A 72,089-nucleotide genomic window follows, 5' to 3' on the forward strand; every position below is an offset into this window, starting at 1 on the left:
CTCCCCTGCAGCCCACCAGGCCCGGATTTCTCTTTGGAAGGTTCCTCAGAGCCCATTAACGAGGGCTTTAATCCAAGGGGATCTAGATGATCAAGAAAAATTAAGCTCCTAATAACAGCAAAATCGTAAGAAATTTGGACAAAATGACTCTCCGCATCACAGATTTTGTTTACTAGTGGGTAATTAATTCTCCACATATGCTGGGAACATCTGTCGCCGTGACCTGCCATCGGATCTGCGAAATGACTGCTGTGCGGATTCCCCGCAGGTCATTAGCAGCGCTCTGAAAGGAAACGCCTTCCTCCTGCCCCAGGCCAGTGCATCCTCTTTCCCTTTAGCCAAGACATTCTACTAGTAAGTTCCTTGGCGTAAGAGGCCCTTGCCACTGTCCCCTGTCACCAGAGGGCATTTCTGGCTGCCTCCTGTTCTCCCCTACCAGGTTCAAAGCCGAGGAAAGCAACCTGGTGGTAGAGAAAAGAAAAGGTGGGGTCTGACTGACTTGCTGGATGGAGTGAAAGACTTCTAGCACCACTGAACAGGATCTAGCAGAAGCCTGGATGTGTCTGATTTGTGACTTCCCAGTCTAATTGGTGAAAACTTGGCCTCAGACTTCTAGGGGATCATTGCCAAAAGACCTTGTCTTGATGGAAAGTAAAGATGGCATAGCACACATTCCCTGATTGGCATTGGGGCGATTCAAATAGAGAGGAGGGGAAGCTTTCGAAAAGGGAGAGCATTTGCCTTTCTCCCTGAGGTTCTGATTATAAGCCAGCTTTCCTCCTGGCAGCAGTAGGGACCACCAAGAATCTAGGAAGCAGACATGAAAAATTGCAGATGTAGAGGAACTTCTAAAGTAAAATGACGGAAGGAGCTCCGCTGACCACCAACTATGGGTTTCGAAATATGTGAAAATTGTATTATTATGTGCATAATATAGACATGCATGTTATATTATTATGTAAACATGTGTCTTGATACAGAGCTAGCACGTTGAGTTCATTGCCATGTGTCAGGAATTTGCCCTTTGCCTTGTATCTCCAACATCTTACTCCACTCAGTTGTAGAACACGTACTCAAAACCAATTGACAAACAGGTGAATGTCACAGCTGTTCCTCCTTGCAACCATGTAACATAGATGTAGACATAACTTCCATTTTTCTAGTAAGGAACTGAGGCTCGGATATCTAGTGTTTGAGCTTAGCTGTGTCTGCATACAGGCTTTTCTCAATTCTTGTGTCATCTGAATAACAACTATCTTCTGGGAAGGCTGGGTGATGTTCTCCCAGGAAAGAGAGAATTAGAACTTTCTTTTCACTATTGGGCTGTAGTGATTAAACCCTTCTAATGTATTTATTAAGCATTTAGAGCAGAGACAAGCACTGACTTGAAGAGGAAATGAGACCTCCTGGATTTCATTCCTAGTCCTGCCATCATTGTTGACAAGTACTTGGCCTCTTTGTGCCTTAGTTTTCTCCTCTGCAAAACAAGAATACTAAGTTTCTAGTTGATAGGATCACCACCACATCAACAATGCATGAAAAGCACCTAGCACAGTGTGTGGCACATAGTAAACACTCAATTAGTTATGCAAATGAGAGCTCTACTGTTTCCTGTGCTGTTTTTTAAAATTACACTAAACACATGTTATAGCTGGCATTTATCACCTGGATATGATTATAGCTCTTATCAGTAACTAGATCCCCTTCCTAGAATTGCACTTAGCACTTTATTATTACGAGAGTAGCTATTTCTCTGAATTTGTTTGGGACATGGTTTCTCTTTTGGAAAATGTACCCCATGGCACCAGGGGTTTGTTTATATACATTGGTGCTCCCTATCCTGAATGAATTATAAAGGTTTTATAAGGAACTGAGTATACACATGAATAAGTATTCATCAAATTCTAAAACTGGATCATGAAATTGTCCCCTCAAATAGTTTCTTAGACAGAAGTCTAGAAAAAGTCTTCCCAGTACTTGAGCCAACTTTTTCCCCCTTAGTCAGTTTTCAAACTAGTTTTTTGTTTGTTTATTTGTTTCTGAGAGATATTTTTTGAGCAGGAGCAAAACATAAAGTTTGTGGTATAATTTAGCCTTCTTGCATAGAAATTAGGAGAAATTTTGGACAGCAAAAGAGTCTTGAGCTTTGGAAACATTGAAAGATAAGACCTTTCTCTCATCTTAGAGCTGTGTATTCTTTGTATCTCACTTTTTTTGACAGTACTGGGGTTTGAGCTCAGGGCTTTGTGTTTCCTAGGCAGGCACTCTATGGCTTGAGCCACACCCCCAGTCCTTTATGTCACTTTTGATGGACAGGTCCATCTAAATTCCATGACTTTCCTTTTGTGCCACCCATAGTGACTCCTTGTTAATGAGATTAAGATAAATGGGGAATGATGGGCACAATGATATATTTGTAAGTATCAAGTTCAGAGAAAATGAGGATGTATTGGAGTCAATTCTACCACTTAAGAAAGTGAACATAGAGATTCTGGAAAAGTAAGAGCGGCAAGGATACCTTTCCAATGCAAAAATGAAAACTGTACAGCACATTACTATAGAATCCAAAGAAGCTGGGTGCCTGTAATCCCAGCACTCACGATGTTGAGGCAGGAGGATGGAGAGTACAAAGCCAGCCTGGGATACAAAGGGACAAACTTTCTCAAAAACACAAAGGGAAGGGGTGTTTGAAACAAATCCTATTGGCCTTTTCAGTCCCTCAATCTCTTTCTGAAGGATAGGCAATGGTTGCTGGCTAAGAGTTTCTAGTGAGTGTCACAATCAAGTGACCCTATTTGTGACAGAGTTTATAATTCCTCCACCTAGTATTTTATTTAATCTATAATGATTCTGGAGCCTGTAAACTGATATTGATTTTTTAATTGGTGTTTGGTGTTTCTTTTGAGCAATCTCTTTTTCACTTAAATTCCTTCCACTTATTTGAATTTTTCTAAATTCCACAACTGGGGGAAAGAGTACATAGATTTCTAACCTAATCCCAGCCATTGAGAAGTATACCACAATAGGGACTAAATTAAGATAAAATGAGATGGATAATACTAAGGAGTAGTTCCAGTGTTGTTCCATCACTGAAGTGGTACATGTAGGTTTAATTTTGGTGACCCTGAGATGTTCCATATAAGAGGTAATACTTGCGTCTTCAAGGATGAATAGGAGTTACCTGAGTTGCATCAGGTTTAGGAATATGGATTCTGGAGCTGCCTGGGTTCAAAATCTTGTCCTGACTCTCTCTTAGCTTTGAGACCATCAGCAAGTTTTTTAACTTTCCTGTTCCTCAGTTTCCTTACCTGTACAATATGTATATTCATAGCACCTATCTCATACTGTTACCAAAAGACCTCAAAGATTTATATCAGTAAAATACTTAGAAGTCTTACTAGTATGCTGTCTTATTAGAAAAGTGTTAGACAAATGGAGACAAAAAAAATATTTAAAGAGAACCAAGGAGTGAAAACCATGGTGTGTTCAAGAATCAACAAAAAGTTCTATGTGCGTGGCACGTGTTTGTTACTATCTGGTCCTCTCTGGAAGTGAATCATGAAAACCTAGATAAACTACTGTGCACTGAGATTTTCTTTGCTACCTGATTGTGGTTTACTCTCATACTGTGATTGAGTGTCCTTATCTATCTACTGCAGCCGTTGTTTCCTCTTCTGTTTTGTAGCTGTCACTGCATCTCAGGTGGACCCTCACAGGCAGCTCACTCACTTCTGCTGAATCTTGTGGGTATGTTTGTCACCAGTTTTTACTCTTGTCTGACATTCCTAATTGGAGAACACTGGGTCACCCATGTTTGTAGAGAGATAAGCAACAGCATGGGGGAAGGCAGGCTAGCTGCTCTTTGAACCTAACCTAGGGAACTCTATGTCTTCCAGCAACACAAATGGGGATCGGTCCTCTTTCTTTTACTCATGAACCTCTATTTACCACATGTAATGGCCAGTGCACATGTCTCTGTGTCCTCTGCCTCCTAGACTAACATCCCTGATTCTAAACCCTAAGGACAGTCTGTGGGGTAGCTTAGAATAGCAGGCTGAGGAATTTAAACTTAACTCAATGAACTATGAAAGTCTTTGTGCAAGAAAGTGATATGATACCTCAGCAGAATTTAAGATTAGAAAAATAGGATAAGAGACTAAGAAAAAAAAACTTAAAGGACAGGACAAGAACTGATCCAGCATGGAAGGCAGATAAGGAGGAATTTCAAGTATAAAAATGTGGTATCCAATACCAAGACTACTCTGTTCTCAGATGATGCCTGAGATGTTAAATTGTGTGATAAAATGATCTTTTATGACAGTCATTTCAACAGAGTTCTAGCAATGGAGGGAGGGCTGGGTGTTAGGTCAGGTGTTAGGACATGGAAGCAAGTGTGGCAGATCGCTCTGGAGAGCCTGGGAGTGAACGGAATGAGATGTGCAGTACTGCGTGGCAGCTTAGAGATTTCACTAGTTTAGGGAATGAACTTTCTACCACAGAGGAATACGCATATATATAGCCCGATATGGAGGTTTCAGCAGAAGAGAAGGAACAAGAAGAAAGGGTACAACTGAAGGGAAATGACAGGAGAAGCAAGGGCTAGTTTTAAATGTGCTGTGATAAAGCGCCTAAAACAAAAATGTGTTTTCATAACCAAAATGGTCCACTATTGAGAACAAAAGATGCTGTGTCAATTTATTCACTGAGAATAGCATTTTGACTCTCCTCGAATACATCTGTTAAACAAGATCAAGAGGATTAATATTTTTTAATAATCTAGCCATTCCTAGTATCTATTTTATGTAGTGTCTAAGTTAATACCTAATTCTTTGATGAGTGTACAGGCATACTTCAGACCATTGCCATAAACAAGTTGTACAATTTTTACTTTGGTTTCCCAGTGCACATAAAAGTTATGTTTGTACTACACCAGAGTCTGTTAAGTATGCAATAGCATTACATTTAAAAATAATGTCATACTTTAACTTAAAAATATTTTCTTGTCAAAAACATTTTTATTGTCAAAACATGCTAACAATCTCTGAGCCTTCATGGAGCCCTGCTGTTTTGCTGGCCAAGATGTTGGTTTAATGCTGGTGCCTGCTGACTCGATCAAGATGGCTGTTAGTGAAGTTTGGAATGGCTGTGGTTATTTCTTAAAATTGATTACTGTATCAACTGACTCTTCCTTTCATGAAGGACTTTTGATAGCTATTTGATAGCATGTAAGGCCCTTAGGACAGTACCTGATGCATGGCAAATATTCAAAACTCCTTCGGTTGTTGTGTATGTTTGAATATGATACAAGAATCATCAAAATTATTTTCTGCGTTGTTAACATCCATGTGAAATACATTGTTTAACCTTCACCTCACTCTGTATGAAGTAGCCCCATTTCATGGATAAGGAAATTGAGACTCAAAGATGTGAAATAACCTAATTGAGATTATAGAATTAAGGTGGTAAGGGTGAGTTCCCAAGCCTGATAACTTGAAAGCTTAGTCTTGTGATAAATCTCTTCTCTACCAGAGCCATGTCCACTGATTCATTTTATAACCCCCACCCCAGAAGTCTTCCAATAGCATAGGACTCTTGCACATAGTTTCTTGCTATTCAGACCATTTCAGTCTTTAAAACAATGGATGAATCAGCAGCATCACTGCGCCCCCACCCTGCCACCGTCTGCTACTTTTGCTTTCCACAGTTTCAGCTACCATTAGTCAATTGTGATCCAAAAATTAAATGGAAAAATTCTAGAAATAAACAACTCATAAGTTTAAAATTCCGTACTATGGTAACATGATGGCATCTCACACCATCCTGCTGTGTTCCAACCTGCATGTGAGTCACTCCCTCAGTCAGTGTGAGTGTATACACACTGTATGCACTACCTGCCCGTTAATCCCTTAGTAGCTCCCTCAGTTACCTTAATAGACTGTCAAGCTACAGCAATGATTGTGTTCAAGTGGCCCTTATTTTACTCAAAAAATGGCCCCAAATGCAAGAGTAGAGATGCTGGCAATTCACTTATGCCACAAAGAAGCCATGAAAGTGCTTCCTTTAAGTGAAAAAAATGAAAGTTCTCAACTTAATAAGGAAAGAAAGAAATCAGGTGCTGAGGTTTCTAAGATCCACAGTAAGAATGAAACATATTCATAGAGTTCAGTACTATCTGTGGACAAGAGGAGACTATTGTGTGTATATATAAATGTATGTGTCAACATACACACACACACAGAGTTGTGCTTCTCTGAACCTGACTAATATAATCCTTAAAGTGACCTATAAGGCCTGGCCATTTTAAACCCTGGCCTCCTTCTTCAACTCATCTCTCGTTTTCTATACCACTTATGCAGTTAGCTGCAAGTAACAGAACACTTGGTTAACAATAGCCTAGAAGGGGATAGGGCTTTTCTCCCCATATATAATAAATTTGAATCAGTTCTAAAAGAAGTCTAGGCTTGGAAATTCCACAGAACATCTCAGGGACCCAGGCAGTTCTCCTCTATCATCTTCATCTTGTATTTCTCACCTTATTATGGCAAAATGGCTACAATAATTTTGGTCATCAAATGGGGAGTGGTTTACAAAATAATAACCCAAAATGAAATGACAAAATGGCTCTCTCATTGCAAGTCTTTGTGAGGTCTTTGATTGCTTGTTTGTTTTTGTGTGTTTTGTTTGGTTTGGTTTTTGATTTGTTTTTGCTTAAGGGAATGGCTGCCTTTAGCAGGAAAATTCTCTCTATGTATCCTACCAGAATTGTGTTGCATGTTGCATGAAGGTCAAGTTTTTAACTTCTGGGGTCTCCAACACAGGCAGGCAAAGAAGAGGTAGAAAATTGTGACTGAGTCAGCCAACTGATGGTATTTTCCAAAGTTCCTCTCCCCTCTTTTAAACTGTTAACTCCTGTCTCATTCTCTAATCTCCATGTAAATATCACCTGCTCAAGGGAGCCCTTTCTCATCTGTCAAACCACATTGAGTCTGACTGTTAAAACTGTTCTCCTTCACAATAGTTACACACCAAAGTGTGTACTAGATCTTCTCTGGTAGATTGCCAGCTCTCCAGAAGGTTAGAGACCACATGTCTAATATTCTTAGCGTTAGCACAAAACCTAAAATGTATATTTGCTTCACAATCCTGGCAGGTCTGGTAATTACAGTAGGCTGTGAAACAAGGCCATTTGCTTTTTTTCCACTATATTGGTATTCTCAGAATTTCCTTTTAAGACTCAGAAAATAGGAATTTAGTGAGATTACCAACAGGGCTCTTTTTCTTATGACTGGAGTTTTCACTTTTGCAATGCTAAGAAAGCACCAGTACTGATTTCTAGCTTGTGAGAGAAAAAGAATCACTTGCATGCAGAACACTGCTCCCCCCCCCACACACACACACACCCCCACCACAGTCTCCAAGGCAACTCTCCTACCATATCCTTATAAGAATACCCTGGAGATCTGCTTGTAATCGGCTGTCATCATTTGCTGGACAGACTTCTTCACTACACTACACTTAAAATACACACAAGTATAGTTCACTAAAGAAGATTCCTATACTACAGTTATTCACCACTCATTCTTTTCGACTTCACAAGAAGGCTTCAGTCATTCCCTTGGCTTCTTGGATATTGCAATGGGATTGAGAATGGTTGTTAGAGCCCTGAAGAGGCTTTAAGGACAATCTGGTAAGCTAAAATCATAGCCAGTCTCCCTTATGCTCCCCACCTGGAGTCTATCTCATTAACTGGACTGCTTTGCTTACAAAGGAAATTTCAATAGGCCAGAGTTGTTCTTATTGTCAGGAAATTAGATTTATATTGATGAGGTTTTAATCATCTACTTAGTGAGATATAGCAGCTACTGTTTTCTGAATTGAAATACCTGACAGATATCTTCACTTGAAACTTTCCCATAGATCCAGATTCAGATGAATAGAATGTAATCCCCATGAGAGCAGGGACCTTGTGTTACTGATGTGTGCATGTGTGTATGTGTGTGATGCTGATATGTTTATCCTACCATACTGAGAGTCTTGAGCAGTTCTTGGCAGGTAGGAAGAACTCAATAAATATTTATGGAATAAATATTTATAGAGTTGTCAAGATGGTATTATGTTTATACCTGTCACTCTTATCCTATCTATATAATGATTCATAGTGATTGATTTTTAAAATGTAAACCAAACATGCATATTTGACATAAACCCCACTTGATAATTCAACTAACACACTGAGCTAACCAACTTCCAAGATCAAGCTTTACTAACTCTGTCAAGGATACAAGCAATCAAGAAAGGTAAATGAGGGAGGGAGAGGTTTGTGAAAACTCACGCAACTCCTCAGTTGCTTCCTTTCTGCACTAAATATGCATTTTCTGGCCCAGAAAAACAACTGAGGTCCCTAAGTGGCCTCATCTCACAGATATTTGTATAGCCCAAGCACACCTCAATTACTGATTTTATATATATACATACATATATATATATATACACATACATATACATATATACGTGTGTGTTTCTCTCTGACACTCTCTCTCTAGAGATAGAGAGAGAGAGAGAGAGAGAGAGGTGTCCTAAACCAGGGACATCCATGAAGGCATTCCATAGATAAGGACCTTATCCTTACAAATATTATTAGGGTGTGTGTCAGGAATCGCAGCTAGCATGTTTACAAGGAGATTATTGGAATCATTTGCCTGATTTCCCTGGGTGAGACTCCCCACCTCACCACAGTAATTCAGAAATCAATGGATAACAGTTCAGTTGTTGTAACTCACCCCTCAGTTATAAAATGAACCCACATACATGTACACACAAGCTGGATTCAAGTAGCTAATATTTTGTTAAAGAATTTTCACCTATGTTCATAGCCTGCAATGATCCTTCTTTCCAGTGTCTTGGTATGAAGTTAACATGAAACTCATAAATGAGTTAGCTTGCATTTCTACCTTTTCTGTAGTTTGAATGAGTTTGTATAGCATTGGTGTCAAATCCTCCTTAAAAGCTTGTGAGAGTTTACTAACAAAGTCATGAGGACATAGCATGTTCTTCAGAGTGAGTTTTTAAATTACAAATTTAATTTCTTTAGTTGACATAGGGATATTCAGGTTTTCAGGTTTTTTTTTTCTTAAGTTAGCTTTGATGATTTATGTCTTTCAAGATATTTTTCTGTTTCATTTACATTGTCAAATTTATTAGTCAGTTATTGATTTTTCTTGTCCTTAGAACATGTAATTGTATTCCTTCTTTTAGTTCATATTAGTGTTTTATCAGTCTAGCTAGAGGGTTATTGACTTTATTGATATTTGAAAGCTGACTTCTTGTTCTATTGCTTATCCCTGTCATTTGCTCATTTTCTATTTCATAGACATCCATTCTCATCTTTATTTTCCTTCTCTGTCCTTAATTTGAATTTAATTTATTACTCTTATCCCAGTTTCTTAGGCTGATTGATTTTAAGTTTTAAGTCTGTTTTATTTTAAGTCTGTTTGATTTTATTTGTCTGTTTTTTAGTTTGTTTATTTTCTAATATAAGTATGTTAAACTACAAATTTCTCTATTTATACCCAGTTATTCTCAATGAAGTGAAAAAAAAAAAGGAAAAAAGAAACCCTGGTTTACAACATCTGCAGTATAAATATTTCACTATGGTTAATTTCAAGTTACCAACGTGATGTCACTGAATGCAGAGTTAGGAAGGGATGCACCTGATTGGCTCTTGAGAGTTGTATGAAGCAATTCTAGCACACTACTGACTACATCCACAGCTTTTGGTAGTTATCTGTTCATTTTCATCTGGTTCAAAGTGTTTTTAATTTATCTTATGACTTTCCTTTGATCCATGGTTTTTACTTTCCAAATATTTGGGATTCTAATTATTTCACATCTTTCTACGATCTATTTTTAATCTAACCCTCTGTTTGGGCTAGATAACCTAGTCAATATATTTCATTCCTTTCAGGTTTACTGAAACTTTTTTTATTGAGACTGGTTAGAGTGCTCTATAATTACTAGTTAGATTTAGTTAGGATGCTATTATTCGTCTTCTATATATTCAGTAATATTCTATCACAAGAGTAAGCAAATGATTTTTATGTGGCCTGCAAGCATAGTATTTATATTTTTGAAGGGTTAAAAAAGAATATGTATCAGAGATTGAATGTGACCTGAAAAGTTTACTATTTGACCCATTAGTGGGGCAGTTTGAGACAGGGTCTTGCTAAGTAGCCCGGGCTGGTCCTGAATTCATGATCCTACTGTTACACCTTCCCACATGCTAGAGCTACAGGTATATGCTTGCACATTGGCCTAGATTGGCTTTTAAAGAAAGTATGTCAACTCTTGCTATATTTTCAGGGTGGAGGGGTGGGGGTATAACTTTTCTTGAGCTTAGCCATCAGAGTGGAGATAATGTCTGTACAAAACCAAATGTTTGTTACTGTAACTTCTGCATCACAGTTAAAATCTATTTTTAAAAAAACAGTCAACTGAATCCAAGCCCACTATTTCAGAATCAATAGCTTCTTTGAGGTCACAGTAACACTTAAATATGGTTAAAATTTTAACACGGAAATTTGGTTGGTTAGAGAGCTAACTTGCTCAAATAGAATTATAAAAGGTAAATTTGGGTTTTTCAGAGAGCTACAGTCCATTGGAATCACCAACACTGTGCAGCTGTTAGAGTGTTTTAAAGTCCTGAGATCATAAGGAATCCAGACAATTCTTCAGATGGTCTTCTGTTGTCCTTTCTTCTCAGTCAAAGGGTCATGGGTATGTGGGATGACACCACCGCCTGCATCTGCAGCCTGGACAAGAGAGTTCAATTCTTCATCTCCATGAATAGAGGGTTGTAAGTGACAAAAGGTAGTACACTTTACTTTCAGTTTTTTGATGCATTTCTTGATGTTTCAAGTACCTCTATGGTAAAGTTCTCCAGGATGGCTGCCCTGTACATAGTGGCAATTGCATCCACATGTCCATGGTTGATTGTCCTAAATGTCAGGTGTCAATGAATAAGCCCATAAGGAACTAGAAACTGGCTCTCTGAGTGTGAGAAATTGCCTTCATCTTGGCCTTTCTAGAGTCCTTCCCAACCTTACCACCAGCCATTTTGAAGTCAGCTGAAATTCAAATAAGCAAAGCAGAAAAAAGGCTGTTCAGATACACAGTAAGAACCCACTACCTACTCCTCTGTTACACCATGATTCAAACTGCCCTGCTATATCTTCTAATCAGTTACCAAGGCGGGGAGGTTTGATCCTAATACCTACAACTGTGTACTTGTCCTTCCCTTCAGTCTCTCTTTTCACTCATTCTTTCTTCTTCCCTCCTTCCCCCTTTCTCTTTTCTTTCCTTCCTTCTTTCTTTTTCTTTCTTTCTCTTTCTCTCCTTCCTTCTTTACTTCTTTCCTTCCACCCTTCCTTCCTCCCTACCTCCTTTCCTTTCTGCTTCATTCATTCATATATATATTCATGAATTCCATGAATTCTTACTAAGATACTACATTTTTATTTTAAAATGTTCTTTCACTAATCCTGACAATATTCTGTACTTGACATTTACTCTGTCTGATACTAATAAGGCCACTCCAGATATATGAACACTATTTCATTCTTTCACTTTTATCTTGTATTGGCTTTGTACTGAAAGTGGGTTTCTTATATACAGCATATAGTTGGATCTCACTTTTGTTTTTTAATGTCCCATTGAGAATGACTGCCTTTTAATTATAGCCTCTAGGTCATTCATATTTGTTATAATTTTAATAAAATTGTATTTAAGACTACAATTTGCTTTTTATTTGTCCCTATTTTTGTTTTTTATTTTCCTGAACTGGGGTTTGAACTCATACTTGCTAGGCTGGCACTCTAACACTTGAGCCACACCATCAGCCCTGTTTTGTATTGCATATTTTTAAGATAGGGTCTTGCGAACTATTTGCCAAGGCTGGCTTGAAGCCACCATCCTTCTGATCCCTGCCTCCAGAGTAGCTAGGATTACAGGCATGAGCCACTGCCACCTGGCAACCTGACTTCTTTTGAATTAAATAAGCATTGCATTTTATTCACCATTATTATCTCCTTAGCAGTACCTCTTTATTTTTAAGCGGTTACTATAGGGTTTGTAGTATGCATCTTTAATTGATCAGAGACTAACTTCAAGTACTACCATGCCACATATTATTTAAATGGAAGAATCTTATAATGATATATAATAGTAAACTTCAATTTCTCCCTTCTATCATTTATTATCATATGTCATACTTCTATATGTGCTATGAAGTCCACAATTTATTGTCATGACTATTATTTTAGATGACTATCTTTAAAAGAAATTTACAAATGAGAAATTTTATTTTCTAATTATCAACACATATGCCTTTTCTGGATATCTTCATTCTTTTGATTGATATAAGTTTCCATCTGTCGTAATTTTATTACTCCCGAAGAACTTGCCCTTTCACAATCAGCATTGAGCCAATCATGAAAGCGAGCACTAATGACCTTAACACCTCCCATTAAGTCCCACTTTCTAACCCTGTCACATTGAGGATGAAGTTTCCAACACATGCTTTTAGGGGGGAAACTTAAACCCATTGTAGTCTCCTAGTAGCTTTTCTTGCTTCCACCGTTCTTTTCTTACATATCAGCCAGATTAATCCTTTCAAAAATTAAGTCAGATCACATTCCTCAAAACCAAATAAAACCACACTCCTCACTTGTCTACAAGGCCTCATATGTGCTGGTTCTCTGTAATCTCTGACTTCAACTCCTACTTCTCTCCTCCTTTCTCTTTCTGTTCTAGCTATAATCGCTCCAATTCTGTTATTCCAACATGTAGCCCACATCCCCTCCCTTGTTAGTGTGTGCTTGCCTTTAATTCTCTTTGATCAAATATATGTTTGGTTAATGCCCTTACCTCCTTTAAGTATTTAAATATTTGTCCAAATGCCTCCTCAAAAAGCCTTCTTGACCATCATATTTAATCTCTGTCACCCTAACTTGATCTATATTCTGTACAACTTTATATCTGTATTGTATCTATGTTTTTATTTTCTGTATCCCTATGGTACATTAACTCCATGGGCCTGGCTTTCTAAATTAATTATTCATCTCACCTCTTGTGCCTGTTATTCTTTAACACTAAAAAAGATGGACTACCCCTTTTCCAGGCCTTAATGGTATTTTCTTTGTCTTTACATTTCCTACAAGCTCTGCTGTTAGTGAACTCTAGGATATTTACCAAATCATCAACTTTCTGGCATTTCTGCTTTAATTGTAAATAAAGGCAGCACAAATGAAATGCCTCAAACTATGTATCAATCCTTATGTTTTAGCTGCTCGGCATTCTCTCTTCTTGCCTCCCAAACACCACCTGCTACTTAACTTGTGGAAGCCCTCCTTCATTAAAAAAAATTTTATATATATATATATATATATATATATATATATATATATATATATATATCACATTGCTCACCTTTCCAACTTCCACTCTGCCACCATGTGTTAGTTTTTATTTTTTAAAATTATTTCTTAGAGTATGGCAATTTTATGATCACAATAAAATTAGGAAGAAGGTACAGATAGTTCCCATACGTCCCTTGCCCTAACCTCCCTATTTCTAAATATACTATGTACCAGGGTGAGTTATAGTTGGTGAACCTACAGTGATGTGTCATTCTCACCCCAAGTCTGCAATTTATATTAGGGACATTGGAATGTACACTTCTGCTACCATAATCCCCTTTTATTTACAGTTGTGCTTTTTACGGTCTCAGTAACAAATGGCCAATCACAGTCCAAAAATAAGACAAGACAGAGAGAGACCACATTCACATAACTTCAATTACAGTATATTGTTACAATTGTTTTATTTTACTATTATTCTGTTAATTTCTTACAGTTCTTATTTTATAAATTAACTTTAGCACAGGTTTGTATGCAGAGGAAAAAAAACATAGTACAAAGAAGGTTCTGTATTATCTGCAGTTTTAGGTCTTGTTATCACCCATGGTTAAAGGAGGAGAAATTGTATTGTATGTTCTATGAATTTGGACAAATACAGCAACATGTATCCACCATTATAGTGCCATACAAAGTATTTTCACTGCTATAAAAATCCTCTATGCTTTGTCTATTCATCCTTTTCTCCTTACCCCTCACCCCACAAACACTGGCAACCAGTCACATTTTTACTGTCTCCATAGTTTTGCCTTTTCCAATATGTTATGTAGCCAGAATTATTTAGCATGCAGCCTTTTCAGATTGATTTCTTTTACCTAGTAACATACAGTTCACTTCTGCCATGTCTTTTCTTGGCTTGATGTGACATTTCCTTTTAGCACTGAATAATAGTCCATTGTTGGAATATACCACAGTTTATTTATTTACCTACTTAAAAAAAAACATGTTGACTGATTCAAAATCTAAGCAATTAACATCCATGTGCAAGTTTTTGTGTTGAAAAAGTTTTCAAATACTTTGGGTAAATACCAAGGAATACAATTGTTGGATCCTATGGTAAGAGTATGTTTAGTTTTGTAAGAAACTGCCAAACTGTCTTCCGAAGTGGCTACTCACTCCTCGAATTGATGTGGGATCAGATACGTTTTCACTTTCTGGTTAGAGTTCATGGTCATGAATAAACAGGCATGATCAACCACAGCTACCTATAGTGTCTCATTAACTCTGAGAGATACCTTTCACATGTTAGAATCTCTGAAATCAAGAAGTCTCTTATGATAGCATCTTATTTAATGAAACCTAGTACTATTTGGAGGTGTTTATTATAGATTAGACACCATTCTAATTATTTTGTTTAATATTCCCATTAACCTATTAGTGGGATATCATTAATTCCATTTTGCAGGTGGAGAAGTTTATGCAGAGCACATTAACTAACATAACGCCCAAGAGGCCAAGGGATGACTGGCCTAACATGTGCAAGGTCCAGGGCTCAATCCCTTCATGGCAGACAATAAATAAATAACATATACAGACCTACACATCCAATGGGTGGCACAAATAAGATTTGAATCTTGAGGTCTGACTCCAGAACTTGTGTCCTTAACTAAATAAAACATGCACCTATTCATTGCTCCCAGGAAGGAACGGTGAAAAGATCGACTCATGACTGAAAAGAAACTGAACTCACAAGGTGAATTAAAGCTGACTATCTGGGCATAACTTCCTCCCCTTATTCTCATGCCTTCCTTCCAAAACTGCTAGAAGTGCTTTTTCATTAGAATATTGGGTTGATTTCCACAGTGTCAAGACTATGTGAAGTAGCAAAGGAGAGAGAAGCAGACATCTGAAGAATGTAGTTATGACCCATGTTTTTCTCCTTGAAGAAACTTGGCAATGTACCAATGCACACCTAGGATAAGCTACAACTCTCTGACTTCTACAGTTGTTTTTTCCTCCCATCATTTTGGTCCTGAATTCAATGGAAATTTTGTTTTTCATTTTGTGCAAAAATCAGAAGACAATTTTTTCATTCATCCTGCTTAATCTTCCAAACTGTGGTTAATGTGAGCACTAAAAACAACTCAAAGCCTCTACAGACGTAGTTCTCATGATAAATCACTTTTTAATCAGTCATAATTTTGCATTAAGTGCTGAATAAATGCCCTTTGTTTCATACTTAAACTGTCAGTGGCTAACATCAGGAGGGCAGACTAGTGCCCATCATTAGAGCAAAGAAAAATCAATACCATTTTTAATTAAAGTCAGGCACAGCCAAGCTTTGAGACAAGGAAATCCCCTTGTCAACTCATCTCCCCTTTAAACTCTTCCAGGAGTTCAGTTCAGAAGTTGAGAGACAGCCAAATGAAAGAACAGGGTGACACATGCTTAGGGGGTGGGAGGCAGGCAAACAAATGGAGATGACAGAAGAAGCATGGGCAAGTGAATGCTTTGTACTTGGCCTGTTTCTGAGAGACAATCTGAAGGTGTGATTACAGGTAGATACTGACTTATGCTGTTGAGATGGTCTTTTCATTTGCAGATTAACAGAGCATCAAAGGACAGTTAAACAGACATTCTTGTTACATATTTTATTATGGTTTAGAAGCTAACATATGGCATTTTTTTATAATTCCTTTCATATTAAATTTTTACAAACTGGAATTTTCTTACTTTGTGGAGAAATAGTCCAGAAAGCCAGAACTCATGGTCTTATGTAACCCAATGACAGAAGTGACACTTCATCACTTTTGCTTTGTTCTGTTCATAAGAAGTGAGTCACTAACCAATGATACTCAAGAAGTAGGGATTGTACAAGGGTGTGAGTACAGGAGGTGGAATCACCAAGGGCTTTTCTTCAAAGATGCTGACCAGGTAGTTTGATCCTGACATCAGGAATCTATAATCTATTTGGAGAGAGAATATAAATAAATTTGAAACAATATGAGAAACATTTAATTAAATCCCCAAATAAGACGTAGTCTCCGAGTCCTAGGGATATCAGAATGGAAAAAAATTGGAAGACTTCAACCAGGTGTGTTGGTGCACATCTGTAGTTCTAGCTACTCAGGAGGCAGAGATTGGGAGGATTGTGATTAAAGGCCTGGCCAGGCAAAAACATAAGGCCCTATCAGAAAGAATAACTAAAGCAAAAAAGGCTGGAGGTGTGCCTCAAGTGTTAGACTGCTTGACTAGCAAGCACATAGACTTAAGTTCCAACCCCAGTAACCACAACAACAACAAAAAAATGAAAGACATTAGGTAATGAAGGCACTTTGGTAAAGTACCAGGAGATCTGCAGGAGCCTCTCTCCAGTTTTCAGAGTTCTTATAGGTGGCATGTCCACCTTCTAGTTATTACTATTTTTTTCTTAAGATGAAAATTCCCACTAATATGCGTTTACTGGTCAGCACTTGTATCAGTTAGGGTCTCTGGTTCTAAGTGAGTTGTTTTGTTTTTATTTTTAAATCTACTTAAAATGGCATAAGGATCCAGTAGGGGTCAGTTCAGTTGTTCATGTAATTCAAATCTTCACAGACATGGTAAAGCTCAGATTTGGTATGATCAAGAGACCAGCTCTTGTGATTTGGGGAGCATTGCCCTCCTTGGTGTGCTGGTTTCATTTTCAGGATTTTCCCAGCCTAGGGTCAAGTATGTTGACATCGATCAGGACAACTCACATCCTCATTCACATCCAGGAATTCCCATAGGTCCATCCCCCACAAACTCAATATATTACTTTCACATTGGCCACTCATTTCTACCTAAATTCCAACACTTCTGTAAAACCAAACAGAAATGGCCCCTATTTTAAACTGAGGCATTCATATAGAACAGAAGCAGGATACACAAAATCTATTAGGAAATCAATAAATCAACAATGCACTATTCTGTTGCTGTTATTAAATCACTTTTTATAAGAGTGCCACACACTATCCCTTAGGCCCAGAATACAGATGTTCATTTCCCTCTGGTAATGTCAGAGACCCTCAGAAGCCTTAGGCCACTCTCCCTGTCCCAGACCAAGCAGGAAATGCAGGGCCCCTGTCTTTGTCTTTCTGGGGGGTCACTCTCTAATGCTACTTTCTGCATGGGTCAGGCAGGTGCAGCAGGCCCCCATGCACTGGTTCAGGGCAACACCCACTCAGATGGGATACAAGGAAGAGTTAAGTTAGGGTTCCGGATACCACAGGCCATTGCCCAACCCCTCTCTGTTGGAGATTTGCTTCTGTTCTGCCACCTCCCAGGGCAGCTGCCTTCCTGCCCTTTATTCTTGCTGCCTCTGCTGGCACCTAGGGCAGTCATCACCCTCTCCATAGGCTCTGCAACCCACGCAGGGCAATCCTGCAAAGGACACTTCTTCACCAGGTCAACAAGCTCTTGCAGGATCAACACACATTCTGTCCTGAGTTGCTCTTTAAGAACAGAAATTTCCTGTGGGAATGGGACTGTCCTTCCAGCATGGCCCACTAATTGCTGTTAGGAAGGCAAAGGTGTAGTCAAGAATGAAGGATGGCATTTCAGGAATGTAGAAATTACAGTTCAAGGGTTTAAGAGCAGTCATCCTGATTGGTGAATTTAACATGACCAAGAAATAAAATATTTTATATTTTCCTGTATAATCTGAATAATCTTGCCTTAAAGGTCATCCTCAATGGAGCACAGGGGCAACCACTGAGAGAATCACTGGAAACCAACATTCACGTGTAGCACCATGGATGTGATAAGGAGTACTGAATCAATGATATTAGGAATGGCAGAAGCAAAGATCTGCATTGCTTCACTACAGGCCGGTTCTGAAGAGCTGTGGAATTTTGAGTAATAAGAGCATTGTTACCTTTTTCTCAGGGTAGGAAACATGAAATTAGCTGGGAATGAGAATTTGACATTAAGATCACAAAGAGATGGCTTCTTGAACAGGCACCAATGAGACCTATACACTAAGAGAATTGCCATGTGCACTGATGGGACCACAGACAAACTCACAGTGCCTATTCCCCACCCATTTACTCTAGATCTTCATCAGTAAACCACAGCATCTCACAAGGTAATATAATTTTTTAAACAAATTGTGTATATAGACAGGAGCTCCCCAAAGGATTTGTCACAGGTCCTGAACACCCTACACATCAGATTACTAACTTTGGAATGACTAGTTAGATGTTATGAAAAAGGTATCTACCAATCAATTCACCAAAAGATTGATAGATAATTTCTGAAGATAAACCCAAACTAAATATATCGCAACTAGCCTAAAAGGTTGTAGTGCCCCGGCCAGTCATCAGAAATTATTGCATTTGTTGTTTATAAAAGTTAATTGCAACACAGATGTTGACATTCCTTCTTTATCTTACCTGTTTCTTTAAGCTTTGTACTGTGGTCTATTCCCTTTTGTATTACCCTGAGCAACTGTACAAAGTTGATTGTCAGTCTACAGGTTTTGATTTGTAGGTGAATGGATTGTGTGGAATTCCAGATAGAACTTTGTCCCAGGAGGTGATTGGATCAGCTACAATTATCATGGTAGGGTTGGGTGAAGGAATTGAGAATAAAGTGTTATATGTGTGAATGAGAGAAAGTAAGAGAGAAATGCAGGTGGCCACTGAATAGTATTGTATGCGATTTACTGGTTTGTGTGAATAGAATTTAATTAATAATTACCCAGTGAAATAAAACCTGTTTCTACATTAAAAAAAAAAAACTCTTAGTGGATTTCTTACAACCTTTCAACCTGAAATTATAGTACAAATAATACATTAGTAGTTTCAGATGATATCAATAATGATTCCCTAACTTTTTAAATCTTAAAATTAAATTAAGTTCAATTTGGCAGTTTGCTAATTTGATTTTCTGATGAGCATAAGGGAAGGGAGTTTATTATAAAGATCTCTGGATTATTTCCCCTTTGACTTGAAGGACAAGAGAACATGGCTTTGAGAACAGAGCCATGGTCTTTGTTTATTTTAGTGGGTTTTTCTCTTAGGATAGTATTTGATTTACAGAAAAATTGAGAAGACACTTACAGAGTGTTCTCATATACCCAAACATCTATTTTCCCCTACTATTAATATATTATATGCTTGCTACAAGTAATTAGCCAGTGTTCAGACTTCATTATTGGCTAAACTCCACATTTCACTCAGATTTCTTTGGTTTTTACCTACTGTCCTTTTTCTCTTCCTATCTAGGATACCACATTACATTTATTCATCATATCCATTATGCTTCTCTTGGTAATAACAGTTTCTCAGACTTCCCTCATTTTGCTAACCTTGACAGTTCTGTTGAGTACTGGTCAGGTATTTTGTAGGCTGTCCATCGATTAGAAGTTGTCTGTTTTTTTCTGGTGAATGGACTTGGGCTGTGGGTATTTTAGGAGTATGATCACAGAGGTAAAGTAGCATTTTCATCACATCAAAGACATGTACTATCACCATGACTTATCACCATCGATATTGACCTAGATCAGCTGACTGACGTAGGATTTGTCAGGATTCTTCATTGTGAAACTAGCTTTTTTTCCCCCCTTTTTTTCATGTAGTGCTCTTTGGAAGAATGTCACTATGCACAGCCTTCATTTAAGGAGTGGAGATTTTATGCTCATTTTTCTTGAGAACAGAATACCTGGATAAAATATTTGGACTTTTGTGCATAGTACTTGTCTTTTTCTCCAATTAATTAATTAATTAATATCAGTATGAACTCATGGATATTTATATATTTGTTTTGTATTTCAAGTGATAATCTAATACTACTTAATTTTGTTCAAATTGTTCTAGCTTTGGCCACCAGGAGCTCTTTTAGTTGGTTTCTGTGTGCCTCTCCCCATTTCTTCCTTGAGACAAGGTCTCACTATGTAGCCCAGGGTGGCCTCAAAATTGCAGCAATTCTCTTGCCTCAGTCTTCTGAGTGCTGGGATTATAGATGTGCACTACCACACCCAGCTGTTCTATGCCTGTTTCATCCACACACATTATCATGCAGTTTCTGTGGAGTTGTGAGTGCTTCCTTATTTTGTGGCACCTTCATTGTAACTCCTACAGTGTTCATCAGCTTTCTGTTGCTGTCATAAATACCTGAGATGAATAATTTATAAAAAGGAATGGTTTACTTTGGCTCACAGTTTCAGAGATTTCAGTCCATGGTTGCTTGGGGTTTTTTTTTGTTTTGTTTTTTATTTTTTTTTGCTTTGGATTCATGGCAGTACCATATATCATTGCAGAAGCATGAGACAGGGGAGACCTATTAACATCATGGTGGTTAGGAATCAAAGTGGAAGAGAACTGGAGTCCCTATATCCTCTCCAAGGGCAGAACCCTGACCTACTTTTTTTTTTCAGTAGGCCCCACCTCTTAAAGGTTTCCCTACCTCCTAATAGTAGGGACAAAGCCTTCACCCCATGGGTTTTAGAAGACATTCAAAATCCAAGCTATATGACCTAATAACTCAATTATTGTGAAATAAATGTAGTATGTATTGAATTATAGTACAGTTTATTTTACTATCATATTTTTCCACAGTATAATTCTCAAAACTTCTGGGTATAGTGTCTCTCATAAAAATACTCACATCATCTGTTTAATATTTATATTTGTTCCTTCCAAGTATGTTTATATTTTTATCTCTGTACATTTTTTAATTATTAGGAAGAAGTCCAGAGTCCTTTTAGCAACATTTTTGTATTTACTAAGCAATTCTAAAGGCTTTCTGAAATTTACAGTACAATAGCAAAACTCTTGGAGCTCCAAGTTAGTTAGGAGTTTTGTTTTCTCTCCTCTTGCTTTTGGTCTGCCTGTTCCATCTCCCACACAAACTTAAAACAAGACATTGACCTAGAAGTCGAAAAAGCAAAGAAAAGGTCTTAGTATGAGTGTGGGTAGATGTCATCAATTTATGTCTGATGTCACACAATTTACTCCGGTGCTCCCCCCCACCCCCCCCCTCCGCCAGTCTGCCTTCGGATGATGAATTTCCAGGGAGGTTTTTTTGGTTTTTTTTTTTTTGCCTTTTGGTCTCCTCACTGATCTAATGCAATTGTCCACTGGCAGAAGCGCTGTGAGGTGCAGAATAAAGTAATGGAGTTAATTTGATTTACACTCAGCACCCACCCTTAAGATCTACATGTCTTTATTGTATTAGATTCCTAATGAGATTCTCTGTCTGCACTCCAGTGGGAGATTGGGAGCACAGAGGATGTGGGAGGGGCTCATGTCAGGAGATTTCTCCCCATTTACATTCCATCTTTAATGGATATGGACCTGACTCCTCTGAGTCATAAGGTGATCATGTTTCCCTTCCTGAACTTTGCTAGATAAGAAATGGGGAAGCAGCCACTGCTGCAGAGAAATGTAAGGTTCCTGTCACTTCCAAGGGAAGGAAAATAAGACTGAAGGTCAGTGCTAGATTCAACCCTTCATAGAACGCACCAAGTAAATATCAACCTCAAGTCATCTGTCCCAAAGAGGTTTGTTCCTTTGGGTGGAAGTACTCTCACTCTTATTTTGTCACCAATACTATACACTGAGCCACAAAACCAACATCTCACATGGCCTCACCGGGCCACCAGGTTTCTTGGACCATTTCAGTCGCATTGAGGGGATTCCAGGGATTTCAGATGAAGTCCCATGCAAAGATTGGCTAGCCAGGGACCACTTGAGCAGGACAGAAATATGAGGTTTATTCTGGAGAAGCCTGTCCTTTCCAACACAACACTCACTCACTCAACCCTCCCACCACCCACATGAGAGATTTAAATCATCTCACATATGTCAGCACTGTATGCCTCTAGCCCTCTTCAGATCCATCAGTTTTTTTACAGTGCCACTGACATTACCTATTTTCCAGGCCCCAAATGTTTGATTTACCTCTGTCAAGTTACAACATACACTGGAAGTACAGTGTGACACAATTTTTCTCTCTCTCTCTCTTTTTTTTTTGTATTTAGTCAAAAAGCTGCTTTTGACCTGGTTGACAACTTTGTTGAAAACTCTGACTTAATCAATATAATGCAGTTATTATACAGTTTAATGAATTAGCTTACAACTCAATTGGGGGAGGGTAAAAACATCAGTAATTCACAATTCCTAAGTTTGCTACTCCTACTTAAAGGGTTTAGGACTATTTCAGATAAATTGAAAGGAAAGTGACACCAGAGTGCTTCCCTAAAAATCATTTTATGAAAGCAAACATGGCTCAGTTTGTTTTCAGCCTCTCTCAAATCCCTGAAATCATGGGAGAAAAGGAAAAGCAAAGTGATTGGCATCCTGACGACTTTTCTAGGGGGAAAAGGTAGTTTATATCTAATCTAAGGTCTTTAAGAGGAATCTATCAGCTTTGTTTTGGCTCTCAGTGGACAGGTGTCTGTATCATAGAAGCACCATACATAATTCACCACCAGAGAGCCCCAGAACTTAGCAAGAAGGCTAAATTACCTGTCACTTCCAGAAAAGGTGTTCCCTGCAGGTCAAGGTTGAAAGCTTTGGTAAACCCTTGTGAGGAAGAGCACATCCATTCGTATTTAAGTGTCAGCACTGCTGCTTAGCTCTAACAACGGCAGGCTGATTTTACCCCTTGAATTTGCCGAGCTCTTTTGCAGGGCTAATTAACACGTTCCCCTTCTGAAGTCAGATGAGACAGAAGGGAGTAGTGTTACTTGTTTTAATGACCAGAGACTACTTTGTTGATGTCAAATCAATGGAAGAACTATGCTGTCTTGATGGAAGGATGGGCTGGGGGTGCTGTCAGAGAGGTGAGCCATCATAGCTTACACTGAATACAAAAACATCTCATCATTACTGGAATAGAACACAGAGTCTAGTCCCAGATAAACTCTGACTTAGGAACACAGTTCATGAAAGGCAAGTGCCATCTGGCTGTCATTAAGCTGCTGATTGTACCCCTTTCCTTGATTGGCTGCTGATTGGCAGGTAAGAAGTGGAGGCCAATGAAGCCTGCACCAGGAAGATGGGAGAATGTTTCACTTCTGTAGTTTTTGGGGAACCTGTTTAAGGCACCAACCATGATTTTTCATTCATATTTAGCACCTGTATTTCAGGAACTTTGTTTTTAAAGCAATATAGCACAAAACAATAAATCAAAACAGGTGTGTGAGAGAGAAAGAGAGACTTGTCCTTTTAAAAAAATATTTTCTAGGTTTACTTCCAAAGTCAGTGAGAGAAATCTCTACAGTACTTTGAGGACTTTCACTGTTTTACATATCCTTATACTTTTGAAGCAAATTTTGAGTTTCAATTAAAGGACCAGTTTTATAAGTTCTTTATTTCTAATAAAGTGAGAAGGACGACTGCTTAAGATTTCCAAGGATGTCTGAATATAGAAGGATATTTTGTCATATAATAATATTTTAATCAACTTCAAATGTTAATCACATTAATAAAATCAAAATTAGGGATTAATGAAGCAGTATGTGAGAAGTTTATTGCTTTAGTAATATGGAGGAGCAGGAAAGAACAAAAAAAAATCATAGTCACAAACATTTGTAAGGTCAGGAAGCAAAATTCAAGGCAACTTGGCATTGGGATTATTACATGTTACTTGATAAAACTGAGTTGATTAATTGATTCAGAACTATTTTTCCCTGTTTGGAAAAATCCTCAGTGTTTAAATTCAAATGATCTTTTAGTTAAGAATACCTTCTCAGAGAAATTCTAATGGCCAAAAAACACATGAAAAAATGCTCACCATCCCTAGCAATAAAGGAAATGCAAGTTAAAACCACACTAAGATTCCACCTCACCCGTGTTAGAATAGCCGTCATCAGCAACACCACCACCAACAGGTGTTGGCAAGGATGTGGGGAAAAAGGAACCCTCATACACTGTTGGTGGGAATGTAAACTAGTACAACCACTCTGGAAAAAAATTTGGAGGCTACTTAAAAAGCTAGACATTGATCTACCATTTGATCCAGCAATACCACTCTTGGGGATATACCCAAAAGACTGTGATACAGGTTACTCCAGAGGCACCTGCACACCCATGTTCATTGCGGCACTATTCACAATAGCCAAGTTATGGAATCAGCCAAGATGCCCCACCACTGACGAATGGATTAAGAAAATGTGGTATCTATACACAATGGAATTTTATGCAGCCATGAAGAAGAATGAAATGTTATCATTCGCTGGTAAATGGATGGAATTGGAGAACATCATTCTGAGTGAGGTTAGCCTGGCCCAAAAGACCAAAAATCATATGTTCTCCCTCATATGTGGACATTAGATTAAGGGCAAACACAACAATGGGATTGGACTTTGAGCACATGATAAAAGCGAGAGCACACAAGGAAGGGGTGAGGATAGGTAAGACACCTAAAAAATTAGCTAGCATTTGTTGCCCTTAACACAGAGAAACTAAAGCAGATACCTTAAAAGCAACTGAGGCCAATAGGAAAAGGGGACCAGGAACTAGAGAAAAGGTGAGATCAAAAAGAATTAACCTAGAAGGTAACACACACACACAGGAAATTAATGTGAGTCAATGCCCTGTATAGCTATCCTTATCTCAACTAGCAAAAACCCTTGTTCCTTCCTATTATTGCTTATACTCTCTCTACAACAAAATTAGAAATAAGGGCAAAATAGTTTCTGCTGGGTATTGAGGGGGTTGGGGGGAGAGGGAGGGGGCGGAGTGGATGATAAGGGAGGGGGTGGGGGCAGGGGGGAGAAATGACCCAAGCCTTGTATGCACATATGAATAATAAAAGAAAAAAAAAAGAATATCTTCTCAGATATATATCAGTAAAATGCAGTGCTTTCAAATTGTGTAAAACTATCATTTTAATTTGGTAAGCTCAGAAGAATCATAACTGATTAAATCAACACAGAAAGTTTTCTATCCTCTATCTCTCTATCTATCTATCTCTTTATTTATTTTATGGTGCTGGGAATCAAATCTAGACCTTCTACATGCAACACAAGCACTTTGCCACTGAGCTATACCCCCCAGACATTTTCTCTTTTTGATGGTAGAATTTAATACTTCTTTCAGAGTATTGTTTTAGGATGATATGACATATAAGATATAGTTTTATAACTAGCTTTTATAAACTTACCTAATTTATGAATAATTAAATATGAAAAGAGTTTATAAACTACTGACTTAACTGAAAAGCTAATTTTTCCCTTTTGCATCTATTATTTATGTAAGTACATTCTTTATACATAGTAGCAGTGTAAATTCTATTTGTTTATATGCATGCTTCAAGTTCTCTGCTTTTTTATTTCTAAATAATTCTTTGTGTGTGTGTGTGTGTTTTCTAAGTAATTCTAATAATTATTTTAATAACTCTAATTTTGGTTACATTCAAATGAAAATTGTTTCATTAAAGATTATCTGAAATGAAACATCTCTTTGATGTGTACATACGCCTATGCAAATTCATAGGCGACTCATTCAGAAAGCCACTGGGACATGTATGCCATTGACATAATTAATATAGGATATTTGCCCAACAGGGATTATTGCACAGGAAAATTCCCAGGAAGCAGGATGTGAAGGGAGAATATTCCATTGCTGTCATTAAATGTCTGGAGAAGCTCCTCTCATGCCTCTAGAGATTTCTGGTGTGTGTTGCTGGGGAGGTGTCATTCCTGAAAGCTTAGTGCTGTTTCTGTCCTCCAAGTATGGGACCATCTGGATGCACCTTAGGGGCCTTCAGATTCCTGGTTTGGCAAAATGATTTGAGTGAGTCTATGACTTTAAATAACATCTATATACTGACCACTTCTGAATTTGTGTTTCTGCCTCGGGTGGCTCCCTGGCTTTCAAACTCATATATCACACTGTCTACCAGATATCTCACTTGGAAATCCACATTTCAAACATAAGTTCAAAAATGAGTGCATAATTTTTGCCCAAACCTGTTCCTCTACATCTACTCTACCAAGACGTACTAGCAAATCCATTTTTCCCGGTAGATCAGGGCCAAATCCTTGAGTCTCCATTTCTTTCACACTGTAAAGCCATTTTGTGATGAAATCCTGTTATCTTTACTTCCAGATGTACCTAGAATCCAAAACACTTCACCAACTCCACCACCACCACCCGGTTCAAGCTATTCTCGTCCCCCCTTGGACTGTGATAGCCTTCTGAATTATGCCCTTCTATTCTCTTCCCACCCAAGCCATACACTAAAGTCCAACAGCAGACAATCTGATCCCTTTTAGAGGTGGTAAGGTTGTACTGTCTAAGGTCACGTATGAAAGGGGGAGGACAAAATAAGGACATTAACAAGGGGAATATGACTACCATACTCTCGATACAAGAATGAATTCATAATTTTTAAATGGGTGGAAACCACCATAAGAAAGGACTAAGATAGAAAGAATAAAAATAGAGATGAACCAAATTGGGCTGTAATACATGTATATGTGGAAGTGACACAAAGAAACTCCCTGTGTAGCTATCTTAAACAAGCAAAAATGTCACTTTTTTCTTCTTCTTTTTTTTCATACAAAATCAGAGAACAGGTCCTGGACGGGGGAGGGTGTTGATAATGGGGAGACGAGGGAGGAGGTGGGGAAGTGGTGAAGGAGGATGAATATGGTGCAAATACAGTGTACACATATGTAAATGGAAAGATGATACCTGTTGAAACTATTCCAGGAATAGAGGGAGGAAGGAATGAAGGAGAATTGTGGAGGGGGTGATGTGTTATAAGAATTTCTATAACTACCACAATGTACACCCACCAAAGCACAATAATTTTTAGAAGAGATTATACTTTCCTCCTGCTCAAAACCCCCAATATTTCTTCTCACACAGAGTAAAGTCAAGGAGCCTCACAACACCCGCCTTCCTGGCTTGTCTTATCTCAACTCCACAGCTCTCCCTCTGGCCTTGTGGGCCAGCCAGCTCTCTCCGAGAACATTTTCCCTCAGGGCTTCAGGGCCTTTTATTGATGTTCCCAAAATGGCTACAGTCTCAGCCTCTCATCTCTTTCAACACTTGCTAAAATGGTACCTTCCCTGAGAGGTCTTCCCCTTTATTCCTCCTCTCTGCTTCTCTTTTCTCCTTAGCACTTACCATGATCTAATATATCTTAGTTAACTTTTTTTGTTTAATGTCTTCCCTTACTAGAATGGAAACTCCCTGAATGCAGGCATTATATGTGTTAAGCGCTCTATCATCAGGGCCTGCCAGGACCTAAAATACAGTAGTACTCAATAAATAGTTGTTGAACAAATAAATATATTTTCTTAAGATAATGTAAAACTGAGGTCTGATCATTTTTATAGTCTAAACACTTTTGAAATTTTAATGTACATAAAACTTACTTTTGATGTATAGTTGTATGCATTTCATAAATGTGTAGACTCATGTAACCTCTCCCTCAATCAAGATACAGAACAATTGCATCATCCTCAAAAAATCACTCATGTTGCCGGATGCCAATGGCTCATGTCTGTAATCCTAGCTACACAGGAGGCAGAAATCAGGAGGATCATGGTTCAAAGCCAGCCCAGGCAAATAGTTAGTGAGACCCTATCTCAAAAAAAAACCCATCACAAAAATAGAGCTGATGGAGTGGTTCAAGGTAAAGGCCCCAAGTTCAAATGCCAGTACCACAAAAAAAAAAAAATCCCTCATGCTGCTTTTTCTAGTCAAAACCTTCATCCATCTTTCACTCCTAGACACCACTAATCTGTCCTGCAGTCTACAGTTTTATCTTTTTTAGAGGTCTTATAAATGCACCCATACAGCATGTAGCTTTTTAGGTCTGGGTTCTTCTACTTAGCATAATATATGTGAGATTCACCCCTATTGCTGGGTATATTAATAGACTGTTCTGCTTATGGTTGGTTGGTACTCCATTACATAAATATACTAGTTGGACTTGGTTTTTTCAGGAGATGCGAATAAAAAGAATATACCCAGCTGGGAGTGTAGCTCAAGTGGTAAACTGCTTTGTTTAACATGTACAAGGTTTTGGGTTCAACTCCTAGTTAAGAAAAAGTGAGAGAGAGAGAAAGAGTAATATACCATCAATTTGTATATAACAAAATCAAGTCTGTAGAAGAATGTGTGTACCTTTACAAGGATTACAGAACTAAACTTAGATGTTTGTTTTTAAACAAACTATATCTAGACCCAAAGAAAACATATCATAACTTCTCTTTTTTCTATTCTTATTTGTCCAGTTTTTTCTTTGTAAAGGTCACAAATCTTTGTTTAATACAAAACTTTATTTTGCAAAAAATGAGAAGTTACGTAGAAGTTAAAGTATCCAAAGGATGATTTTAGGAAATGGAAAATCCATTTTTTTAATTTAAATTACATCAAACTATGTTAGCTACCCTTTTATAGGAGAACAAGAAAAGCATTGAGTTCAACCAAAAGTTCGTTTAACCCAGAGGAGGAAAGTAGATGCTAATTTTAAGATTATAATTTACAATATTCTCAGTAATAATTTTATACTTGCAATCAAGATGGGTGCTGCTTCTTTAAGAATTGAGGGTCTCCAAACAGTTTATGCTGTAATAGATCATATATAAATAGGTTGTTTGCTCTTGGTACAGATGCTATCATTACTAACTACTTTCAGCTCTTTGAGAGCTAAATAATTCTGTAATGCATCATTGGACATTTAGTTGCTTCATAGCAGATGGTTTCAGGGGTCCATCTGCTCACAGCAATGTTTTCAACAAGCCCCCTTCACCTTCACCAAAAGGTTTGGAAGCATTAGAATATTCATCCTCTACCACAGGTGCATTTCCTTAGCTCCCCTGAATTAAGAAGGACCACTGTCTTCTTCCTCCCCCAACTCCCCCAGAAAGTAAATACTGGCCTGTCTAAGAAGGCTGACTGTGTCAGCAAAGTAGTTAGAAGAGTTCCTGGATTTCAAGAATTTGTGAACCTGCTGGGGTGTGTGTGTGTGTGTGTGTGTGTGTGTGTGTGTGTGTGTGTGTGATTGCTTTGCTTTCCTGAGCTGACTATGTTAAAAGTGAGATATTAAGCAGTCAACTTTGTTCTGTTAACTCCTGCCCCTGATCTGTGAGGAAGCCCTGTCAGCTTCTTGCAGGTTTGCTGGGATAAAGAATATGCTCTCCCTGCCTTTGAGAACATGGGGGAGTCCCTCAGGCAAGGTCAGGATGAACACATGAAATACATGAAGGAGCTCCAGCTAAAACCATATGGATAAGAGCAAACTGAATATAATATCTGAATGCCGAGGGGATCATGGGGTAAGTGTTATGGGGACACAGCTAGTTTTATTCCAGAAATCCCAAATGCCCCATTACCTATGTGATCACTGAAATTTGCAGTCAGACTGCTGGAGAAGCAGAACGGTATTGTGCAATGAATAAGACATGTGCAGCAGCTGCTCTCTAAGTATGTGGAATTTTCTTTTCCAAATTGGAAAATAATAAGGAAAGACAAAGTTGGTGAAGAGGAAACACTGAACATTAAAAAGAAGACTCTTTAAAAAAAGATCACAAGAGATGAACGGGCAATTTATTTAAATTGAGTCATTGGACACCCCCAACCCAAACATATTGAATGCATGGTTTCAGCTCTGTGGACGAGGTAAATACCTTTCAGGTATTGAATAATTAGAGAGCTGTCACTTTACCACTAATTCATCAGCAAAGGGAGACATGAAACACTGCTATGTCAGAGAATGGTGTGAATGGCAACTATTGCTCTCTGTGGCACAGAGAGCTCAGAGAAGCGTGTATTCTGCTTTGTGTTCAAGTAGCTGTGTTTTAATTTGTCTTTCTAAAAGGAACAAATGGATTTAGATTAAGAAAATTGCTGTTGCACTCCATGTCATATTTCAGAGTGCCGTTTTAAGCAATTTAATTATGTTATCTTCTTTTTATAAGAGTACAAAAATATCAGAAATATGAGAATTTTTGACTTACTGAAATGAATGTCATTTGTGCTTTGCAGTCACCATCAACATTGGCTCTAGCCTTATAATTAGTTCATTCATTTGTAACAGGCATTTATTAAATATCTACTAATTGCCCAGAACTGAACAAGTTTTGTTCTAGAAGCCCTATTTCTAGCCTAAAGGGCCTTCCTGTTTTCTAAGCTGAAGCTCCTTTGCTAAATGGTTCATGTCAAAGGTGAATGATTTATTGTCAACCACCAGTCTGAAGGAGTGGCCTGCATTAGAAGCCTGAGAGCACACGTTCCTGGTATCGCCATCAATGTCATCTTGATTGTCCTGTCAAGAACAGTCACTGAAACTGACTTTACCATCACTCCTCCTTTTGTCATCAAAGCAGAAATACTACTACAGGTGTGCTTTCCATGGTTGTGAATGTTTTTAAATTCAGGTAGTTAATGCAAGGTTCTTTTTGAAGCATGAATTGCATTGTTAAGCATGGTCAGCAGTATTCACTCTGTGCAGAACCCAAATTTAGGAAAGAATTTGTTCCATGTCCTCATGCAGTCTATAATCTAATTGGGGAAAGAAGATAGACCTACGTGAAACAACTGTAAGGGACTGCAGAAGTGCACAATTCAGGCCTCAGCACATTCTAACCAGGGACAAAGGAACAGAGAGTGAAGTTAATTGGAAAGGCATCCATTAAAGGCTTTATCTTTAAGGAATTTAAGATTGATGTTTATTTGGTTTTTTGTTGCAAGATTGTACCCAGGGTCCTGCACTCACTTAGGCAAGTGCCCTTGCACTGAGTTACACACCTCCCCCCGAGCCGGGTATTCATTTTTAAAAGGTGTTTGGGTCAAGACACATCCTGAGTGAATACACAAAAATCGAGTATAGTAATACTCCATTTATGGAATGAAGTAATAGCTATGTATGGAGTGAGGGAACACCTCGCTCAGGCTAAAGGGTCATGTTTTGAGGTGATGAGAAAAGAGAGTACCAAGGTAAGTTGGAACCTGAGAGTGGTCAGCCTTGTGTAGGGAGGTGGAAGCTGGACAGTATTCACCCTGTGTCCTATGCAACCCAACATAGCACAACCGAAGACAGCACAGCTGTTGGTACATTCAAGACTGAGAGACAGACCTGTTCAGGAACCATCCAGAGAGAGCACTAGAGACCCTGGTTGTAACAAGTGTTTCTTGCATTGCCTTACAGCTTAAATGAAGATGGCCAAACCCTAAGGATTGACCTTATATATCAGAAAAAAATAGACTTGGTTATAGAATACAGCAACATTGCTTCAAAACTGGAAGAAGAAAAGCTACTTATTAGAAAACATTTTTAAGAAAAGGATCATTAAAATGAGCTGAAGTTTCCCAGAGCAGGGTTGAGGGTCCTTGCATTCTCAAACCAGATAATAAAGATACAAACAAACAAACAAATTTGGTTCTTTCAAAAGGTTTGAATTCAGAAAAGTAAGTGATGATGAGAAGAATCATTGATTTCCAAACATGAATTTAGAAGTGTTCATTCATCCAGTGCTTTTGAGGGATTCTGTGAAATCACGTGAATTCAAAACCCTCATTAACTTTGGTTTGCTCTACCTACCTATTTATATATTGCCTACTGTAGGGCAGACAAGCTGGAAAAATTATGTCAGGAAAAACAAACCACCAAAGCAATGGTATGAATTTTTTTTAAGCATTGTGGTCTGTTTTCAAATAGAATCATATGTAGGAATTACCTACACAAAACCACTAAGATAGAAGCTGTGCTTGCTGATGCAAAGGTATACATAGCACCCAGCTCCTCCTAGCAGCCCAGGAACACTACTGGCATGCAGTCAGCTTGAATTCTTTTCTCTTTTTTAAATTCTGTTTTCTTTCATTTAAATTTTACTTCTTTTTAAATTCTTAATGGACAAATAAAAATTCTTTATGTTTATCGTGTACAACATGATGTTTGAAATATGTAAACATAGTACAATGGCTAAATCAAGCTAGTTAACGTATGCATTACCTCGCATGGTTATTTTGTGTGTTTGTGTTAAAGACACTTAAAACCTGCTTACTGTCTTAACAACATTCAAGTATACAATATGTCATTATCAACTCTAGTCACCACGTTGTCCTCTAGGTCTCTTGAACTTATTCCTCCTGTCTCACTGAGAGTTTGTATCCTTTGGCCAGTGTCTCCCCAGCCCCTACTTCTCTTTGCTCTCCACTCCTGTAACCACCACACTAATCTCTACTTCTATGAGTGTGATTTTTTCTTTTTGAACTTTCACATATAGGTGAGATGACATGGTCTATGTGGCTCTCTGAGCCCCACTCAGTAATCTTTCCACATGGTACTGGAACTGGTTGACCTAAACTTTTCACTTCTAATCCATTTCTTTGAAGTACAGAACAAAATGGTACAGATGATACTGCATTTGGGTCTTAGCTGACTTCTATCTTTATTGGTAAATATATCCATATTTTCCTTGTTTACCTATGTAATAAATGGTCATGTTTTATAAGCATCTTTAATGAATATTCCACCATACTATCCTAACATATAGTTTATATGCATAGTATTCAAGAGATAATATGTCAAAATGACTTTCTTTTAAGTAATCTAAAGTTAATATATTTTCTTCACAAAATTTGTATACAATTATCCAGGTATTTGTGTCTTCAGACTAAAGAAAAAACCATGAAAATCATCATTTTCCTCTTAGTTCTAATTAGAGAAAGAATTTCTGTTTAATTAAAGGTCATTTTCTAGTGTAAGGTGACGCATTCATTTCCTAGGGATACTATAACACAAACTGAAATAATAGACATGTATTATGTCACAGTTTTGAGGCTACAAGTCCAAAGTCAAGATGTCATCAGGGTTAATTCCTCCAGAAGGCAAGAAGGGAGGATCTGCTCCAAGACTCTCTTCCAGCTTCTGGTGGTTTTCTCACCATCTTTGACACCATTGGCCTATATAAGCAACACCCTCTCCTCATCTTTGCCTCAGAGTACTTATTAGGTATTTTGCACAGGCAGTCTCCATGCTAGGCAGTCTTTGGTGATAGAAGGAGGAATAATTCGTGTGCTGGATCTGATGGATGTGTGAGGCAGAAATACCATGGGATATGAAGTCCTATAGCTCTGAATTCAAATCTGGACTTCATCCTGGAATAATTAGATCATAAAGGACAAGTTATTTAACATATCTGCCCCTCAGTTCTCTCCTCATCTACAAAATGAGTATGGTCTTACTTTCCTCATCATGGGAATGATACGGCATAGCATATTTTAGTGCCCACTCAGGACCCTGCTGGGTTTCAGATACTCAAAAGTATTTTGAAATATTCAATTGGGGAAATTAGTCCACACTGAAAGATAATGACTAGCAGGGAATAGCACATACGTGAATATGAAGTGAGTGATCTCCACTTGGTATAGGATTCAGAGGAAGGAGGAGGGTAACAGGGCCTCACTTCTACCTGGTGACCTCTCAGATGATCTGGATAACTAACCAGCAGGGGACAGCAGGACTTATTACTCTCCAACACTAGATGAACAGGGGTGCCCTGTGGCACTTGCTATGATGGCTAAAAGTTGAAGAGTTATAAAACACAGAAATCAGTCCTAGCATATGAGAACTTAAAATTCTTACCAAAAAGAAAAGCTATATATTGTGACATCAAATTTTGACAACCTGTCACAAAATGAACCCTGGAAACCAAGGTGAACTTATGGTTCTAAAAAAAAAAAAAAAATCTACCTCTTAACTAATCCAAGCTATAAGAATCCATGAATTAATTAATCGCAATTTCAAAACTATCTAGATTCAGCTTATTAAATTTAAGTCTTCTTCAAACTGCTATTTTAGACAATATAAATTTGTGTTTTAAAATCTATGAAGAATGTAAACCCACAACTATTTTAAATGATTCAAAACCAAGACAGAGTTGAAGGATTGAGCCTGCAATTTTACTACCAATAGAGTTCCAACTCCTCTCAGATCCCTGGTGGATGCTATTTGAAGATATCATGACCTTCAGTCCCCAAACGAAAGGACTCATTCATTGTCTTTACAAATCCTAGCATTGTGTGTGAAGAGCTGGTGACCTGTTCAAAATATTTCTGTTCCTAAAGTGCAGGTAAAGAAAATGTGAAGAATGAGTTGTATAGGTATTTTCATTACAATTCTTATTTTGAGTCACTGACTTCAATCTCCTGTGTACCTTGTAGCTTTGTATAGATCCCCTTATAGACACAAAGATAAATTAATAGTTTTAAAAATAAATAGATAATTTACCCAACATATACTTACTTAAACTACTCAGATAATTCTCTTATCTCTACTCCTTTTATTGTGGTAGTGGCAGTAGTAGAGGTAAATTTTATGATGATAGTCTGGGGATAATGTGGGAAAAAGAAAATTATGGAATGAAGATAACAGTTTTTCACAGTTACTACAAACAACTAAGTATTTTCTGTTAAAACCCCAATTATTAGTCTCAGTTACTAATGAAATCATTATTGATGAGGACTCAATCCTAAAATCAGACAACTCTTTGCAGATAGTTTTACTGTGGTCTACACGAGGAAACCTAATTATATTTATGCTTCATTGATAATTTTGTACTTCCTTAGAATAAATTGACTATACTTTTAGAGGTTATTAGTGAAAAAATATGCCTTTTGAATAAAAAGCACCACAACCAACAAATGGCTGGTCTACATTCACAAAATGACTAAATTACAGTGATTAAATCCGAGGCAATTTAAGCATTTTGTTCCAATAGGAAATTGAGCTTCTTGCCCGTGTTTGTTTACTGGTACTAGCTGCTCATTTTAACATTTTGGCTCTGTCTTGACTCTAAAATTAGCAGTGTTTTGTTGTCTTAGAATAAGAAACAAGAAGGATGTACACAGCTGATACAAAATAACACTTTCCTTGCTCCAAACAAAATTTGATTCAGTCACAGGCACACATTCCAAGTTATGAAAGCAGATTGTCTTCACACCAACACTGACATGGGTGGTGTTTTCTCCATGTTTGAGTACTTTGTTTGGGGATGTGGAGTCAACTACTTTCTATAATCACACTGTAGGTCACTCTCTCACTTCTTTCAGAGGCTCAGTCAAGAAAACCTACCTGTGGATGCTAAAGTAGGCTTTTTCCTACAAAACCTTCTCCCTCATTCCTGTTCCATTCCATTTATATACAGTGAATATCCAACCAGCTCTGGCTCCTGCCGCTTTGCTTCTTAACCTCTCCAGTCTCCCAACATTAGTTCAGAGGGAATCAGAGTCGTTTACTTTCAGCCTGCAGTGCCCCTGGTGCCAACCCAGCTGGAGAGGGTGACACAGCTCAGGAGCTTGCTAATCTCAATGGCCCTTGGGTCTTTCCTCTAAAAGACACAGCAAGCAAACATGCCAAGTGCTATCTATAAAAGGGTGGATGTCATTGCTGTGCAAAAACACTCACGGTGTTTTGCAGCCACCACCATGATTTTTGAGATCATGTACAGTTTGGAAAAGCACCAGTGGCAAGAACAGTTGCCACGATGAATCACAGTTCCTTTTTCCACATACAGCAAGAGAAGGGCTTTCAGATTTTGTCTGTAAATGTGTGCAGACAAGGTTTAAGATGGAACAATACAGCACACATCATCTTACTTACTGTGCAACTGTATGGACAGGAAAGACAAGTTCAGGAACAGGGAAAAGTCACTTTGGAGATGGCCAAGGACCATCTCTCTTTCCAAATACTGTTCCCAAAATGTCATCTTGATGATAAATGCAATCCTTAATTAGGAGAGGAAAATAGAAACTCTGCACTTTGATACCATACAATCAAATGTGCTCTGAAAGTCACTGGATAAAACTAATCTTTAGAAATCTCATTCTTTTTCTTTTTAATTATCATTTCTATGAATTTAGGCAATTCTTATTTCTTTTTTTATGAAGAAGAACAAGTATGTTGTTAAATATTAAATAATATAACTAATTAGCACTTGTTGTAGTGAATAAAATTTTCTAGGGGCTGTACCAAATCGTGTCTCAAATAAGACAAAAAGCAGATGAATTCTGACTTCCTCACCAAATATACTTAGGATAAAGTTTAAAGATTTCATCTAAGTAAATCCATTGTATTTTTAAAACTGTATGTTTCTCTGCTTTTGTCTCCTTGGTTTATTCATGAATTATCAAAAATGAAAAATTTTAAGTTGATTTAAAATTTAAAATCATGAATTATAAGAATTATAAGTTAAATGTGGGTCCTGACTGTAAACCTTAAAGGCTAACACTAACTGAATAAAGTATTTAAAATTGTCATGAAAATAATTCATAAACGAAAAGAAATTTTAATCATTCAAAATATTGTCAAATTAAAAAACATCCTTTCTTGGAAAATAATACCTGACTATATTGACAAGATAAACATGTTAAATTTTATTCTTAAAATATAGCTAATTGAAACTTTTTTATTGTTATTTTGTGAACATTAAATTATTTTCTAGGAATGAAATGTAATATTATAGGACAGAATTATTATCCTCACAAAATCATAATTTTGATTGCATAAAGTTTGAAAGTTATCTTAATTTTTTTACTATGCCTGTATGCTTGTTTATACAGAGTAGGAATTCAAAAGTGGTATAATTTTAATTCAACTACTTGCTTAAAAGATTCAAGGCATCCACTGCAAGAAAGAAAAGCTAAGATTTTTTTTTTTATTTTATTTTATAGTTTTTGCATTTACCTACAAGTGTGTACATTACCGGGGCATCTCCTACCCCTAGATGACTCCAGTATTCTTTTCTCTCAAATGAATACATTTTAAGCCTAGAATCTTCACAGAAGTAAAGATCTTTTTGTTGCCAAGATGCTGGATGCTGGAAGCCCACGTGAGGTTGGCAGAGGGAGAGGTTGAGGATTGAGGGAATCCTGTTTTCATTTCTTTTTATTACTTGTGAAGTGCTGTTCACCTTTGGTAGCCATCACTCTAGCTCTTAAATAGTTTGGCCCAACTGCATTTGAAACCCTATAACCTCAATTTTTAAATGGTGTGCTTCTCGGGCCTAGTTGGGCTGTGACATTATTTCCTCTGCCTTTGGAGTTAAGAAAATTACTTTTAGCAGGTCATAGTAAAGGCAGGATTATTACATAATTGGAAGAAGCATGTTCCATTTTTCAGGAACCAGACAGCATTATCGGGGTGCACGTGTATGTGTTTTCTTTCTTCTTCCAGCATTTACACGAGTGCCCTGTGTTCCTTTTGGATAAAGACAAGACTTCTCAGCACCCATTTCGCCTCCAATTTAATGAAGTTGTTAAAGTAGCAAGACTGACAGGTTAATTATCCTTTATAAAAGGGGACAAATTGAACTGTGTCTTTCCATCATTTTTTGATATATCAGGAAGCTCTGGAGGTGCCCAGATGCGGCTCTGGTGAATAGAACAGCTAATCCACTCTGCAATTCTTCGCTGACCTCTCTCTCCCCACCGGGGCCTCACTATATTACAGTTGGTTTTTGTTTCACATTCAACAGATTCTGCTTTATTATAAATTCAGAAGGATTTTTTTTTTCCCCTCACTCCATATGTTGGCTGACAGCTCCCTGAAATAACTGATGGCTAAATTTAAACTCTGATGAAAATTAACCCAAGTGTTAAATGCAAACAGGAGCTGCTTGGAAGAGAAAAAGAGTTATCATAGTAGATGCCAAACAGTGGAAAATGTGTGTAAATTAATGGGGCCTCGCTGGTGACAAGCCGTCAGGCAGTTTGATGGCTCTTGCTAGTGCTTTAGTCTCACTGAAGTTGGCCAGAGGGCAGAATGGACAAGTCCTGCTTTTCAAAAAGACCGCGGGAAGCTTGACAGTAACCTAACTAGATCATCGAAAGTTCATGGTCAAATAAGAGATTTTTTTTTTTTTTTGCAAAGCTTTGCACTAAACAGAGTTTGCAGACAGGAGAGCCATGAATGAGATATTAAATTGCAAGTGCAGCAAAATGATCAGAAAAAGGGAGGGAAGCCAGTGGGGAATGATTTAAACAACAACAACAAAAAAAACCCAACCTGACTCATTTTAAAGTTAATATTGAGGAATTGGTTTTGTTGAACTTGAAACATTTTCTACTTAGAGAGTAATGTTTTGCTCACGCTAGACATTTTTCACAGAAATTACACTTGTACTCAAATTTCCAGGTTAAAATTGTAAGAGATGTAATTTTAGTGAAACTCACTGAAAGGAAATGGAAATCTAAGCAAATGTAACTTTCTTATTGTGATGTATATGTGACATTCATAAGAATTCAAGAGAAGAAGTTTGGCCATTCATCTATTCTTATCCATGAAGAAGGCAATATTTTACTTCTCTAAAAATAGAACATTTAATAATGGGCTATTATGACTTAATATTAGTAGGGTGTAATGGATAGGCCATTGAAACAGAAAAACTACTTTCACTCTGGGCTCAATATCTTATTAGTACTATGACAAGGAGTGAGCCTCAGTTTGCTCATTTGTTAAGTAGAAGTAACAGTACTAAAACCAAATGGGATTCTGAAGGTAAAAGCCAATCTTTTACCAAATGAGCTACATGAAACTTGCAAAAACTGAAGGCAAACTTCTGCACACCTAAGAAGGATCCTCAAAAGAAGAAGGTGAGATTTAGACTCACACGGGTTGTGTCAAGTCTAGGATTTGCAGCTGATGTGCTGCATGTCTTCGGTGATTAGCAAAAAGGGACACCCAGCACCTGCCTAGAGTATTACAAACATTGAGTGTAAGCACATATATGCAAATGTGTTCTTTGTAAGCTGTAACATCCTACAGAGCTATAAACTTTTATTGTGTTGTCTTCTTCCTTCACCTATCTAAATCCTGCCAATCAAATGAAGGTAAACTTGCGAGCTCACCTGTCTCACCTCCAGCATGGCAGCCTCTTTCATTTGGTGTGCTTCTCTTCAGTAGGGCTCAGCAGCCTGGGAACAGAAGTAGAGAATTTAGAAGATTGAGGTTCTGAAGAGTCAGTGCATTGGAAAAACAAGGAAGTGTGCTAAGTACAAATTCCAGTTCCCAAAGTAGGTATGTGACAAGGTGTTTTTAACTATGACTAAGTGCAAAAGGTATCTTGAGTCCCCTATTCCTTCTTCATGGCACACAACTTAACCTGGTAATTACATGTAAAGTCAACAAAATCCACTTACTAGTCAGTCTTGCTAGCTCCAAACTCAGGTAAATTTAAGGCTTTCTGGTCTTCCTCTCTCCTAGGGGTTTCACAGTGTCATGCAGCCCTCCCCTGGGGATATCTGGTCAATAGTTGCGATCTTCAGACAGGAGTTCTACTCCACTGACCTATAACTGTTCCCTTCTGTTTTTCAGACATGTCCTGTCCATGTGACTTCTGCTGAAAAACAGTGACTGATCTCTACTGTCTAGATCAGGATCTTTCTTCTCCTATAGTTTCTCCTCATGATGTCCATACAGGTAGACCAGCAGGCTCATCTGACTTTCACAGCTCGTTCTGGGTCTGGAAGGGACATAGAGAATATCTAATGCTCTTTTTACTATTCTAGTACTGCAGCAGATTCCACCCTCTCCCTACTCCTATAACATCCTAAAAGCCATTCTGCTTGGCAGAGCACCTGTACCTCTGCAAGACTTCCTCCCTCTGAGGACTCCAGATGGAAACCGAACACTTCCTCAATGCCTTCACATTTCCAAATACCTGACACAGGGGAGTTGTTAGCCCTGCCTCTCCAAACACACTCACATTTCATTTTTTTCTCCTTTCTTACGCTCTCTCTTCTTTCCAGTTGGAAATTTTTTTCTTGAGGGTCAATGAGAAAAAAGAACTATGAATCGCTACATATAATTTTCAGCCTTTCCTATTTGATACCAGGATTAAGGCTTTTGAACAAAAAAGCTGAGAATTTAGTATCTTCAGAGGCAACTTTCTAATTGAAATGGTTGATCATTTGTCTGGTTGCTTAAATTGAAGGAGGTCAAAAACAGCACATCAGTTAGATACTGGTTGAAGGTTTCTGTACATGCAGTGGACAAGAGGACAAGGCTGTGATTGAGTTAATAGTTGAATGAAGGAAAATAAAAACTTGGTTAGAGAAAGTAGGAAGTGAAGACAGATTGGGAGGAGGTTAAGTAGAACGAGGGAAGAAGACAACTAAGGGGTTGCAGGTCATGTTAAGAGAGCAGTGAATGCTAGTTAATATTTCTAAGATGGAACAGTTCTGAACATTTCCAGCAAAGTGGATTCCTGGAAACGAGGTCATAGAAATTGAGGAGAGCAATAAAAAAGTTAGAAGGTGAGCAAGTTGGGATTTTGAGCTTACCTTATTCATCCCTGAACCAATTATATTCAATACATGTATTTTGAAAAGTTGTCTTTTCTTGTGTCATTAGTGTCCTTTCACATGAGTTAGAGTATTAAAGTCCTTCTCGTTAGACTTAAGAACTGTGCCTCCTTTTGCCCACCAGAGGACAGATTTATACATAGTCATATCTCTCTATCTATCTATGTATCCATCGTCTGTCTGTGCGCTATTTGCCTATGTGTGTATCTATGCATCTATATATTTATTTATCTCTGCATCTGTCTACCTATTTATCTATGCATCTATCTATCTATGCACCTATTTGTGTATCTACCTATGAATCTATATATTTATCCATCTCTGCATCTGTGTATCTCTCTATATATATTCATCTATGTATCTGTTTATGCATGTATCTATCTACCTATTTGTCTATGCATCTATTTATGTAACTATCTTTCCAAGGAGAAACAAAGCCATAAATATCACATGTAATGTTACATTTTAATAATTTACTATTTTGAAGTATCTATTTCTTTCCCATATAAAAACTTCAGAACTTTAGAAGGCTCACTCTTTTATCACCCTGATTTTCAAATTTCTTATGTTTTAAAATGCCTTCACTCCCAGTAAAGCTGGAATGTATTCATAAGTTTGTCATTGGTTTAATCAAATAATAACTGAAAAGTTTATTGTCTGCCAAACCATGGGATATATTCTAGAACTTGATAAAACCACTTGAATTAATGGTTTTGTGGAATTCTATGTCCATTTCTCAGTTCAAATGGAATTAACAAAATTAAAAGTTGATTGAAGAAAAAATAGACCAGTAGATATTTAAATCATCTGAACACTACCTGGCAGGAAATACTATAGGGAGAATTGTTAATACAAAGAGAGATCTCCTTAAAACAATTTTTATACGTGGGAAATATTTGTTTTATTTTACCATATAATTCACAAGCAATTTTTGCAGAATTTCATCACCTACCCCCATCAGGAGAGCTATATGACAATTTCTTTTCCCCAGATATGTAATGAATTGGTGTATGAGAAAGCCTAAAACGTGTGTGCATTCTTTCCTTAAAATGCTCTCAGAAGGAGAAGCTCCTGACTATGTCAAGGGCATTTTCTTAGTCTGAAAAATGGCCAAAAGTTCGTGTCTTCCTAAAGAGCTTCCCTGGAGTCCTGCCTTAGTGTACCAACGTCCAATGTGTGCTACATCCTGGAAGGGGTGGGAGGTCCTGTGCGGCAGGAGGGCGACAGGAGCTCTGGTGAGCACTTGCTGAGGCCCTGCAGAGTCGGGCCAGGTGCGGGGGAAGCCCCCTGCCCGGGTGAGAGTGATGGAAAGCTGCTGACACCTGATAGCCCTGCCAGTGGCCTCTGCCAAGAGAGCAGGGAGGCGTTTTGGTCCATGCGGACCCATCTCCACATCACAGCTTGCACTAATTGGTCCTCTCGCTGGCTCTCGCGGCAGGGAGGCTGGAGATTGGCAGGGCGTCTGCACTCCTGCAGGGTCATGAAGTGCCAGGGTCCCCCGGCCCGGCCACGGGCGCACAGAGGCCACCAGCGCTGCAGAGCCCCGGCTGACTCAGCGTGCACTCCAGCCAGCTCCCGTGCGCGGTGGCGGTGCGCGCAGCTACAAGCACGCAGGTGTTCGGTTTTTAGAAATCCGGCATTGGGAACTAGGGAAAGGGTGCCTTTAAAAGAGAAAAGAAACCTACTCACTCACATTGTTTTCTTATAAAGCTTGTCCTTTATGTTGTTGCTATTTTTTAAAAAAATGATTTTCTGTTTGTCTCAAACTCCCAATGTGGTGATTCCCTCCACTGAGGAGTCCCCTTCTCTGTTACTGCACGAAACCCGCATTTCTAGTGGCATGTTCACTGCAGCTAACTTGGCCTCTGCACACGCAGTGGGATGGAAACGTGGGCTGCTGGGGCGAGCTCTCCTGTGGGTCTTACAGGCGCATCCTATGTAAGACTCCAACCCCTTCCCATGGGCGATGAGTTTAAGTAAGTCCTGGACTTTAAATCCTCGCAGGACCCGCAAGGTCGACTGTTCTAAATAATAGTAAGGCTGGGGGAGGTGGGGGAAGGCGCTGTGCATCCCTGTTTTGGGCGGTACTGGAGTTTGAACTCAGTACCTTGCTCTTGCTAGACAGGCGCCCCCAGTCTCTCATCTCCTTTCTGTGACATGTGTAGTTTTCTGATGACTTGGTTCATGTAAATACATTTATGCCTGTCTCCTTGTGCCCTTCAATGCACACATTTGCACACACACAGATCATCCAGGGCCGAAGATCAGCCTCTCATCAGCCGTTTCCTAGAAGGTGCAACCCTCACATTTCATTAAAAAAATGATAACTAAATAAAGTATGAGGAGCTACTCCGGAGGCAGAAATCAGGAGGATGGAGGTTCGAGGCCAGACCAGGCCAGCTCTCAGCAGGGTTCCAGTTAGTTATTTGTACAATAAGCTGTACAGTTACCTGCTCATGTTCACCAAGCCAGTCCTCGCATATACCTGATGTACACGTGCATACTCATGAGGATCACATCTGGAGAATGACTAGCATGTGTTCATTAACACGCAATCTGTCCCCAGGGTTTAACTGAATAGTCACACCCCACCCTGGTGTCATGTGATTTCCCACACACAGCTATGCCCACTATCCCCTTGGCCTGGAATATTTGATCACCACTCCATAGCTCCAAATCAATCCCATCCTTTTCAGGTTCTGTCTCTCCATGGGGCATTTCCCAATGTGCTAAAATTAACTCTAGCACTTTATTAGAGCTTCCAAGTCATACCAGCTTTCTACACAGGCCTTTCAGGATCTCCTATTCCTGGATCCGCTGGTTATTAGTTATGTGACTGTCAGGAAAGGCAGTCACACAGATGGAATCCTTCCACCATTAAGTGGTTACATAAAAATGTTCATTTGCCCACAATATTTCCATAAAGAGTCTCCCAGGTTGTGCTGGGTATAACTCTTTGTTTGGGAAGATCTTGTTCTCGACATGATACATGCTGTGCTCTGCTTAAGTGTATGTGTCATATGGCACCTAGTCAACTCCTCTGCTACATCTATTTTCTTGGGAAAAGAACAGGGTTCTTTACCTGTTGCACAAGAGGGGTGCCTGAGACCATCTTCCCAGATGGACTCTGCTGACTGTGAGAACCAATGCTCACTACTGAAACTGATCTTGCTTTTTCTCTTCTCTGTGTGATCAGTGACTATAAGTCACATCTTTCTTGGTGTCTCTGATACTTGCAAACTATGCAGTACAGTGACATTCTGGGCCTATAGTTTCAGGTGCCAGGCATTGTTATGTTCTTTGCTATCTACCTCGCAGGGGGATTCCAACCCTAGAGGTGGCAACAGTTATCATTTGCTTAACAGTGATGTTTGGTAAGTTGCCTATCCTTTCTTAAACTCAGTTTCTTCATTTTAAAAATGGAAAACTCATCTACCTCACTTACGGAATTGTTATTAATAAAAGCTAACACCAAATGTTTTATATATTATTATCCTTATTTTACAGGTTAGGAAACTAAAGCATGGAGAGGTTAAATGAGTTGCCCAAGGTCTCTTTGCAAGAAAGTGAGATGAAGTATAATGCCTGTTGTAGTGATTGCTCAACAACTCTGAGTTACTGTGGTGACATTACTGGTTATTATTATTGCTATCATTAAAGTGAGTCTACTAAAATCACATAAAGAAACTGGGCCTGGTGGAGCACACATGTTATGTTGGCCACTTGGGAGGTGTCAGTAGGAGGATCATGATCAGAGACCAGCCCAGGCAAAAGCCCAAGATGCTATCTTGAAAAACAAAATAAAAGCAAAAGGGCAGGAACATGGCTCAAATGGTAGAGCACTTGTCTAGCAAGCAAGAGACCTTGAGTTCAATCCCTACTATTGCTTGCCACAAGGAAAAAAAAAAAAGACATACTGAGAACATGACTATTGCATGTTCATAATCAGAAATCCCCATCACATTAGGCCGGAGATGGAGGCAGAACCTTATTGTCAAAGTATGCAAGGGGCTCCAGGACTTCCGCCGTGGTATTCTTTCAAATTCCAGTGCAGATACACTTTGTTAAAAACCCTGCTCCTCCAAGATCCTCCTCCCTAGGGCTCCACATGGGAACTCTGGGATTTCCTCTCTTTCAAGCATCTCTAGCACTGGGTACCATCAAGGGGCAGAAAGCCCATTCTTTGTAGCCATCACTGGATCCCAGAACTTTGAGGGTTTCTAGCTGCTTAGGGCTTGCTCAGAGGTTCTTTTGGGTGGGAAGAATGAGGAGAACAAGGGTCAAGTTATAGTGTTCCAGGTCTGCCCATAACAACCTAAGTCGCTTCAACAACAGAAATTTATCATTTCATTGACCTACAGTGTAGAAGTCTGAGATTAAGATGTCGGCAGGGTCACGCTCCCTCTGCTGACTCTAGGAAAGGACCCTCTCAGATTCTTATATTCCCTTGTCTGGTGGCTGGGTAGCTCCCTTCTTCATGTGACATTCTTCTGTGTGTCTCTGTGTTCAAATTTCCATTTTTAATAAGGATATCAGTCAGATTGGATTAGAGATCTACTCTAGTCCAGTCTGACCTCATCTTAACTAGTTACATCTGCAGTGACCCTATTTCTAAATAGTGTGCTCTGAGGTACTAGGAAGTGGGATTTCAACATATGGATTGAGAAACTCTAAGATCTTCCCACAACAGTTTCAAACAAGGCAAGCCCAGAGTCAGCAGCTCAGCCCCCTACTTCTGGCCCCCTAAGGGCAAAGCCATAGACACAGGCAACCAGGGGATCCCTCTAGCCAGAGTGGAGCCAGCTCTTACCACAGTGGCCTGAACACACAGATTTCACAACAACTTAAACCAATTGCTCGTCTCTCCCTGGGCTAGCAGCGTGAAAGAAAGCATAGCAATAACTAAACTTCAGAAACCACCCAGGGAGGCAGCAGGGGAGAAGTGAAGAAATAAATGGCCCAGCTGCCGAGTCATTCACTGAAAGGGCTTCCTTGCAGAAGCCACAGTAACTTCAGTATGGGAAAGTGAATTAAATGAGAATGAAAGCTCGCTACCGTGTTGTTAGCTCACTGTTACAATGCAGTGTGACGTTTACTTTAAAAACCATGTGGAAGTGGCTAACAAATTCTATTACAGTATTTACAGAACTTTGCAGCATCTGCTTTTCCCTGAAAGGGAGGAAAAGCCATTGAGCAGAGAACGTGGCAGGCCAACTGCAGGGCAGAGGAAGAAGACTCTGCAGGCTGGGTCTAGGGGGTGTAATTTTCAGAGCTACCATATTTGTAGCTGGAAAAACAGGATTGTGATAATGCAATAGTCTGTATCAGAATGCATCATAGCCTGTAGCACAAAAAGGTATGCACAAGAGAAAAAATAATTAAAGGTAAAAAGATACATAAATTAAGATCATTGAATTTGAAAACACTGTTTTTTTTCCATATGGATTCTTCTGACTTTGGACCAAAGCATCCATTGTGCCCCAGTTTCTCCTTCTTGTTGTATATTATCAAGAGTAATAGAGATCAAAGCCTTCGATGTTTTGAAGGGAAATGACATTTATAAAGCACGTTTATCCTTTTCTCTGCATAGGCTTCAAAAGACTTAAAGAAACAGGATGATTTCTACCTTACTCCTATAAAAGACAGAATAGTGTTGACAGTCAGCAGCAAGATCACTTTCTCAGTTGCCAGAGTAATTCAAAGTATTTCCAGTAGATGGCAAGAACTAAGATCTGTTCAGCATTTAAAATGATTATTGTCATATTTGGGTCCCATGGATCAGGGATCCAGGATTCGGGAAGACTTTTCCTCTTGACTAGTTGTAGGGTGGAATGAAATCATACCCAAAGAGTTAGGGACAAACAAACTTAGAGACAAAAAGTGCTGGCCTTCTAGTATGGAGTGGAAGAGAAGAAGCTGCAGAAAACTCCCGGGTGAATGAGGAGGCTCACCCGAGTCACTAAGGACCCTGGTCCTTACTTTCCATCTCTGCCTAGCTCCTCATCTTTAAAGCAACCCTATTTCACAGGATTGTGAAACAGGTATTGTGAGTACAAAGCAAGATAATCAAAACAAAATTGTTATAAAATGTAAAAGGCCAAGTGCAATCGAAAGTGATGATTACGAGTCTCCAACAGGCCTCTCCAGGCTTTCGGTAATCAGTGGGTGATTCCATCCCACTGTGATTAAATCTATGCATCAAGCTCCTCCTCCCTTCCCCTCCCCCACCTGCTCAACAATGCTGTCCCTGCAGTTTCCTGCAGTTTAGGCAGATTCAACTTTTCCAGGATCTTGGGTGTCGCAAATTAGTCCATAGAAGACCAGAATGTCACTAAATCCCCCAGGAGGGGACACTCCCCCAAGAGAGTCTCTTGTGGTATTGTGAATGGACAGGATGGCCTTGACCAACCCAGACATCTCATCAGCTAACAGAATATCTCAAGAAGATCCAAATTCCAGATTCACCCTAACTGGATTTGACTGAAGGCTCCTGTTCTCTATTCCCATCTTTTCTTCTTTTCTGTGTGACACGTAAATATCAACAAAATACTGTCTTGTTTTCCTTACTAGCTTCTTTTCATTGGGCCCAGGTTTTAGTTGAGATCTTGGGAAAATACAGAATGAGCAAGGACAAGGTAACTGTGACAAACTGGATAAAGACTCTCTAAGGTGACTTGACAGGATAGTTAGGAATGTGTGGAGTTGGTGAAGCCTGCTTCTGGCCTAGTGCCCATGGGGGAAAGAGGCAGGGAGAAGCTAGTCCTTGTGAACCTGAATGTCAAAGGGCTGAATGGAGCCAGCATATCACACCCAATGCTCCAGTCTTGCACAGCTTTGGGTGCTAGACTGAGCTGTTTGTACCAGAAGGAGAGTAAGTAAGAATAAGAAATGGAGCAGCCACTAAGGCCTCCTCAGAAGCAATCTGTCCAGACCAACAACCAAGGGAAGGGGACGATGGACACTCTAGCAGAACACAATGTGGACAGATGACACAGGACCTAATGTATGTCCCTTGAAATTTTCTATGTCTCCTGGTATTTCAATGAATTCCAGAAGAAAGTAGGATGTTAAATGGAATAAAGTTTTTATCACTCCAACAAGGTATGACCACAAAATAAAATTAAGCTCGAGACTGACTGAGATTCATTCAGGGTAAAAGTAAAGGGTTCTTAACCCTTTCCTTTATGCTCTTTCTCTCTTCCTCTTTCTTTCTTGAGTACACACAGGCAATTTCTCCTGTTGGACAGGTGAAGATGTTGAGAATACAGCAGAAGATGCCACCTAGACCTGGCCATGCAGAGCAGAGCAGAAGTACCCATTGCCAGCCATCAGCAAACAATGCCATGAATCTGGGGGCTACACCACTCTGACAGAATTGATGCTGTTTAAGGGCTGTGCGTGCCCACCCCTGTCTTGTGCACTGCATCTGACTGCCCAGCAGCTGACACTCTGCCTTTCCCCAACCTCTCCAGCAAGTTGGGCTCCTCCATCTTTCCCTTTCTAGCCATCTGTTCCTGCTGCTCCTGCAGCCTCCTGCTCTCCACCCGCCCAGGCCTGTCTGAGCAGGAGGGTGTGAGGGCCTCTGATGAGGTGGGCCTCGGCCCCTCCATCACTCTCAGCCTCGAGGAGTGCACCAGCTGTCTGGCTTCATTTGCATTTTTCTCTCCCAAATAATGAAATTAGCCATGAGTTTCCTGAGGTGATGCAAGACTCAAATTTAGGCTAGATGTGTCAGTGTGTGATGGAGAGGCAAGGAGAAGGTCAGGGAAGCACTCTGATAACCAATCCGCAGCACGAAACAGAAGGGAAAATGTTAAGTTTACTGTGACGCACCTTTTTAGCTCAGAGGAAAGTTAGGTGAAGCCTTTAAAAGGTAATTCCCCGCCCCCAGAAAGGTACAAACATTTTATGAACAAACAGAAATAGATGACCACCAAGGCTGAAGTGATTCTCAATTACTGAACATTTCTTTGGCCACATAGAGATCTGTCCTAAAATATTCGACATTTGTATAGGAGCAGGAAGTCTGGCACTGCCACTAAATGTCAGCAAGGTACAGAAATAAATTGACTTTTTCTCTCAACTATCATGTGAACTTTTGGGGTTAATACCCTTTCCTTTGTCGTGAGGATTTGGTTACTGGTTCTATGTATGGTTCTAAAATTTGTCCTCTCTTTTTGATCTTTTTAAGTCAATTTATTAGTTACTATCCCTGAAGCAAAAATGCCATGACTTGGTTCTGTTCTTTGATTCTTTCATTTTTATTAGGATATATTCATCGTACAGGGGGAGTTCCATGTGACAATTCAGAATAGGCTTACATTGTACGTTGGTTAGAGCATCCCATCCACCTCCCACATCCCTCCCTGCCCCACTTGAAGCAATTGCAAGAGGTATCATCATTCTATTTCCTGTATGTACATTAAGCACATCAACCACATTCCCTCATCTTCATCTCCTCCATTCACCCTTCCGCCTTCCCACCAGTGCCTCCACACACACTGCCCCTATTTTACAGACCTCTCTTTTGTTATTAATTTCAAAGTCAATGTTCAAAGGAGTTTCTTGATGTATTCCCCTCTGTAAGTATACTTCGGTCAGTTCAGTCCCTTCCCTTACTCCTTCCCTCCCATGCCCCCTTATTCAACAGCCTTCAGTACATCTTCTTATATCTTCTACCTGCACATATGACTTGGTTCTATTCTGAGGCAAGTTCACGCACAGGATTTTATTAAGACACTGATATTATCAAGTTCACAGAGTTCTTCAAATAACCCTTTTTAGAAGCAGAAAAATCGGACCCTCGTGGAAGTAGAGAAAGATTAAATACTTCTCTCTTCTAACTCAGAATGAAATTTAGATTCATTCCCAGACTGCAAAATCCCCTATATATTTGTCCTCTGACACCTCTCTAACCCCTCTCTATTAGTTCTCTTTCATTCATTCTTCCTTTCTTTCCCTCATTCATCCATTTATAGAATATATTTGAATGGCTTCTATGTTTTGAGCACCCTCCTGAACACAGGGAGCAACATCAATGTACAAAGTAAAGATTTCTGCTTTATGGAGCTTACATTCGCTGAGTGTGAGGCGGCACAGACAGCAGGCACTATACCCACTGTTAAGGACTTCGGGTCTTACCCTATGGAGACTGGGACGTTAGCTTAGTACTTTGATTAGAGGACTTGGGCACTCTGATTTGTATTTTTAAAGGACCATTCTGCTTAATACAATGAAAAGAGACTGACAAATTACAGGTAGGGCAGGGGGCCAAATGAGGAGGCTACTGCAATGGTTTCTTTGAGGGTCGCAGCAGTGGAGCTGGCAAGAAGAAGTTATACTCTCTGATATATTTTGAAAGAACATTGTGTTAGTGTCCTAGGGCTGCCAAAACAATTTACCACAAAGTTGCCGGGCACCAGTGGCTCACGCTTGTAATCCTAGCTACTCAGGAGGCAGAGATCAGGAGGATCGCCATTGGAAGCCAGTCCAGGCAAATAGTTCATGAGACCCTATCTTGAAAAAAACCTTCACAAAAAAGTGCTGGTAGAGTGGCTTAAGGTGTAGGCCCTGAGTTCAAGCAAACAAACAAACAAACAAACAAAAAAACCACAAATTACCGGAAAGTTGACCGATTCAAATAACATAAATCTAATTCTCTCATTGATCAGGAGGTTAGAAGTATTTAATCAAGGTATCAGCAAGATTGGTTCCTCCTAGAAATTCTAAGAAACTGTCCTGTGTCCTATGTCTCTCTTCTACTTTCCAATGTCTGCATCGATCTTTGGCATTCCAGAGCTTGTGCCATATAACTACAATCTCCGCCTCTATTGGTACATTGAATCCTTCTCTGTATCTCTTGTTTCCTCTCCGTTCACATACAGACACTACTCATTGGATTTAGGACCACCCTAATCCAGGATGAGGTCATCTCTATCTTTAATTACGTCTACAAAGACTCTTTTCCAAATGAGGTCATGTTCTGAGGTTCTTTGTGGACATGCATTTTGTGCAGGACACTACTCAACCCACCAGACGGCCAACTGGGTTTCCAGGCAGGATGAGCGAGAGTTGTGAGAGAAGGAGTAGAACTGAAGACGATCCCTCTGGAAAGTATTCAGCTAAGGGTTCTTCCAGTCATCCTAAGCCTTGGGTGTCGGGCTCCCCAAACCTTCTTGCACCTTCAAACTTGGGAATTATCTAGCCTAGTCTCTGTGCTCCTGCACACTGTAATTTTTGCCTTTATTTCCTAGGACACTAATTTTAGAAAAGAATAGCAAAGGATGGAGAATCTGTGCATGTAGAAGCAAGACGCCACTCTCCTTCCCCACCCCGTCCTATTTAGACTGTTCTGTGCCACTGCTCACAGGACAATAGCCTCCTAGGAGTAACATCAGTCTTTTCCTTTTATATATAATTCCAATTTCATTACAAAGCAAGCCTTCCAGTATCTTTGGGCTGGTTACTTAACCCCTAGTTTCCTCATCTAAAAAACAGCAGTGACAATACCAACCTTGTTACAGCTCTTGACGTGCAAAGGTACCTGAATAAAAGAACTTGGCAGACTTTAGTTGGCTAAAAATAAAGAATAAATGATATTGCAAAGTTATGACACACAATCATTCCCCAGGAAGAGGGCACGTGTCCAAATGCTAAAACAGAAAGAGCAAACACCAAGGTGCTCGGGGACCTCTCTGATACTCCAGTGTAAATTTCTATTCAAGACTGAAAACTTTCCTATAATACACCACGAGCAAATTTTGTTTTAAATTTAGTGTTTTTCTTATAGCCATTTAGATTTTCTTTTTCTTTTTCTTTTTTTTTTTTTTGAGGTACTGGGGTTTGAACTCAGAGCCTCACACTTGGTAGGCAGGTGCTCTACCACTTAAGCCACTCCACAACTTCTCCTAAAATCATTTGGAATAGGGAATAAAAATAGTATCAGTGACAATTTTGTATTGATTGAGGCAAACATTAGTTTTTCCAAATCCCATTCATGGACCTCTCAGATTTAACTGGAACCCTCCCATCCTTTATCCAGCATAGGTGCGGGACACCATTATCAAACATGAAGCTGCCTGGGTGCCTGGGGTGTATCTGGGGGACACAAGGAGTGAGATCCATCCCTGGGTTGCTCTTTTCTCTTTCCTCTCCACCTGCCTCATTGTCATCTCTGGAAAAGATTTCTTCCTGACAGCACTTCATGTCAGTCAAAAGTCTAGGTCAGACACTTATCAATTGACCCAGTGTTAAAAGTAGACACTCATTTCAGCATCTGTCAATAGCCTCTTTTGATCCATTTAGACTAGAGCTTGCATCCCTGCGGTGAATTCTATGCAAGCGTGCATGGACTTTTAAAGATAGGGAAGTAGTTCTAGAATTGTAGAAATCAGCTGGCTTGCGTGCTGCTGCTTCTGTGGCTCTCACTGCTCTCCAAGGCCCAGGTATGGAAGGCTGGACTTCATGCTGCAAATCGTGCTTGTGGAGCCCATGCTCTCACACTCTTAGCAACCTGGGGTGGCCTCCACCACAGGAGCTGAGCAAAGTTCTGAGTTGCCAGGCTGTGGAGCCACACTTCCAGAGAATGGAAGCCACAGCTAACTTATACAGCCTCTCGGCAAAGTGCACAAATCACAGGAGAGAGGTCCAGTGTGTGATGTCCCTCTGGACTGGTCTGGCCTCATCTCCCCTCTGATCTGGCAGAGAATCAGGAGACTTCCCATTTGAGCTCAGGTGTCTTTCACCTCTTCACCCCTCCTACCCCCATTCCTAACAGGGATGAGGCACATTTTTCTTTCCCAGGTGTTTGTCACAAAGCTGCCAATCCCTCCCTAGTTGTGAGACAGGAAAAGAAATGTGAACATATAAGAAATTCAGAAAGGCCGAGGAAATTTTCCTGACACGCTCCTGCTGTGACACCACGGCAGTTGAAGAAGGCCTGTCATTGGACTGTCAACCTTTAACCTCCCCCAGACGTATTTTGAAATGATGTGAAAAGAATTGCTGTGCTGTACCACTGGCTCCTTCCAGCTCTGCATGTCTGTCCTTGATGTCTGTCAAAAGTAGTTAACTGGCACCCATGGAGCCTTAAAAAAAAAAATCACAAAATATCAGTAATGACTTTAGTTAGGAAGACTAGCTCTTGTCAAGTAATGACTTTTTGACATAAGGTATTGTTTACCTAGGCAACGTTTTCTTACTTGCATTTTAATGAGCCTAATTAATAATAAGTTAGGAATCCTCCGCTATTTCTTCACAGCTGGACCATATGCACTAATTACGCTAAATGTGCAAACCTAAAATAATCCATTTAGTCTGAAGAAATACTTTAAAGATAGGAAAAAAAGCACGGTTATGTATTTTTTTCTTCATCCCCTTCATGATATCAACTGTGATATCACAGCAATTTGCAAGTGATTTTGGCAGACATCATCTTGGTAATGCAGGTTTTCTTTGTGGTTTTTGGTTGACATTTTCACTAGTAAAAGTTTCAGGAGTTTGCATGAGGTATTGATTGACAGATGGGCTTCATGTTTCCTATGGGTAAGAAACAGAATAGTTGTCAAGTTGAAGGGTAAACACCAGGGATAGTGAAAGGTAATCTCTTAATGAGAGTATTCCACTTATAACAAGTAAATAACCTCCAAAGGCCCATTCTGGAACATATGAAAGTCTTTTGTGTGTCATATAAAACATCTTTTTATGAGCTTCCATTAATATTAAGTTCCCAGTTAGTTTTATGCTATCCTTAATCCAACTTAGGAACTAAGATAAGTATTTGGAACCAGAGAAAGACAACTTCAAAGAAAACATCTCTCTGTCCCTCACTCTACCTGGCTTGCAAAAGAACAGGGTACTCAGAGGGAAATCTTTGGGAAAATGCAATGAACACAATTACCAGTTACCATCCAGTCCTATCCTCAACTGGACACAGAGCTATTGAAATTTTAGTGTGACTGTTTGACTCTTCAGGGCACAGGTATTTGGACTGTCACAGGATAGTATGAACTGAGGAGCAGCTGGTAAAGGAAAGATAATCTGTGATATAATGTATCATTGATCCTTCGAGCACAGTCAGTTATTAATTTTCTTCAAAATGAATTGTGCAGTTTAGCGCTTCGGTTGTTGAAAGATGCTAGAGGAAATGCCAGGAGGCATGCTCTAGTGAAGGCATTGCTCACAACTCTATCAGAAGTCACACTGAAAACTTACTATAAAAAATGCAAGAGTGAGGAGGTACCAGCATCACCGTGTATTAGGAGGCTTTGTTCTTAGAGTGACTTTTGGACTTCACCGGGTCCCTATCCACCCATGTTTTAACAAGACAGAGTTCAAAGCAGTCAGAGATGATTTGAGCTAATTGGTTGATTCAGCAAGAAACCTGGGAAAAGGTGGTGCTGGGGTTGGAGGCATCAGGCTGGCAGGGTTAGCAGATGCTCTCCAGAAAGGGCCTCGGAGTGGAGGCGCACCCTGCCAGGCACCATATGTGTGATGGACATGACAGAGAGCACAGGATGCCTGAGCGAAGGTGACAGCCCGACTCTCATTCGCAGAGAAAGAAACTTCCATTGGAGTGGACACAGGGAAGTAATGGTCACAAAGTGGGCACATTTGCAGGCTGCTGGCCACTTGGCAGTATTTTTCCTGCTGCACTCTTCTTCCCCAAGGGTCGGGGAAGTGCCTGTCCTGGTCACCATCCAATACACTAGAAGACACAGAGGAGGAATGACAGAACACAGAAGCACGACTCCCAGAAACATTTGTGAGTGCGTTCAGAGATATTGTCTCCTTACACACATAATCCCAGTCAAGGGAGACACAGTTTGTCAACTAGGAGGCCAGAACTCAAGCTTGGCTCTTCCTGACTCTATGGCCAAGTCATCATTACAAGGTGTTGAAAACTGCCCTTCTTTTCTAATGGGACAAACATCATTCTCTCAGGACATTTGCTGGCCACCAAATAAACTCCATGCTCCCCCTCCTACTTCTGCTGAGAAGTTCTCTCCATCTCATCCTTCTTACCCAGTCTCTGCACCAAAACCCTTCTGTTAAGAGACTGTCCCCCCAACCTAACTCTATCTCCCCTTACAGAGAAAATTCTTGAAAAGCTGTCCCAGTATTGCTTACAAGTATTGTTATTGGAACTCAGCTAGGTGGGTGGAGTCCAGATACGTACTTTTGAAGACTGAACTCACGAGAGGAACTTCAGTCCCTTGCTGTATGGCTTGCAAGTAAAAATCATCATTATCTTATTTGTCTGCATCAGGATCAGAGAACATCAGTCAAGCACCTCAGTGACTGTAGAGGAAGGTGGCAGAGGAGTCTCATAGGCTTGTTATCTGGCCATTGGAGCTCATGGTCATCCCCTGAGATGAAACAAACTTCTGTGGGAGGTGGTCACCCACCACCTCAACCAGGAAGTTGCTATTATTGCCTTTATTGCAAATGACCAGACATCCGAAACCCCTACCACATCCTCATTCTCACTGCTTATCATTGACCTGTATCACTGAAGCTGTCTACTCCATGTAGGCTTATAAATTGCCACTAATGCACAGGTCCAAGTCCACTAACTGATTCTACACAAGCAGAAAATGATCATCTTACTAATTTTATTCCCCAGTGTACTTTTCAAGATAATAGAACTAGTAAAAGTGAATGGATGGGTTGGATATTATTTACTGAGGCAAAAGGTTGGATACCAGCCAGAGCCCTGGCATCTACCACTGTGTACTCACTTCCTCTTACTCAACCTCCAGCACCAGCTTCCATCCAGCTGAGCCAGCCTCAGGATAACTGTTACCTTGCCTCAATCCTTATATCAACATGTGTAGAGAGAAGTTAACTTGGTATTGGGCCCAAACTGGAGGTACCTTCTTTAATCTCAGCTAGAGTTCTCAGTATGGGACTTGATTGACAGGAGGCCTAGAAGTTTCCTTCTGAATCCTCTCCCTTGAATGAGCCTGCACCAGAAAAATTCCCTACAACTCAGATGCAGAAAATATGACCTGTGTGTGTTCAGAGCATTTTCTGGTTCTCAGATCTTGAGCTCCCCTTCTCCTCCCATTTTTCCAGGTGGCCCTCTTTCTTTCCATGCTTGCACACGTATGCCTGGTTTTAAATTTGAAACCTACCCTTTGGGAATGACATTTAATCCTATTTCTTATCTAGAAACCTTCTGGGTACCCTACTTGCACAATGCTGTGAATGGCATTCCTTTGTTTCTGTCTCTTTTACAACCCATCCTCTTTGTATTTATTTGCTATTTCTGTCCTAACAAATGACCACAAATTTAACACTGTAAAATAATACACATTATTACTTCCACTCTGAAAGACAAAAGTCTGCCTCCAGTGTTCTCACCTGGGGTTCAGGTGCTCTTCCACTGAATGAATGGTAGAATGTGTTTTCTTCTCACATATCCCCCTCCACTTTCAATCCACCAACAATGTCAAGTCCTTCTTGAGCTTAAAGCTTCCTGATATCACTTTCTGATCCATCTCTCCACCTCCCTCTTCTGCTCTGAGCAGAGAAAAAGGTCCTGCTTTTGAGAGCTCATAATTACCTTGGACTGGCCAGGGTAATCCAGGATCATCACCCAATCTCAAAGTTCTGATTAGTGTCCTCAATTATAATTGCAAAGTTTCTTTTACCATGCAACACAATACCAGAGGATGATGGCTATGGAAGCCATTCTACTTCTGACACCTAGCAAGTAACCCCTACTGTGGTGCTAGCACAGAGAAGTGCATAGCAAACTGCTAAGGAAACATGTGGACTCCCATCGCACCTCTTATTTGATTGTCCTGGAAAAGATCATTCAAATGCTATAAGGTGTCTCTCGGAGGTCCCCCAATGTGTAGGAATGGTCCCAGAAGACTTAGAATTTCCAAAAATGAACTAAAGGAATCCTTTTATGTTGTGCCCATAAGTAATGAATATCATCTAAGTCTTCACTTCTTTTTCCTTATTTGTCAAAAACCAAGCTCTTGGTCTTGTAAGTTGAAAGTGGTGCTCTTTTGGCAGCTACATCTCATAAAATAATAATTCCAATGAAACAATGAGACATTTGTCACCAGTAAGCATTCATTAAATACAGTGTGTGAGAGCTGCTAAATCATGGCTCTGAACTTGAAGACATTATACAAACAGAATACACTGAGGAAAGTTGCAAATGTTTCTTAATTGCTGATGGATTTCTTTCCTTTTTTTTTTTAACAAAAGGATTTAAGAAAAGTCAAATCATTTAAGCAAAGTTTTTGGTGCCTAGAGAACTCTTGATAACTTTTTATGCTGCAACCTAGCAAATTTAATCAAAGGACAGATCACAGTCATTGCAGATTGAATAAAACTTTATTCAAAAAAAGAGTATTTTTATAATTTCAGAGTCACTTACTGCAATCTTTGCTCCAGACATTATATTTTGATGACAGAAGTGTGTAGTACATTTATTTGTTTTCCCACTGAGATCTTTTTTGAAAAATCTACTGAGTTCTGCCAAAAGAAACTCATGACATGTTGTAAGTTTAATTATGTTCAATTCATTAACACAATTAGAGCTGTGAACAAATTTATTGACACAGCCAGAATCACTTAGTAACAAGCAGTAAGTCATAGATTAAAAAACTCATTCTTGCAGGCCTCTAAACTCTGGGAATGAGAAATGGGAAATTCATCTTTAGTTCCTTGGAACAGTTGTAGGAGACCTGACCAGAGGTTGCCACTAATAATTCATTGCAGGAATTGTTCATATTTTAAAAATGGTTCTTATGTCCCTTGGGACATAAATTGAATGTCTTTAAATTACTACTTTTCATTTTAACATAATAAGTGACCCAAACAGGGAGATTTGATGACTATCGATTAGATTTTAGCTTAGCTGAGATGCCCTCTTTTACAAACAGGGGATGGACTCTCACTCATGGTTTTCTAGTAAAGGCCAAGGGATACTGTAGGTTGAGAAGAACCTAAGATCAATTACCTTTCCAAGTAAATTTCTGATCTTCCTCCAGAGTTGCTTTGCACAAACAAGTGGTGAGGAAACTTGATGTAAAAGTATGAAGCAAATATTCTTAAAGAAAGATTTTAGGATCTGAAATACTTTTATGAATGTTCTTTTGAATAAAATGAATCTTTCTCCAGGCAAAGAATTTTTAAGGTAATAAGTTGTTTTGTTGGTTCATTTATTAATGAGTTTACTTATTAGTTTACTAATAGTTCTCATAAGTTTTCTTACTAATCAAAGAAAAGCTTTTACTTAAAATACATATAATTAACTACTTTTTTCTAGCCAAAATTGTCTACTTTGCTGAGCAACCCTTAGTTGACATGATACTGTTAGCAACTTGACTCACAAGGAAAATTTGATAACTTAGGCTAGGGTAAATATTTCACATATCGTCTACTTGAATTTACCTATATTTTCCAAATGTAGAGTTGCAGAAACTTCTCAGTTTCTAAAACTGAGAAGTGCCAAAGTTTGCATGTTCTTAAATAATCTCTTTAGAGTTGAGCCTTTCACTCTGCCAACTTACCAACTTGGACTTGTTTTCAATGTTTCTATGCCTTAATTCCTGTATCCATAAAAATTCTGAAGATAGGCAGGCATGGTAGTACACATCTGTAATCCCAGCTACCTGGGAGTCAGAGACAGGAGGATCAAAGTTTGAGGTCAGTTCAGGCAAAAGTTAGCAAGATCCAATCTCAAAAGCAAGCTGAGTATAGTGTCAGAAGCCTGCAATCTCAACTAGTCAGGAGAAAGAGATGGGAGAATCAAGGTCTTGAGAGCTAGCCAAGGCACAATTAGCATGAGACTCTATCTCAAAAATAAACTAAAAGTAAAAGGACTAAGGATGTAGCTGAAGTAGTGGAGGCCCTGAGTTCTGTCCCCAGCACCTGGCACTTACAAAAAGGTGTCATTTATCACCACATACAGCCTATCATCAATCCCACCCCACCCATATAATAACTGAAGTAGTCCTTTCCCCAGGGGTCTCTTGGGTTAATTCCTGAAGTTTTGTTGTTATCACACAAGTCCTTTGAATACACAAAGCTTGCTACCCTTTGCAAAGTAAACAATTTTTAATTGTGAAAAAAACCCCACATTTTATTCCCTTTTTAATACAGTCTTCAGCTGTATTTTCAGTTGACGTGTGGTGCAGTTCAGTGAGGAGATGGGAAACAGTTACAGAGATAAAGTTAGACATGCAGCCTTAAAAACTCAGAGATGTGGCTTGGAAAACACACCAAATATTTAATAACGTGATGCTTAGTTCATAGCTGAATCTGATAGAAACATACACACACGCACACACACATCCACGAGTGTACGCAACACCCAAAATGTATTGTATCAGGTTTCCATTAAAAAATATCTTTGGCTCTCACAAGGTGGGGGGAAGTGGATGTTTTATGTGACAAAAATTAGCTGGCCTCTATGCTAAATATATGTGGTGATGCAGATGTTGAGTGGTAAAAGGAAAAAAAGCAGAAGAGTGCCTATACTTCAGGAGCAGATAGGTGCTATCATATTAGAGAAATTTCAGGGGAGATCAATAAAAATGATTAAGGGACTCACAGAATTGATTTTTGAGAAAAGATTAAGAAAAATAAATGTGCAACCTGACACATAGCCAAGAAGGAATATGATAACTGGGTGGTCAAATGAGGTTGTACGACCCTGACAAGAAGGCACTCTCCAATGACATGGAGACAGATTTCCTAGCGAGGTGTCGGGGTCCAGTTTCCCTAAGAAGGGGTGGGAAGCTTGATCCTAAAAATGCTGGTGACTCACGTGTGTCTTTTTTCTTTTTTTACAGTGAGATTTTATTAATTCCTAGGAACAAGAGAATGAATGAAGACAGAGTTACAACTTCAACCAAGCTCTTCTTCTCAGATTGGTGATATTGTAGGAGTGAATTAACCTATTTCAGATCACATAATTAAAATTAAGAATAACTAGCATCCAACTTGATATATCTGTGCCCTTAAAACAAATACATAACACTGCATTTGTATATGTCAACATAGCTGTATTATAAATATCCACATTCAAAACAGATATGCATGTGGCACACACATATGTGTATGTATGTGTAGATATAGCAATTAAAGTGTTTGTATTTAGTGATGTAACCTCATTTCCAAATTGGATTGGGCGATGACGGAGCTCCTTAGTGAATTACCTTTGTCCTTTGTTCTGGCAGTTTCCAGAAATGACTTCTAAGCCAAGTATGAATCATCTTTTTCTGGCACCAGAAAAGTCATTTTCAGCAGAGCCACATTGCAGGGTCATTATTCTTTACACTGCATTATAGGACACGAGAGGAAATGACATAACCCAACGCAATTCACAAAGAGTGGCAAGTGAAGGAAGCTTGAGACCACATCTTACCATCTATATATTCTCTTCCAAAAGTCACAAAACTTCTTAAAACAGACCCTAAGGGAGGAAAGCTCTCTAAAAAGAAATGGGGGAAAGGGCTGGAATTTTGCCCTTTTGGTATAAAACTTCCTTCATATATTTATTGCAATAATGGACATATATATATAAAATAATACATATATATAGTACTATACAGCACACCTTTATTTATATTATCTAAAGAACCTAGAGTCAATGTTTGTCTGCCATTTTTACACTTTCTAAACAGCATATAAGACCCTTTACTAGCCATCATAATAATAAAATGCATGGAGGATAAAATGACTGTGGAAAAAATGTCAGGGGAAAATGTTGACCTATGAATTTTTGACGGTGTAGCCTCAGAGTCATCGTGCGATGTAACTTAGATTTACTTCCCACATTATTGGAAGGATGCAGGGGGTTAATGTGCCACATTTTCGCTCTCGAGGACTGGAAGGAAATTTGATTTTCCTCTCAAGTGAACTGTGGGTTGGGCTCCACTGAGCAGTTTTCCCAACAGGCCCCTTACTGCTATTATCCCTTGAAGAGTGCTTAACCCCACTCAGCGTGGAAGGTCGGGGTAAGTGGCTATGCTATTGTTAGTGTGTGTACCAAACACACAAAAGCCAAAATTTAACCCTGGACACTCTCACATTATTTCTTGTGCATTTTCTATCAAACATGTTTGCTGCTCCTTCACTGACTCCTCTGAAAATGTCTAAACATTCCTGCCAATAATTTTAAAAACAAAACTTACCCAATAGCCATTATGATCAAAAGTATCTTCTACTCTGAGATAATCACACTTAATTACTATGTGAATAAACAGAATGTGGGAGGCAGGACACTGGCATCCAAGACAGAAAATTAACAAATAAAATTTAAAAAGTATTTCTATGAAACAGGACAATTAAATGGGAATTAGGGCTGAGATATACATGTTAGATCAAGGGAAGAATTTTTTTTTTTTATGATGGGTGGTTAAGACTCCACTTCCTGACTCTTTAATCTCCCACTTGAATTGCAAGTATAAAAGGGTTAGGTGTACTAGATCAGAGAAGGATTTGGGGGGAATTTCTCATGGAAGAATTGTGAGTATTCTGTGAGTACCACCCCAACACAGAGAAAAGGCAAAGGAGTCCTTGCTTACCTTAAGCCAAGAAACAAAGACTTTAAAAGACAGCCTGGAGAAATTACTACATATCCCATGCAGCGTCAGGTCACATGGAAGGTGGTATGAGTCGTTCCTGAGAAATAGAGTAACTAGATGGCTAAGATGGCCCGTAAGTGACAAAGTAGAAGACTGTGGTTTGTCAGTAACTCTGCTTCCAGAAATTTTCAGTGCAAACTCTATGTGAGAATTTTCTGCAAATCAGATGAGGATTTACAATAGAGAGTCAATCTGAGATTTTCTTAGATCTTACTCTTAAAAACCACGTGGGGAGACAAGAAGACCTCAAGAGAAGCTAGAAGTGGATCCTCAGCTGGCTAGGGACCGTAGGAGCTACAAATCAGCCCAAACAGGGGTGAACTGAAGGCTGCTAAAGGGATATATCTGTGATATAAAGTCATTGAAAGAAAAATTCAGGAAAGATTCCCAGAGAGGGCTACCTGAAGCATCCGCCTAGCCTAAGAGCAATAAGTAACATCACCTAGAACCGCCAGTCAGGTGGGAACTTTCCTGCTCTTCTTCCTTTTCCTTCTCTTCCTTAAAAAACAGGGGATCAGATGTTGTAATTAGCAAGATACAGGACGAGGAGGAGGAAAAGAGGTTGGAGGAGGAAAAGAAGCAAACTAAATGGTGAAGACTCAAAATAGGGAAGAGGAGACACCTCCATTCTAAGTTTTAATTATAATGTGCAATGAGATACTTTATTGAAATGACAGTGTGTTTCATGGGCTTGAAGTGATTATAGGAATTTTCATATGACTAGAGAAATCTCTGTCTGCATTCTTATCTCAGAGCAGAAAATTTAGACCAAAAAGAACACTTACAGGAAAGGATTCAGCTTCCCCAAGAAGTGGTGGGAAAATTCTGCCACTGGAGGAGCTAATGACTTTTTTTTCCCCTCAGCTCCCTTGTATTTGTCATTGTAAAATGCTCTTGAGTCATCCTGGATTTGTGGGGAGGAAAGAGGTGGCAGAGGGCACCAGCCTAGAATCAACTATTTCTCCAAGGAATTCTGGTTCCTCTTACTTGAGAATGGTACTTAGAAACCATTATTGAACACTGGTTGTGCTCATTGCTGCTGAGTGCCACTGTTTCTAGGCTACCTCAGGACTTATGGCTGGAATATATGTATAGTAAGTCATGTAGAAACATACACCTATATTTACTGACATATTTAACTATTTGTATATGTGTTAAAATAACAATACAATTACTGATATCTCCAAGTTTAAGCCACAACTGCAAGAGCTATTGCAGCCTCCCCCACCAACCTCTACCTACATATTTGTAACTTGTTTCTCTAATAATAATGAGAAACTTGGTTCCCATTATCTGCAATATTTTTACATATTTGTTTGACCCTCATATACAAGTAAATTAGTGTCGTAATTGGTAACTGACACCTCTGAGAAACAAATTTACCATACAAAGGGCAGTGATTATTCACAGTTCTTTGGTCTTTAGCTTTACAGTATCCAGTCCAAACACCATTTTCCCAAAGTTACTTAGATTGGCTCCTTTTTCCTTACCATTTCATTTTGCTGTATGCTGATGATACAGTTAGATAAAGTTTTCATTTTATCCTAGTGTCTCCAACATCCTGGTTGATTTTATGCATGCAGAAAAGCATGCATTGAATAGTTTTATGGGGTTTGACAACTTCTTAGAGTCAAGTATCCATCAAAACAGTACCACACAGAAAAGTCCCTTCTGTGACTGTATTAAAGTCACATCTTCCCCATCTTCTGAAAACCACTGACATATTTTCTATCCTTGTAATTTTCCCCTTCTCATAATGTTAATTATGTAACATTTTGATTCTGCCTTCTTTCACCCAGAAAAATATATTTAAGATTTTCCTGTTATTTCATGAATCAACTAGCTCATCATTTAGGGGATTGTTTTTTTTCCTAAATAGTATTTCATTATATGGATATATCATCTGTTCACCTTTTGAAAGACATCTTGGTTATGTTTAGCTTTTAGTAGTTATGCATAAGTCATTAGTAAACAAAGTTTTGTGGAAGCATGAGCTTTTAATTCCTTTGGGGGAATATCTAGGATGGGGTTGTTTGTTATATGTTAAGTGAATGCTTAAAAATGCAAGAAAAATGCCAAATTGTCTACCAAAGTGACTGGACCAGTTTTGATCTTCATCAACAGTAAATAAGGATTCCCATTGCTCTAAATCATTGTCATCATTTGCATTGTTAGTGTTTATGATTTTAATAATGTCAATAGGTGTGTCCATATTATCTTTGTATTTTTAGTTTGCATTTATCTAATGATAAATTATGGGTGAGCATATTTTCATGGATTCATTTGCCATCATCGTATCTTCTTTGGGAAACTATCTGTTCATGTTTTGCTGGAGTTTTTTGCCAAATTTTAAATTTTGTGGTTTTTCTTATAAAATTAGTTGTAATAAATATTTTTTTCCTACCCATATGATTTCTCTTTATGTAACTAGAAAATCACATGCTAAAAGCTACAGTTTTTACTAAAACAGAGCACTCCAATCCCATAGGGAGCCACCAGGGTCATCTCATCCATTTTTCCCTTCCTTTTCCAAGAATTTCCGTGTTCTTGTCCTCTCCCCTCTCCCTTTCTGAGAACTGCTTTGCATGTTTTCTTTAAATTATCTAACCCTCTTTCTTCCAAGACTGCTAACTACCCCATCTGCAATAAACTAAATTCCTGACAACTGATATAATTCCTCTCTCCACTTACACTTTTTGCAACTGAAACTCTTTACCACTCTGTACGTATCTATGAAGGAGGCAAAAGTGCCATGGGTATTTACTTTGAGGTTGCAAATAACTTTTAGTGCATACAGAATTTGTGAATAATAAGGATGTACTTTGAAAGGTTTGGAAACCAACTCAAGCAGAAGCTACTATGAAACAGTAGTTGTAACTTTGAGCTTTACCTTAAACAAAGAACTTAAAGGGGGTGCCAGAAGTGAAGGGAGATCACCCTTCATTCTCTGAATATTTGTTAATTAAGTCTACTTAAATAAAATAACATAGATTAATAGAGAAAAGGCACACACCAATTTATTTATGTGCAAGTGCCCAAAATATGAGACTCAAATAAGGGCCAGACCGTTGAAATTCAAATAGCATTCTGAGCTAAGGAAAGAATTGGGATTAGGGAGGTGGGGGTGGGGAGCTAATAGGCTATGGGAAGTTGGTGGGAGGAAGCAAGTGTTGAAAAAAGACTATCTTGCTATGTAAATAAAGTCTTTTCAGGTGGCAGACCTCTGAAGAGCAGTTGGTGGCTTGTGACAAAGGCTGTCTGACCAAGGTGGAAATATCAGACCTTTGGTATGCTTTCCCTGTGAGCTAATCATTTCTGATTAATGGAATACCAAGAAGAGGTACCATGACAACTGCATTTCTACTGCAGAACATTTCAGATAAGGAAACTTCAAGGAAAACCAATATCTAAACTTTGTGAAATAGACAGGAGCAAGAAGCAGGTGTTGGGAGCAAGTCAGACACCTGGATTCTGAGATTGCTTTTTGGCTTTTGAAATGGAGTCTCACTATGTAGCCCAGGCTGGCCTTGAACTATAATATTCCTGCCTTGGTCCTCCTCCCCCACCCCTACCCCCACTTCCTTACAGTGCTAGACACTATAGGCATGTGGCACTGTTCCCAGTTTACTGAGACTTTTTCTTTAAAGTACTCAGCATATCAAAGTACCACCCTTCGCTGTATCTAAGCTCCAACAGGGGCAAATACATTAAAAATATATACTAGTTACACTCTTGCTAATGGTACTTGTGTCCTTATATTCCATGTGGCTTGCAGTATGCACTGTCTAAATTATGAAGAGCTGCAGTTCACTCTGTTGTATACAATTTTATGTCTATGATTAAGGTGCTAGGACAACATCAATCTACCTAGGCCTGTGGTCCAGTGAGTCACAGCTCCTATCTTGGAGGAATAGAGACACTCAAACATCACCAACATCAGTGGTCAGTCAGTCTCATGGTTAGAGGGATTGCCACAGCAGTGTTCCAGTTGTCAAATGTCATTCCTTTGACTTTTGGAGCTAATATGCCCCAGACCCTTTATTTTCCCTAAAGCACAAGAACTATATCTGTTAGTAGCGGTATGACTGGGGTTGACTTGAAAGAACAGACTGACTGATGGAGCATCGTACATCCCTTAATTAAGCAAAAGCTACAGTTAAAAATAAACTCACTGGATGATTTTTAGAGTCCTAGCCACCACTATATGTGTCTCAAAGAAATAGGAAACAGGAATAACACCTGGCCAGTGATGGAGATAAACATATTTTCTTTTTAAAGGGGACAGAATTTCAACCTCTTTTTGAGGCAGGCTAGAATTAGGGAAAGTTTGGAACCTTAGAAAGTATATGACTTAATAATGTCTTTCTCTGAGTCTTTTCAATTGCAAATATGTGTAGGTTGTTCACACCCTAGTTCAGGGACAACTAAAATCACCTTCACCTGGGGACCACCCATGTCCCTCCCCACTCATTAATTATTGATTAGAAATCACTAGGTTCTTCCCCTCTCATAAGTTCCCAGAAGTTTTAAAAGCATCTGGAAAAGAGAGAGACTCTCTGCTTCTAAATTCCACCTGGTCCTACCATGCCTGCTTTTGTAATTCCCCTCCCTAACTTTCCCACCATGCCCCCTTTTGTAATTTCTCTCCCTAACTTCTAATAAACTCCATTTACATCCATATGTCCTGCCATGGACTCTTCCACTTGGGACACAAAGAATTTAGAAATCTTTTGATTAGAGATTGTATCATTGCCATTAACATTTTGGCTTTGCAGAGTGAAAAATTGAGAAAATTAGACCTAATAAGTTGTTTGTCTTATTTATTCTCTTGTGAGTAGCTGCTCAGACATTTGCTCCATACTTTTGCCCTGCCTGCACTACGACTGATCAGCCTCAGAGTCTCAGTGGAGTTCTGTTTAGTTCCCCCAGGCTCCAAGTGGGACTGGATAGAGGAAGCAAGAGAAGTAGAGAGAGTGAGGCACTAGAACAGGAGGGCAGGGAGAACTGGCTTTGCCTGGCTTCTGAAAATGCTCAGCCAATGTATTTTATGGAAAGGGGACTCTGTCCTGAAAAAATTATCATTCCAGAGAACAGCTGTGCGGTCAGATTAAATAAGCCTCTTCAAGGAGCTCCTTCACTGTCACTTCCTCTAAGATGACACTAGAATGGAGAGTGAGCCCAACACAGACCCTTGTTTCTTGGCTAACACCTAGAGACGCCTTGCACAGTGCCAAGGTCCAAAAGCAAGTGTTCTTACTTTCTCTGTTGCTGTATTGGTGAGCCAGATAAGCTAGTACCTATCCATTTGTGTAAGTCAGCTTGTTGTCACTATGACTGAGAGAAACTTGTCACCTGAGAGAAACTACTTAAGGGAAGAAGGATTGATTTTGCTCACAGTTTCAGAGGTTTCAGTCCATCATGCTGGGAAGGCATGGCAGAGCAGAGCAGCACACATCATGTGACCAGGAAGCCGAAAGACAGAATGCCTTCTCTTATAGTAGTCTTTCTCTCCTTTTTCCTTTTATTCCATCTGGGCCCCTGGCTATGGGATGATACCACCCACATTCAGGGCAGGTCTTTCCCCACTTAGTTAATGCTCTTTGGAAACACCTTAGCATACACATCTAGAGTATCTAGGCACTCAATCCAATCAGGTTGACAATTGTTAGAATTAAAGTCAGTGGTGTTCCATTTTCATGATAAGGCATTTAATTCTGGCTGTTTGTTTGGGTATCAGCTTGCAATGTTAGTGGGGGGTCAACTTAAACTGGGAGGAGTAAATCACAATAGAATGAGGAAATGAGTTAAAAACTGTGTAGGTGCCAGAAAACACGTATCATAGGGAGACCTTCCTACCACAAAGGAAGGTAGATATCAACTAAAATGGCCTAGAATTTTACCAATACCAAGAGAGGCATATTTTGAATAACCCAATAGGAAATCTAGGCTACATCAAGGAAAAGAATTACACCCCATTATACTCAGCCAATGAAGAACCAGGGGAGGGACTTGTATACTAGACAACTGTAATACTTGTTGTAACTGCTTCTGGTGTGCCTGCTTCCCAGGCACTCTAGACCACCATTAAATTTTCACTTCCACTGTACTCCATGTGTCTCTAAGTTCATTCCTTGAGTTTGGACAGGTGAGCATATTTCTCATAACTATCAAGACTAACCATCACACCAGTCATCTCCACAGTGAGGTCCAAGATGGCAGGCTCCAGGCAACTACACCGTCCTCTGATCCTCTACTTCTAATTTCAACCCTTCCTCAACACCTCTTCTTTCCATTCAGCAATGGTAAGTACTCCGTATATACACTGATTTGGTACTTATCACTTACTCTCTATTCACATTTTACTTATTCTTGATTGTGTCTCCCTAACTAAAATACAAGCTCTGTGAGATAAGGAATTTGTATTTGTTTTCATTTGAAATTTCATTTCAAATTTGTATTTGTTTCTATAAACTATGTCCCCAGTTTATAGAATGGTGCCTGGCTAGAAGGAACTTAGTAAATAGTTACTGAACATAGCAAACAAATGATCTTTGCTAGATAAATTTTCCAAAGTCAGCACATGTGTCTATTTAGTTCACATTAAACAAGCCTTGGCAATAAATGGACATTTATTAAAATGTCTTCAATGCTACTAAATCTGAGGATTTGTCTTTTACTTGGGGTACATGCTAAATATTTAGAATAATAAACCTGGTTCTACTTCTAGAGTCAATAAGAATAGCCATTGTCCAGACTCTCTCTTCACAGTGAAATCTGCAAAGCCCTCTGCTGACTCCAAGGCAAAAGGATACACGGAAATCAAAGTCCATCAGGTTTGTTTTTTTTTCCAACCTGAACATCATTTCACCATCTGGCTGCCCAGGGCATTTAGTGTCTGGATCAATTGTTGAGACTGAGTTAATGTCAACATTGTTTGAAATAAATCTTTTTTTTTTATATTGGTGGGTAACAAACAATACATATTCATAAATGCTGATGAGGTGGTAGATCTGACATGCTTTACAAAGAACAGCAGAACAAGTGTGAGTAGAAAATGAACAGACAGTTGTGAATGTGCTGTGGACCTCACCAAGGATGGAAGTCCAGTTCTATAAGCCATTTTCTTTTTGAAGGTTGCATTATTTTCTTTAGTGGACTTGCAGTGAAATTTTGGGTCTTTTTGACTATGCCTTTTTTATTTTAATTTTTTTGTAAAGGTATCATACAGCAAACATTTCTTTAGGGTTTATTATGTAAAGTGTAGTGTGTTATAAGCCAGAAACATAGAGACATGCACAGCCTTGCTCACCCAACCAAGAATCACATGTTGAATTTTATTTGGGGCCCAACAAGTACTAAAAAGTGACTCTTAAAGAACATTAGTAAAATAGCTGTGAGGGACTTGTAATCCTGGCAGGGAAGTGAAAGTTAGAGGGAACACTGTAAGAATAATGCACACTAACTGTTGTAGTTGGTAGCTCTGTTATTTAATTCTCAGGAACTGGAGAAGGGAAACAAACTATGCATGACATTATGATGCAGGGCACTTTGGAGATTTTTAAAAATTGTAATTTATGGTCCATCAATACCTTACACTGGAACCTAGACAATAAGGTGACCTAACTAGATTATTTTACATAGTTTATAATACAAAATTTCTCAAACTCTTTCAAATATCTTTTCTTCCATTTATCATGAAATCTTTTTAAAAGAGGGGAAGAAAGAAATGGAAAAGAGTTGTGCTTCTAGGATGAAAGGTGTAAAAAGCTTGTATCTTAAAGCCTATGTTATTATGGAAAATAAAAGGTAGTATCTTTCCTGTACTGACAGGGGTCAGCAATTTCCTTTTTCTGTAAAGGTTGAGATGGTAAATGCTTTAGGTTTTGTGGGCCATGCAATCTCCGTAGAAAGTATAGTGTTTATCTTGCCATTGTCATGCAAAAGACCCACAGATAATAAATAGAGAAAGTAAAAGCTTGGCTCATAAAAACTTATTCATGCAAACAAGTGGCTGGTCAGATTTGCAAGCAGAGTTTCTCAAACTTGAATCATACCTGAAACCTCCTACACAAGAATCTGGTGAAAATGTAGATTTGGATGCTGTAGGTCTGCACTGGGACGTGATTTTCCATCTAATAACTTTTCAAATAGGATTTTTGCCTTAGTATTATACCTGTACACGCATTGTACTTAAGTCAATGTAAGCCCCTCCACTGCACTTCTTCGCCATTTTCCCCCATCCTGTGTTTAACAATTTTCAGTGTGTTTCATTGTGTCCTGTTCCTACACAGATGTGATATATTTCATTAACATTCCATTAATATTCACTATCTTTTTTTTCTTCTTTTCCTCCTCCCTTGGTCTCTTCTACCAGTAACACTTTTGGGTATACATTCTGTATATATTTATATGTATATATAACATTGCTTGTATTCGTATTCCACATTTGAGAGAAAACATGTGGCCTTTGTCTTTCTGAACCTGGCTAATTTCACTTAAGATGATGTTCTCCAGTTCTATCTATTTACCTGTAAATGACAAAACTTCATTCTTCTTTATGCTGAATAAAATTCCATTGTGTATAAATACCACATTTTCTTAATTCATTAATCAGTAGTGGGGCATCTTGGCTGTTTCCATAGCTTAGCTATTGTGAATAATACTGCAATAAACATGGGTACACGGGTGTCTCTATTGTCCTGACTTACATTACTTTGTGTATATCCCTAGGAGTTGTATTGCTGGGTCATATGGCAGTTCTAGTTTTAGTTTTTTGAGGAGCCTCCATACTGTTTTCTATAGTAGCTGTACTAATTTACATTCCCAGCGGCAGTGTATGAGAGTTTTTTTATCCCCACATCCTCACCCACATTTGTTCTTATTTGTGTTCTTAATGGTAGCCATTCTAACAGGAATGAGGTAGAATCTTAATGTGGTGGTTTTTATTTGCATTTCCTTTATAGCCAGGGATGGTGAGCATTCCTTCATGTGTCTTTTAGCTATTTGGACTTCTTCCTTTTGAAAAGCTCTGTTAAGATCATTTCATTGGGTCTTTGATATTTTGAGAGTTCAGTTTTTTGAGCTCCCTGTATATTCTGGTTATTAATTCTTTGGCAAATGTATAGCTAGCAAAGATTTTCTCCTATTCTGTGGGCTGCTTCTTCAATCTGGTGACCATTTCTTTTGTTGTGCAGACACTTTTTAGTTTTGTGTAGTCCCATTTGTCAATCCTTTCTCTTAGTTGCTGCTGAGGCATTGGAGTTCTATTTAGAAAGTTATTGCCTATGCCTATAAATTCCAGTGGGTTCCCTACTCTTTCCTGCCCTAGCTACACATTTTCAGATCTTATATTAAGTTCCTTAATTCACTTTGAGATGATATTTGTATAGGGCAGAAGACATGGATCTAGTTTCAGTTTTCTGCAGGCAGATATCCACTTTTCCCAGTAACATTTGTTGAAGAGGTTGTCTTTTTTTCCTCGTATGTTTTGGGCACCTTTGTCAAAAATCAGGTGGGCATAGTTGCATGGATTCACGTCTGGGTCTTCTATTCTGTTCCATTGGCCTTCTTGTCTGCTTTTGTGTGAGTACCATGGTGTTTTTATTTCTATGGCTCTGTAGTATAGTTTGAAGTTAGGTATTGTGATACCTTCAGCATTGCTCTTTTGCTCAATATTGCTTGGCTATTCATGGTCTCTTGTGCTTCTATATGAACTCTAGGGTTGATTTTTCAATCTCTCTAATGAATGTCATTGGAATTTTGATGAGAATTGAATTGAAGATGTAGGTTGCTTTTGATAATATAGCCACTTTTATAATATTGATTCTGCCAGTCCATGAGCATGGGAGAGTTATCCTGCTTCTGAAGTCTTCAATTTTTTTGTTCAATGATTTAGTTTTCATTATAGAGGACTTTCACTTTGTTAAGTTTATTCCTAGGTATTTCATTTTATTTTTTTTTTGAGACTATTGTAAATAGAATTGTTTTTCTATATTCCTTCTCAGTCTGTTCATTGTTGATGTATAGAAAGGCTACTGAATTTTTAAAAATTTATTTTATATCTTGCTACTTTGCTAAAGCGGCTTATGGTAGCTAGGAGATTTTTGGTGGAGTTTTCTGGGTCTTTTAGGTATAAGATTGTGTCATCTACAAATAGGGATATTTTGATTACTTCCTTTCTAATTTTTATCCCTTTTATTTCTTCTTTCTGTCTTATAGCTCTGGTTAGGAATTACAAGACTATGTTGAATAAAAGTAGAGAGAGTTGACGCCCTTGTGTTTTCCTGACTTTAGAGAAAATGGTTTCAGTTTTTCCCATTTAGTATGATGTTGACTATAGGCTTGTCGTATATAGCCTTTATTCTCTTGTGGCACATTCTTTCTATTCCTAGTTTCTTCAGAGCTTTTATCAGAAAGGACGCTGAATTTTGTTGAAGGCTTTTTCTGCATTTATTGAGATGATCATGTGATTTTTGTCTTTGCTTCTATTAATGTGCTGTATTATATTTAATGATTTGCATATTTGGAACCATCCCTGCATCCCTGGGATGCAACTGATTTGATTATAGTGTATGATCATCTTGATATTCGGTTTGCCAAAATTTGAGAATTTTTGCACGTAATTTCATTAAAGAGATTAGTCTATTATTCTCTTTTTTTGTTGTGTCCTTATCTGATTTTGGGATGAGTGTAATACTGGTTTCATAGAATGAAACCGCTTCTATTTCATGGAAAAGTTTGAGGAGTGTTGGTATTAGTTCTTCTTTAAAGGTCTG

At 39.0% G+C, this 72,089-nt stretch overlaps 1 long non-coding RNA gene and 1 pseudogene across 1 annotated transcript; both read right to left on the minus strand.

The window, feature by feature from the left end:
- Positions 1-10,727: 10,727 nt before the first annotated feature.
- On the minus strand, positions 10,728-11,112 carry LOC109679347 (histone H2A.Z-like; annotated as a pseudogene).
- Positions 11,113-32,254: 21,142 nt separating this feature from the next.
- On the minus strand, positions 32,255-39,359 carry LOC141414112 (uncharacterized). The gene is made up of 3 exons (XR_012439202.1): positions 39,245-39,359; positions 34,644-34,726; positions 32,255-33,496 (listed from the first exon to the last, which is right to left on the minus strand). It is a non-coding gene; the product is annotated as an uncharacterized lncRNA (long non-coding RNA).
- Positions 39,360-72,089: the final 32,730 nt, after the last annotated feature.

The sequence above is a fragment of the Castor canadensis genome, chromosome 11 (genome assembly GCF_047511655.1).
Source record: "Castor canadensis chromosome 11, mCasCan1.hap1v2, whole genome shotgun sequence".
Classification (NCBI taxonomy): Eukaryota; Metazoa; Chordata; class Mammalia; order Rodentia; family Castoridae; genus Castor; species Castor canadensis.